Source organism: Gymnodraco acuticeps, unplaced genomic scaffold (genome assembly GCF_902827175.1).
Source record: "Gymnodraco acuticeps unplaced genomic scaffold, fGymAcu1.1, whole genome shotgun sequence".
NCBI classification, from domain to species: Eukaryota; Metazoa; Chordata; class Actinopteri; order Perciformes; family Bathydraconidae; genus Gymnodraco; species Gymnodraco acuticeps.
Window position 1 is genome coordinate 4,792,938 of NW_022991180.1, and position 72,089 is coordinate 4,865,026.

A 72,089-nucleotide genomic window follows, 5' to 3' on the forward strand; every position below is an offset into this window, starting at 1 on the left:
TTACAGCGAGCAGACGCTCCGGTCTCTCTCTCCGACCCTTACAGCAAGCAGACGCTCCGGTCTCTCCCTCTCTGACCCTCGCAGCGAGCAGACGCTCCGGTCTCTCTCTCTCTGACCCTCGCAGCGAGCAGATGCTCCGGTCTCTCTCTCTCTGACCCTCCCAGCGAGCAGATGCTCCGGTCTCTCCCTTTCTGACCCTCGCAGCGAGCAGATGCTCCGGTCTCTCCCTTTCTGACCCTCGCAGTGAGCAGACGCTCCGGTCTCTCTCTCTCTGACCCTCGCAGCGAGTAGACGCTCCGGTCTCTCTCTCTACGACCCTCGCAGTGAGCAGACGCTCCGGTCTGACCCTCGCAGTGAGCAGATGCTCCGGTCTCTCTCTTTCTGACCCTCGCAGCAAGTAGATGCTCCGGTCTCTCTCTCTCTCTGACCCTCGCAGCGAGCAGATGCTCCGGTCTCTCCCTTTCTGACCCTCGCAGCGAGCAGACGCTCCGGTCTCTCTCTCTCTCTGACCCTCGCTGTGAGCAGACGCTCCGGTCTCGCTCTCTCTCTGACCCTCGCTGTGAGCAGACGCTCCGGTCTCTCTCTCTCCGAAAAAAAAATTAAAATAATAAAATAAACTTCGCTAGCCAAGCCGCATCAAGCAGTTCAACCAGGGAACATACCGGGGCGCTCCGGACTCCGAGCGTTACTGCCGCTTCTTCGCAGCACGCGCATCCCTCTCTTGCCAATCATGCGGAGCCCCCTCCCACCCGGCCTCAGCATGCTTAGTCAGCACTCCACCATCTCAAACACCTCACTCACCTTCCTCTCCATCACGCAACGCCTCAGACTTTAACCGTCTATCACCCGCAGGGAGGCAGGATGGTGTGTAATAACTTTAATGAACCAGGCTGCTTTCCCTCTAACTGCCGCCTAATTCACCATGCTCTTTCCGCGGCGTCGCTCATACCAGGAGCACCCGCCCCCACAACCCAACCTAACATCTACGGCATAAACGTATTTTCCCTTTAGAGCGTAACGGAGGCCTGGTGCTGGGCAAACCGCGCGCGCATCATTCCAACTCCTCAAGGTAATGTTTAGTCGGATTTAGAAGTGAAGATGTAGTCATTCGTTCCGGGCATGTTATTTTCAAGCCACACGTTTCTGATCCAGAAACACTTTCAGAACATCCCGCACATTTTGGGGGCATTCTCAGAACATTATTAGAGCCATTTCTCCCGCATCGGCGCAGCGTCCACAGCAGCTAGACCGGGCATCTCTTATCCAACCATCTAGGCCCTCGGCCGCTCGTCATCCCAAGCGTACCACACTTACATCCGCAACAATCTAAACGACGTCAGACACGCACACGCTTAAGTCAGCTGCTTTAATCCGACTCTTTTGGGGGCCCGTAATCAGCCCACGCAGATCATGCCGGAGACGGAACCCCCACTCTGAGTCTCCCACTGCACGGACCATAGCTCGTCCTCCCAGATCATCCCTTCACCCCCCTCATATCATTCACATGTTACTTCAATAAACGTACAAACATCACAGTGTTGTGGCGTGGTTCCTGCTAGTGAAATGAGGTTTAAATGTTAACATAGGTTCAGGAGCATGGCCACGCCTAAAACTCCACCTCGAACCACGGCCACCCCTACTTATATCCGGCAAACTTCCGGCCACTGCTCGTCTCCATCCTTTCGACCCACCCTCCCTCTCCCTTTCTACCCATACAGTTCCCCTTCCGACTCACACAGAGCGATACATCCATCCATTAGGGCTGATAGAGAGAGACCAGAACGATTAATCGATTTTAAATCGAAATCGCGTTTTGAAATGATGCGATTATCAAATGATGCGATCTTTTTTAACTTTTTTTTTTTTTTCTTCTTGTGTGTCAGTCATCCACACCAATCAGAAGTGCTGTGCTCCACATGTACCAGCCATTGTTAATCAATCAGAAGTGGCCCATGATAGAAGGTGATAGACAGATTGATCCAATCACCTACCAAGTATTTTTGAAAGTGGAATGGAGCTTTCCTAGATGGTTTGGTGAAACAAACCATCTGAGTCAGGTTAGTAATGCTCCATCACATGTTCTACATCTATTACAGGGTGAATCTTAAACTGAAGCTTGACTTTAAAGCAACTCAATGGAAGTTTCATGTAAGTTTAGTTCTTTCACTCGTAGCTCGGGCTGCGGGGGTGCTAGAGACGGGAGTACGTTGATATGACCTTCCTAGCCGGAGTTATGGCCGCATTTTTACAATAAACTTCCGTTGGGTCGCTTAAAAATAAATATCGCAAATCGCAATATTTGTCAGAAAAATCGCAATTAGATTTATTTATTTTTGTTCCCAAAATCGTGCAGCCCTACCATCCATCCCTTCTTCCCTCCCTCCCCTCAACATCCCTACATACCTCCATCCCTCATCCCTTCATCCCTTCATCCCAACATCCTCTTCCCGTCACCATCTATATTTAAACGGTGCATGTTTATATACTGCGTATACTAACACCTTAATTCCAGGTATCGTCTGGGGGGCCCGTAATCAGCCCACGCAGATCATGCAGGAGACGGAACCCCCACTCTGAGTCTCCCACTGCACGGACCATAGCTCGTCCTCCCAGATCATCCCTTCACCCCCCTCATATAATTCACATGTTACTTCAATAAACGTACAAACATCACAGTGTTGTGGCGTGGTTCCTGCTAGTGAAATGGTTCATGCTCCTTCAGGTGTTACTCCAGAGGAAGGCTTTATTGTTCAACACACTAGCCAGTTTATGATTAAAGGGTTTGTGAAATTCCCTGAGAAAGTCTCTGGTGGCTGGAAGCATAGGACCCAGGTTCCCATCTGCTCTCCTCCGGGTGTTAGAGATGGGCCGTTTGGTGAGCGCTGCCTCCCCCTGCTGCGACAGAGGGCCTGCAGGGAGGATAACAGAGTCCTTAACAATACTGATGTGAAGGCTTGAGGCAGAGACAACCACATGGAAAAACTGCCTGAAAGATAAAATGTGCTTTTTGGATACGTACCTACACTCAAGAAATCAAAGACTTTCTTGATTGTCACTTCAAGGTTGGCTGCGTAGTCCTCGAGTCGAAGAACTAGAATCTGCTCTCTGTTGAAAACTGTCAGCCAGTCCAGCAAGAAGATGATGTACATCCCTAAATGTAGCCTCACCTATGGGGGAAAAAGGTAACATTGTGAGACTCTTGTAGTGAGAACATTTGGTAAACTGTTGTTTCCAATATCAAAAGTGAACTTCAATGTCAAATGTCGAATAAACATTACAAATAAGTCCTTTTTAAGTGTGTGGTGAGGGAAAAGTCAACAGCAGACGCACATGTGTCTGTCAAAATAATGTAAACAATATTAGTTGAGAAATTGGATTTTGAGAATATAGCTTGGTGAAATTGTAAGCTTTTGATTTGTCAACAAAGCCAATGAAAACACACAATGCATATTATTTAATGCGCATAAGTGTCTTTAAATCTTTAAGTGTCAAACTGATTTTACTAAAAATAATATATATTTAGTAAAGTGACACCAAATACTTTTATATTTTACGCACACTAAGAAGTATTGATCATTTATAGATTTTAAATTCACTCTTCAAGTTGTTTAAATTCCTGACACAGACACTCAGAGTCCTCAAGAGGTCAGCAAAGTGCCACACCAGACTAAAAATAAATTGTTGTGGATTTTGAAAGCTTCATCTTCAACTCATCCATAACAGTAAACAAAGTCATGTAAACAAAGAGAACGTAATGGTGTTTTCTGAATGTTTTTGTTGGATTTGATGGATTCTGTTTCTGTTGCAATGGTTTCAGGTCGAGCTGATTGCTGCTTTTTACTGTAGTAAATCTGCCTGGATAACGGTGCTGTCACAGACATGTTGTGATTAGAGGTGACACCGACAGCGCTCATAACTCAGCTTCCTCCTGAGGGAGCGCTGCCGGATAGCATATAAACTGAGGTGACTCTGGTCAGCTAGTAGGTTGTATTTTCTCCTGTACAGAAGGAGAGTGCCGTAAATGTAATTTAAAACCACTCCACTTCATACAGACATACTTGCCTTTCTGGAAATTGATTTACCATTAGACCTGCTGTTGCTATGATGAAGCCATGGAAAGGAGGAGGATTTATGTTATGCCTATCCCTTTATTGGTTGAACAAAGAGATAACTTTGTGAGGAATTGCGGTATCTCCTTCTCCTTCTCTCTGTTTGTTTGTCAATCTGTTTGTCTGTCTTCCTGGCTGGGCGTGGTTGACCTACTTTCCGTTTTCCGCCAACTCACCTCCGCTCCTGTTTCTCATCATCACTGATTACCACCACTCACCTGCTGCTGCTTAAAACTCCGGTTCGATCATCAGACTTCGCCAGTTCTTCGTATACTCACAGTGGTAAACTCCAGTTCCGGCTGACTAGATTTTCTAGTTCTTTTGTATACTCTTCCTGTTGGATTTTTTCGTATGCTAATCCTATTCTGTTTTTTGCCTGTTCCAGAAACTACACATTCCATTCCGTCCTGCTTGCCACGTCAAGCCCAACCTCCGTCTCAGCCCTGCTCCACGTTGTCCCCACTCTGTTCAGAGTTTGCTTTGTCCCCTGCCTGGTTTTTGTGGACTTATTAAATCCAGTCTTTTTGACACTTCACCAAAGTCTCCGTCCCAGTGTTCTTGCATAGCGGGTTCAAGTTTTGTGTCTCTTTACAACACATCCTCACTCCCAGGTCGGCCTATGTTGACGTTATGTCAAGTCCCCTGTGTCGGCTTTTTCCAACGCAAGGGGGGGGCCTTAGCGTCCATTTTCAACGCAAGGGGGGGGGGGGGGGGGGCTTAGCGTCCATTTTCAGCTTTCCGGGATGTCCATATGCTTCTATGGACGCTCATGGAAGCACGGCATTCGTTTGTGTCGGCTGCCCTTAAAGGCAATGTGAGCGTCCATTCTCATTGGATAACGGAGAATTGTACACCCGGAAGTAAGTATTCCCCTTACTGTCGATTGATTTTACAGTGATATCTGCACTACTCATCGACTAAAAAATACCAGATTATCCTTGTTAATTACACAACATTGATTGGTTTAAATTGTGTGCAATGCTTTTGTATTTTTCCCCTTCGATTCGGAGAAACAAATATTTTTTCAGAGTAAAGGATGGCAGAAGACACTACACTACCCAGAATCCCCAGCTATCGGTTGGACTACACCATGTGCTCTGTTTGACGTCAAGTGATCTTCAAATTTCTCCCTGCAGAAAAAAAAAACATGGCTGAACTTCGTTTTATTCTCGGTGGAAAATGCCTATTTTAAAGTTAGTTTGGCCATTAAAATGCGTTTTGATGTAATTTGATGCAAGAAATATGAGTTGTTATTTCAGATTATGTGTGCAGTGGATGTACATGATCTTTAGTTTGCTAGTTATTACGAAGATTACTTCAGGAAATTCTTTCACACAGACATTTTGGGCCGAGGGCGACACCGTACTTCCGGTATCAACCATTTCACGCGAGGTTTATACAGAATATCATAGTCGATTGCCTTAATCAATATAGTCAACTCTAAAATACCACATATATGCATTGGCATGATAATATTATTGTGACAAGTGGGGTATTCACCTGGTGTTTCCAGAAGATAGACGTAGATGCAGCCAAAATCGACCGAAGGCCACTTTTGAGGGTCGTAATTCCATACATTGTACATCCAACAACCCACACAGCTCTAGTTTACGCTGGTAACGACCTAGAGCACACCCCTCAAGTCCAGAGATGTAATCCGAAGACATGCAGCGATTTCTTCGGTCGTTAATTCAGAAAAAAAACCTAGTGCGCTCTGCCTGGCAACATAAGCTAGCTGTTTATATTAGCATTGCCAGGATTTTTGCACCTCCAGAAAAATGGCGTCTTTATAAAAAAATATATGGCGCGCGTTGCATTGTGGGTAGCTGTGACGTCACTGTGTATGAAAGAATTGCGTCCATAACGTTTTCATTGTTACCAAGGTGGTTGCTAGGGACGCTGCTATCGATATTATTTCTGTTATGTTGTGTAACTGTTTAATGGTGTTATCTTTATTGCTACCCCCTTCCGCGTCAATGTATAGTGTTGGTCCACAGCGCAAACATATTAGTTTAACAAAATCCGCATCTAAAGATAGCCTACGTTATTTTCCCCTGTGCAATTCCAGTCTCACATCTCACAGCACATCGTCATTAACAAATACCGGAAACAGACCGAAAACATTTAAAAAAAAAAAAATAATACTTTATTCCGAGTGTGCTTGCTTTTCTCTTTGAAAGTCATCACATACCGGCATTGTAATACACGGTTCGGCTGCATTAAATATTACATATCTGCCGTAGTTCTGTATTTATAGAGCCCTGATGAGAAGACTTCTAGACAAACATGAGGAACTGAAAACGTGACGTGGATCATAAATATATCAGCCATTAAACAACATCTTACATTTCTTTTCACACAATACGTCTCCTTGCAGTATCAACACTAATTCGGCTGACTTTTATATTTGATCCAATTGGTAGATAGGCTGTATTTACACCATAAAGGTGCACAGCTGATATAAACGGACACCTAGTGGTTAAAGCATGTTATTGAATTTCATTATTTTTATTATTAGATATTAATAGGATCCCTATGAAGTATATTCATTACTCGTTATTCTCTACTAATAGTTAATTAAAGACTGTATATAATGACTATTTTGCACATCCCTTTCAAGATTTTCTAAGGTTTATTGACATATCATATAGGCCTACACAACTATGGTGTAGTTATGCATTGAATGAAAAACTTGGGTCGCAGGTTCCTCAATAGTGCATTACAAGACATCTATCAATATTTGTGCATACCTCCAGCAATGTTAACTATGTTGAAGCACTTATTTTAACTGATATTATACATAATGTATTATACTCTTATAAGATGTATGTAGATATTTCATCTCCGGCCTCGTCAGGTATTGAACAATCAATAAATAAAGAACACAGAATTGTTGAATATAAAACACAGAATTTGTGTGATTATACTAAATGATTTACAAATAAACACCACTGCATATTTAACTGTTACACATGCTGATGTAACGCAAATGTTCCAACTTGGGATCAATAAAGTATATCTTATCTTAAGCTGATCGATGGCTCCTGCCATATTTGCAAAATGTGCCTCTGAACCTTGACAAGTGCATGTTTCAGGCTTATCAATTAATGTAATGTAATGTAATTGTAAATTGTAAATAAAGCTCTTCTGACCTTAGCTGGCATGTGTGTATATATATTAATGCTGCCCATTATGGGCACAAGCCATTTTTACCCATTTATCAATTATATGTTTTAAATGTGAGTGTTTCCTATCCCCTAAACCTCCAGGGATGTACACAGTTTAATACTGGCAACTTATTATTATGGGAAATACGAAAACGTCTTTTAAAACTACAACTCCCAGTAGAGACGTGCCATAGATAGAGCACATGTTGCGAAACAGAATAGCCAGCATTTGTAGTTCTGGGGACGGGGTGGGGGAGGGGGGGACGCGGTGGACCCGTTCAAATCCAGTTTTGGACAGTCTGCCGTGGTTCCATCCCATTTCAAGTGCTGTTCGAGGCTCGGCATAACCCTCGGAGCACACTCTCCAATCACAGAGCTTGAGGACTATCACGGGGTTTGTCAAACAGAGCACATGGTGTAGTCCAAACGATAGCTGGGGATTCTGGGTAGTGTAGTGTCTTCTGCCATCCTTTACTCCGAAAAAATATTTGTTTCTCCGAATCGAAGGGGAAAAATTCCAAAGCATTGCACACAATTTAAACCAATCAATGTTGTGTAATTAACAAGGATAATCTGGTGTTTTTTAGTCGATGAGTAGTGCAGATATCACTGTAAAATCAATCGACAGTAAGGGGAATACTTACTTCCGGGTGTACAATTCTCCGTTATCCAATGAGAATGGACGCTCACATTGCCTTTAAGGGCAGTCGACACAAACGAATGCCGTGCTTCCATGAGCGTCCATAGAAGCATATGGACATTCCGGAAAGCTGAAAATGGACGCTAAGGGCCCCCCCCTTGCGTTGGAAAAAGCCGCCACAGGGGACTTGACATAACGTCAACATAGGCCGACCTGGGAGTGAGGATGTGTTGCTCTTTACGAGGAGCCTAACAAACTTTATCCTAACTCAAACTACTGCCACACTTACTACTGTAAACCAATGACAGGTAAATAGGCAGGCAAGTGTACTCAATGGGAAATATTTCAGGAACATTCAGAAAAGAGATGGACAGATTTTATGATTTAGTTTGGAATTTGGAGAAAACCGACTATTTTGAAGTATTTGGATGCATTTACTTTTGTTTCTTTAAAAAAATAAATGTATTCATATGTGGATATAGATGTTAAAAAGAAAGATTTAGATTTTGTCAGCTTTAAATAATAACTTAAGTATTTATATGCAAACTGATATTCAAGCAGGGAAAAGTGAGGATCCTTTCAGCTAACCGGCATAGAGTTGAAGAGGCTGATGTTGTAGACGCAGGAACGAAGTGATCCCTCAGACAGGCAGGACTGAAACAGATATACAGAGCCCACGACCTTCTGATGGAAGTCCTCTGCTGACTTGTTGGCCGTCGTGAAGTACAAGTAGTCCGAATAAAGTCTGGGAACAGAAGGAAACAGAGTTGTCAGCCAGTTGGAACTTCGAAAGGACATTTTACTGGACGGACAAAAGGTGTTATGATTTAAAACAAATATCCTCTGAAGGAAAATCTTTTAGAAGGAATCCAAAATGGAAAATCTGAATAAACACAGACCGATGGATTTCTCCACAGCACCTTTCTACTGGATCTCTAAGCATGATGAGGATCTTGGCGCCAGGCTGGACTGTGTGGATGAAGTCCTGGGCCAGGAAGGGGGGCTTGGCCCCCTCCCTGTCTGAGGGAAGGTAGCTCCAGGCCTGGTTGTCCCACATTGTGGAAGCACTGGCTTCACCTGTGAGGACATTGGCAGTCTAAGCATCACCTCGGGTTAAAAACAGTTCATTTAAAATGCAAGAAGGGCTGACATTTAGGCATAATACATTAAAAGTTGAGATTGAATGTTGAATACATGAGAGTAATAAATTGACTAAGATTTGGGAGCCGGGCTAGGCCTCAGATAACCTGCTAATCTACTTATACAGACACCCTTTTCCTTCCCCTCATCCATTTTCCTTACTACCTCATCTCTACCCTCATCCCTTTATCCCTCCCTACCTCTCTTGGACCCTTCCTCCCTCCATCCTTCATAAATTCATCCCTCGTTCCCTACATCCGTTCACTTTAAAATAAATATTGTTGAGGTCCTTGCAAGTGAAGCCTTACTTATCTGAAAAAACGATGCCCTTCAAATGAACGCTTAAAATGATTTGTGACCGGGCACCTTTTAGATTTCTTTCAATGAATTACATTTATTATCAGTACCAATACAAATACATAAGACAGTTTGATTTACTTCAGAAACCAAGGCAAAAAGCCCATTTTTAAAGAAGAACACCTACAAAACTAAGTTAACATAACAGATTGACCCTCATAAAATCAATACTCTACTCTGAAAAAAAGTCATTGTTAATTTAGGGGTATTATCTAGTGTCTCTCGGGGCCAGGCCCAGAGTTTGTGTGAAGCTCATTTATAATCACAGATGCATGAAGACTGAATAAAGGTTGTTGTGGAAGAAACGGGTGTTTTAAATTCCTAGACCACAGAATATCTTTAATATCGTGTGCGTCACTGAAGTGCTCCTGTGGTCAGAGACACTTATGAAAGATCCACTGAAAAATAGCATGCCAATAAAGGGAAGGAAAACAAGAGACACCTGTGATTTGAATCATGGTCAGAATCCAAGTGTTCGGCAGTTCAAATGTCCTCAGAAGAAATAAATGAAGACTTTAAAGGTTATTCCATCCGCACAATGGACAGTAATAACACCAACCACACACACACACACACACACACACACACACACACACACACACACACACACACACACACACACACACACACACACACACACACACACACACACACACACACACACACACACACACACACACACACACACACCTGTTATTAGTGTGCGGTGGTCTCCAGATGCATTTCCACTGATTCCTTCTTGGATGTTTTGGGCAGCCAAGTCAAACAGATCCAGGTAATCTTCCACAGGAAAACTTTCCTGGAAGCCATCTTTGAAACGAATATAACCTGAACCCCAAAAAACACCAACATAAAAAGTGTTATTATGCACACTTTTATAGACATCAAAGCATTTTACTACATTTCACAAAATGATTACATGCACAAACAATTAATATTCAACCACTGCATACAGGAAATGTTATTTGAATAATAATATTTCCTGTATGCAATATTAGAATAGAGACAAATAACAGTAACTCAAATTAAAAGAGGGAATACAATGTTTGCAGATTTGTATTATGAAGCATGGCAGTGCAGTTTATCTGTGTTTTCTCATAGTATTGATTTAGAATATACAGTTATACATTTGGTTCTCTTTCTTTTCTTTTGATTATGGATTCTGAATCAAGATTTAATGCTTTGAACCACAGAGTTTTTTTAAATAAATTGTCTAATGAAACAGCATCCTAGCAGGCACAAACCTGATTGAATACCAAAACAGTTGCTTCTTTTATTCAATTAATGTACTTTACAGTGTATGTTACGCTTATCTTTCTTACAGTGCAGACGCTTTTCTGCTTGCTCCTGCCTCTGCTTACTTTTTATGCTGATTTTCCTATTCTTATTCTCTGAAAACTTCGAGCAGCGGCTCCTGGACATCAACTTATCACTGGGACAGTTCATCTTCGTAAATAGACGGAGGGTTTCAGCCATATTTCAACATTTTTAGCGTGGCCTAGCAACAGCTAAAGCCTGGTAGGCTACTGCAGGCTATTTAGCTTAAGCTAGTTGGTAGCAAAATGCCTCCGTTCTCTACAGATGACTTCCACAAACTTATACAGAAGATAGCTGTGTTGGAAATGAAAATGCAACGGTTGGAAGTTAACGTGGAAGTGAATGTACTATGTTGTGGGAATGACACCACTTTACCAGTGTTGCAAAAATAATGGAGAAGGGTATGCTAACTCACAGCTAGTTAGCAGCTACAAGGATTCCAAGGAACAGGAAGGCTGTGTACTGGGTAATAAATCTACAAGTGGTAGTCCTCCCTGGAACTCTCTGGGTGCAAAGCGTAAGAGTAAATCATTTCCATGGGATTTGGGAGGACGGATAACAGGCAGAGGACAGATAACAGGCAGAGCCCAGCGCTCTGAAATCTGTGATGCGACCGGCTGGCCTGCATTGTTATCACCCAGGAAGAGCACCTCTTCAACCCCTATTCATACTAGGAAACAGCCATGGACAGCTGCTAAAGGGAGAATTACAAACAATCCTCCTAAACCACCAAGTGTGCCAATCCAGAACAGATACGCTCCGCTGACCGAGAACCGGAGATCTCTTTCTGATGACCTGGATAACCTGTCCTCTTCACACAGCAGGGTAAGGACCAATAGCTACTCCAAAAGTAAAAGGCTAGAGGGAAAGCTAACGACTGGGCCTGAAACTCTGATTGTGGGTGACTCTGCTGTAAGAGATGTAAAAGGTATGTGTAATAAGAACAACACCAAAGTACTCTGTTTTCCCAAGGATGTGGTCTCTGACTTGGCTGAGAAGATCCTGCATATTGGGGCTGAACATCCGACTGTGAATAATGTGGTACTGCACATTGGAACAAATGATGTTGTGAAACAAGAGTCAGAAGTGCTGAAAGAAGACTTTAAATGTTTGTTGGAAACTGTCAGCTCTCTAAATGCGGAGGTGTTCATCAGTGGCCCTCTACCGCCAGTCAGAAGAGGAGTGGAGAGATTCAGCAGATTGTTTGCACTGAACACCTGGCTTTCAACTGTCTGTACTGACCAATCTGTTCATTTTATTGACAATTTTAACTTTTTCTGGGATCGTAGACATCTTTTCAAGGCAAATGGAGTTTGCCTGAACAAGTCAGGAGTGAAATTGTTTATCTCTAACATATTCAACTGCCTGTGTCATCAATCTGTTCCCTCTGCCAAGGACAAGCGGCAAGAGGAATCAAAACAGGAGAAAGACACAACACATCGTGCAGAAAACCCTGAAGAAGTATCACTGCACCCGCCTGAGGAATGTTCTGATTATGGGAGACCTATGAGACACATGGAGTCTCCTCTGCCCGTCACACCCCCCCCCCCCCCCCCTGTCAGGTCTTTGCCAGGAAAAACATTTTTAATCAATGATTTTATAACTGAGCACAATCTTGATTTTATGTTTTTAACGGAAACTTGGATTGAACAAAATAACAGTGCAGCTGTCCTTATCGAATCAACCCCTCCCAAATGTAGTTTTATGAGTGAGGAAAGAATGCAAAAGAAGGGAGGTGGAGTTGCTATTTTGTTCAATGATTCCCTTCAATGCAGGAAGACATCTTATGGGAACTTTGCTTCTTTTGAATATGTGGCCCTTCAGCTGAAATGCTCCTCTCGAGCTCTGTTCCTAAATATCTATAGACCACCCAAATACTGTGCAAGCTTTTTTGATGACTTTACTGAACTGCTGTCTATAGTGTGTATTGACTTTGACCGTCTAGTCCAGGGGTGGCCAACCCGCGGCTCTCGAGCCGCATGCGGCTCTTTGCCTAGTTTCATGCGGCTCTTCAGTTCATATCGAATTTTATATGTGTGAGTTTGGGGGAGAGACACTGACTCCTGACTAGTGTTGCACGGTGTACCAATACTTGAAAGGTACCGCAATACCCTGCCGTTAAAAACGTTACGATTCCTCCGTTTCATTAGTAACGGTACTTTAAGAATGACGGAGAAAAGTACTCCGGTGAGAAAGCGCTGTTTTAATAAGAGCCGTGTGTGTTCAGCGCTCTGCTTCCACTCCCTGCACTGCAGCCGTGCCTGCAGCCCCTCCCTTCTCAAGCACGTTCTAAGTCCCTCCCCTCTTTCGTGCACGCGCTAGCTGCCAGAGCATGTGAGAAAACGAGAAGCATGGCTGCAAGTGGGAGTGCAACTGCCGCTGCGCCTCGGCCTGTCTGTGAGACATGTATTAATTTTATTTAATACGAATTCTTGTCATTTATTTTATTTATTGTTCTCATTGTTTAAAAGTTTGTGTTATGGTTCTGGTGTGAAATAAAGCACAATAATTACATTTAAGACTGTTTCCCTTTTTTAAGAAAAGTATCGAAAAATAATCGGAATCGCAATTCTTGACTTGGTATCGAAACCAAAATGTTGGTACCCTGACAACACTACTCCTCAGAGTTAAACCTAATATTTAGTAGGTCTGTTAAGTATCGAATGCTGATAATTCTGACGTAATTTGGCCGGTCAAAGTTGTTTGGGCTCGGATAAAATCGCTCCGTTACTTTCGTCCCGTGTTACTTTCGTCCCGTGTTACTTTCGTCCCGGCTCTCCCTACGTGTGTATGTGTGGTGTCATGTGTCAGTATGAGAGGATGCCAGCGCGTCTAATTTGGATGTGGCCCAAGAGCCAATCACAATAATACCTGCGATGCAGTGAACCAATCACCTTTGAGGGGGGGAAAACCTATCGTTGATTAAACATTATCCAGTGTTTCCCCTACCATTGTCTTGGAGGGGCGCTGCACCCCACCAACGGAGCCCCGCACCCCCCCTGAAATTCAAGGTGTTTAAAAAATATATATAATTGTATTTATTTTAAATATATACATAGCACCAAATTGCAAATAATCTATAACTACTGTCACTTTTCACATTGAACATGTGCTCTTTTATTAAATAAACTAAACGCTTTCATTTCAAGTTGTGAGTTTAGTGTTTTTGACCCTAAGAAACACTGATGCATTAATCAATAACAATAATCCACAGCTCCTCTCTCTGCTCCAGAGGATTTAAAAAATATATATCCCAATGCCACAAAAATGCATCAGTGACATGGTTGAAATCTTGTCTCCAGAAAACAAAAAACTGAAACAAGCGGTATCAGTGTGTTTGATGTGGCTCTTTGCAGTAACATAGAAAAAATGTGGCTCTTAACCTCTGACTGGTTGGCCACCCCTGGTCTAGTCATTGTTGGTGATTTTAACATCCATGTTGACAACCCCCAGGACAGAGGGGCTAAAGAACTGTTTTGTGTTCTTGATAACTATGGACTGACTCAGCATGTGACGGAGCCCACGCACAATAAGGGGCACACTCTGGACTTAATTATCTCAAAGGGTCTGAATATCTCTAAGGTTGTGGTGACTGATGTTGCACTCTCTGATCATTCCTGTGTGTTCTTTGAGAGCTCTATTTCTGTTCACAAGAATGTTCAAAAAGAGGTAACCACAAAGTGATATTTAATTGAAAATACTAGGGAAATGTTTACTCAGAATTTTTCTTCCACACTTGCCCCTGCTAACATCTCAATCTAATCATCTAAATTAGCTAGTAGATCATTTTAATTCAAAAATTAAAAATGTTATAGATGCCATTGCTCCAACTAAGGTAAAGGAAGTGACTGGGAAGAAAATATCTCCATGGAGAAAGGCCATGACCGTGAGAGCAGAAAAAAGAGAGTGTCGAAAAGCTGAACGTAGGTGGCGAAAAACAAATCTCCAGGTTCACTTTGAAATCTATAAAGAGAGACTTGGCCTTTATAATTTGGAATTGAAAAACGCACGACAGTCTTTCTTCTCTGACATCATTACCAAAAACAAAAACAATGCACGTGCCTTGTTTGCTACCGTCGACAGACTAACTAACCCCCCAGTGTCAGTAGCCTCTGAATTTCTATCCACCAGGGCATGTAATGATTTTGCCTCCTTCTTCACTGACAAAATTCAGAATATCAGACAAGCAGTCAGTGCCTCTGCATCAGGTACAGCAAATGTGTTGTCCCTATGTCCACCTAATATCAATTCAAACACCATGACACAATTCCATCAGATTAATGATAAAAACCTAGAGGACATTATTCAACTTCTGAAATCCTCCTCCTGCTGCCTTGATATTATTCCAAGGATTTTTCAAAGATGTTTTTCATTGGATGGCCTCAGATCTACTTCATATAGTAAACAAATCTCTTCACTCAGGTATTTTTCCACAGGCCCTGAAAACTGCAGTCATTAAACCGCTCTTAAAAAATAATAATCTAGATGCTTCAGTAATGAACAATTACAGGCCCATATCAAACCTGCCATTTCTAGGTAAAATCATTGAAAAAGTTGTTTTTCAACAGTTGAGTAATTTCTTGCATTTAAATAGTTGTTTCAATGTGTTCCAGTCAGGCTTTCGTCCAAACCACAGCACTGAGACTGCTCTGGTAAAGGTCTTCAATGACATCCACTTCAACACAGACAGTGGCAGAACTTCAGTGTTAGTATTATTAGATCTCAGTGCTGCGTTTGACACTGTTGACCACAACATATTACTAGACCGACTGGAAAACTGGGTGGGACTTTCGGAAACAGTTCTAAATTGGTTTGAATCCTACTTAAAGGACAGAAACAACTTTGTTTCTATAGGTAAATACAAATCTGAGTTGACAAATATGACATGTGGGGTACCTCAAGGCTCCATCTTGGGGCCTCTTCTCTTTAACATGTACATGCTACCACTGGCTCAGATAATGAAAAACAACCAAATAAGTTACCATAGCTATGCGGATGACACACAAATGTACGTAACAATTTCACCAGGAGACTATGCTCCAATTCAAACACTGAGTAAGTGCATTGAACAAATCAATGACTGGATGTGTCAGAACTATCTCCAATTAAACACAGATAAAACTGAGGTAATGGTTTTTGGAGCCAAGGCAGAACGTATAAAAGTTAGCGCTGAGCTTCAGCCTGCAATGTTCAAAACAACAGATAAAGCCAGAAATCTAGGTGTAATCATGGACTCTGACCTGAGTTTCAACAGTCACATTAAAACAGTTACTAAATCAGCCTACTATCACCTAAAGAATATATCTAGGATTAAAAGACTAATGTCACAGCAGGATTTGGAAAAACTTGTCCATGCTTTTATCTTCAGTAGACTGGACTACTGTAATGGTGTCTTTGCAGGTCTCACTAAAAAATCTATTAGAAAGCTGCAGCTAATTCAGAACGCCGCTGCTCGAGTCCTCACTAACACTAAGAAAGTGGATCACATCACTCCTGTTCTGAAGTCTTTACACTGGCTTCCTGTGTGTCAAAGAATAGATTTCAAAATACTGCTGCTGGTTAATAAAGCTTTGAATGGTTTAGGCCCAAAATACATTTCTGACCTCCTGCTAAATTATGAACCATCCAGATCTCTCAGGTCTTTAGGGACTGGTCAGCTTTCTGTCCCCAGAGTCAGAACTAAACATGGTAAAGCAGCGTTTAGTTATTATGCTCCAAATATCTGGAACAAACTCCCAGAAACCTGCAGGTCCGCTGCAAATCTGACTACTTTTAAATCCAGACTAAAGACTTTTCTTTTTGCCGCTGCACTGTAACTTTTATCTTTTAATGTTTCTTTTATTATCTTTTCTTTTTAATGACTGATTTTAAATGCCATTTTCTTAATGTCTTTCGTTTTTTGTAAAGCACTTTGAATGGCCTTGTGTTGAAAGGTGCTATATACTGTAAATAAACATGCCTTGCCTTGCCTATGTTATACAGTTAGACCTGTCTTTCAATCTACTAGCTTCCACCATCATCCTCAACATATTAAGAACAACCTGATCTCACCAGAATGCGTGACTCCACCACGCAACCTTAACACCGCATTGCGTGGTGGAGTCACGCATTCTGCTACATTTACGTGTCGGCACCACGCAAAAAACCCCAATGTAAAGTGAATGAGGCTCTTTTGTCGTGGTGCACACACGCATTTCTACAACGTCCCGCAGTGAGCTTTTATTCTATAAAACGTTTTTTAAATCTACTTTATAGCTTGTAGTAACTCACAGGAGGCTTCTTTTATTTTATTTGTATTCATAATAATTTTTATTTGTCGTCAGAATGTATTATGGTGCATTAGTCACACATTTTTGTTCTCAAAAAACAGTGCATTGTGTGTAATACAACTGTGATTTTTATTAAATTAGTTAGTTTTTAAGGAAGGCCAGAGCTTCAGCTGTGTCAATAGATTGTTCCCTTTAGTTAACGTTATTTAAAAGATAATGATCATGTCCCCTTTATTGTATTACGAGCATCCATTCCCATTGGATAACGGAGAATTTTACACCCGGAAGTAAGTATTCTCCTTACAGTCGATTGATTTTACAGTGATATCTGAACTACTCATCAACTCAAAAACACCAGATTATCCTTGTTAATTACACAACATTGATTGGTTTAAATTGTGTACAATGCTTTTGTATTTTCCCCTTCGATTCGGAGAAACAAATATTTGTTCGGAGTTTTTGGATGGCAGAAGACACTACACTACCCAGAATCCTCAGCTATCGTTTGGGACTACACCATGTGCTCTGTTTGACAAACCCCGTGATCAGTCCTCAAGCTCTGTGATTGGTTGACCTCCAACTGCATTCCAAATGAAAAAAAACGTTTCGTAAAAGATAAAATCATACTTTATTCAGCAGTGCTTGCTTTACTCTTTGAAAGTCATCACATTAATGCATTGTAATAAATGGTTTGGCTGCATTAAATATTACACATCTATCGTAGTTCTTTATTTATCTACAGAGATCGGGCATCAGAATAGACCGGAAACTATTCTTTTACCGTTCTGTTTTAATTTCACAATAAAGTTAGTAGTAATAATCTGTTTTGATATTATTGTTTTTTATTAACTACTAGACCGCTGGGTCATGTTAAGACCATCTTTTCTGTGTTACTGTGGGTTTTTTCCATCGCTTTTGTTACAAATATCAAAACAATAACAACATATATCCGTCGTAAACTAAACCAGAAACAGCAATATATTTTATTTTGTTAACACTTTAAACTTGACAGTTTTTTAACCCGCACCTCCTACTGGTTAAAGCACGTTATTACACGTTTGGAGTAATTGCAATGCAGGAAGATTATGTTGCTTTTTAATGACTGTTTAAAATGCATTTTTCTTAATGTCTTTCATTTTTGTAAAGCACTTTTGAATGTGTTATATTTGATGAAAACATTTAAATATTAAGAGTACATACAAAATAGTGGGAAAGTAGAAGGTCAATGATATAAATATAGAATAGAAAATATCAAGAAGATACTGTAAATAATATCTACAACAAAACAGTTTAGTGCCTGATAGGAGGATGTGCAAAACAGACAAACTAATAAGGCTTTATTTAAACATTAAAGAATACTTTAGGCTAAGGTCTTCTTTTAAATAAGAAAAAAGCTTTGGGGGTATCTATCTACAGATACATATTAAGCCTGACAAAGTGCTTAACGTCTAATATATTGCATGGTTTGTTTTGGAACTTGACAATCAACTTTCCTGCAATGTTAACTATGTTGAAGCATTTATTTTAACTGATATTATACACATTAATTATACTCTTATGTAGATAGTATAAGAAATGTGCAGAATATGACAGTTTAATGGTGGAGGTACACACATATTGATAGATGTCTTGTAATGCACTGTTGAGGAACCTGTGACCCAAGTTTTTCATTCATTGCATAACTACACCGTAGTTGTGTATATGATATGTCAATAAACCTTTGAAAATCTTGAAATCTTGAAAGGGATGTGCAAAATATCAATTATATGCAGTCTTTAATGAACGATTAGAGAATAACGAGTAATGAATATGCTTTATACGGATCTGCAGATAAATGTTTAGTCTTCTCGAGCACCAACTATCAAATATCTCTCCTGATTGTTGACACTTGACAATCACCTTAACTGAATTTTACTCAGGTGTAACTAAAGTCTGATTTAAGGGTTGTTTATATTTCACATCATTAATCCAAATCTGTAAAGTAACTAAAATAAATGTAGTGGAGTAAAAACACCACGTTAACCTTAAAGAAAGCCCTCAGGATTATAAAAGACCCCCATCACCCCAGCCACAAACTGTTCTGTCTGCTGCCGTCTGGCAGGCGGTACCGCAGCATCCGGACTAAAACCATCAGACTCAGGGACAGCTTCATCCCACAGGCCATAAGACTATGAAACACCTGAACTTAGAAACAACATCCATAACATTCATCTGGCTGCTACTTAGAAATTATTTATCTAATATATCATATTCACAATGTAGTGACTGCTTTTTTGTCTTTTGTTTTCTTAGTTATGTTCTCTTTTATATGTGTGTGTTATGTGTTATGTGTAACGTTGCTAACTTCTTGGCCAGGTCAGCATTGAAAATGAGATTGTATCTCAATGCTTTTATCTGGTTAAATAAAGGTTAAATAAAAATTAAAAAAGATTCCAATCAATCTTGTATATAGACTCTTATTGCACTATTTCACTATTTTTTCTGTGTATCTGTTGTATTGTGTTGCACTGTTGGAGGAGCCTGCAACCTAAGGGGGGGTGGGGGGATAGGACACGTTCGATTCCTGTTTTGAATAGTGTGCCGTCGATGGGTTTCATTCCATTTCAAGGTGCTTTTTGACGCTCCGTGTAAACTTCGCGCACTGCCACTCCAACATCCAATCACAGAGCTTGGGACTGATCACGGGGTTTGTCAAGCTAAGCACATGGTGTAGTCCCAAACGATAGCTGAGGATTCTGGGTAGTGTAGTGTCTTCTGCCATCCAAAAACTCCGAACAAATATTCGTTTCTCCGAATCGAAGGGGAAAAATACAAAAGCATTGTACACAATTTAAACCAATCAATGTTGTGTAATTAACAAGGATAATCTGGTGTTTTTGAGTTGATGAGTAGTTCAGATATCACTGTAAAATCAATCGACAGTAAAGAGAATACTCACTTCCGGGTGTAAAATTCTCCGTTATCCAATGGGAATGGACGCTCGTAATACAATAAAGGGGACATGATCATTATCTTTTAAATAACGTTAACTAAAGGGAACAATCTATTGACACAGCTGAAGCTCTGGCCTTCCTTAAAAACTAACTAATTTAATAAAAATCACAGTTGTATTACACACAATGCACTGTTTTTTTAGAACAAAAATTCGTAACTAATGCACCATAATACATTCTGACGACAAATACAAATTATTATGAATACAAATAAAATAAAAGAAGCCTCCCGTGAGTTACTACAAGCTATAAAGTAGATTTTAAAAACGTTTTATAGAATAAAAGCTCACTGCAGGACGTTGTAGAAATGCGTGTGTGCACCACGACAAAAGAGCCTCATTCACTTTACATTGGGTTTTTTTGCGTGGTGCCGACACGCAAATGTAGCAGAATGCGTGACTCCACCACGCAATGTGGTGTTAAGGTTGCGTGGTGGAGTCACGCATTCTGATGAGATCAGGTTGATTAAGAAACACCCTCCCCCTCCTGATGACTTACCGAAGCGTCTCCTGGTCCACCAGTGCGGCTCCTTCATGGTGTTGAACTTGACCTCTGGGTGCAGCAGCAGCCTGTGGAACAAGTCCGTCGTGCCGCACTTCGGCTGTCCGATGATGTAGAAGTACGGTAAGCAGCGTAGGCGAAACACTTTGCTTCCTCTGTGAAATAAGTGCTGCTGGAAGTTAGTCCTCAGGTGGTCACACACAGTCTTGAAGGTCTTTGAGCGCCGAGTGAAGAGGTTCCTCCGGTACAGATCAGTGCTGCGTTCACTGGAGAACTCCTCATACCAGCAAGGGCTCTTAATGCCGTGCAGGAAGTGGCGAGGAAATACAGAGAACAGCTGCGGAGAGGAAAACAACTAAATGAAGGCACCATACACTTGACAAAATACTGTAAAACACACTATCAGGATTGGGAGAAGTATTTCATGAGGTTATCTAAATGGTGACATTTTTCATGATCGTGAAGATGACGTCTTACACAGCGCATTCTATTTTCTTTAGAAGCGTCTTTGAATTATGTAATTTAAACTCAGCAGTAACAAGTTGTCATTAAAAGTATCAAAACATTCATAATTAAATGCCAAATTACATGATTTTGCAGCTTTTAGTTGCATTAGGTTGCTTTGAAAGACTCAACATTACTATTCATGTGTCAAAAACTAAATGGTAGCTTGACTTAATGACTCACTTGTGTGGCTATCTCCGTTATTGTAATTTCAGTGTTAATGTCTGAGTTGCCAGTCATACAGACTGTAAAATGATGGAGGGTAATGTGGAGAAGCATGATGAGAACATACACTAAAACACAGGATAATTACAGCACATTAGCACATAGTAAACGCCAACAGAGTGGGTCCTGAGCAACACTCTGAGCAACACATGAAACGTGATATTTACCCAACAGTTTTACGAACTTTGGCTCTAAGTGTAATCAACACCTCTGTCAGTCTCAACAAACACTGCTCATTATGAACTTCACCAAACAGGCATTTACTGCAGGGTTAACCCTACGCTGTTTGTTATTTGTGCGTCTCTTACAGTTCACTTTCTTCAACAAAAAAATAAAGCAATCATAGCGGTCTCCGATCAACATTTTCCATTGTAGCCTTAATGATAATTTACCAGCGTGTTTTTGAGAGAAAACATTGCATAATCGCAGTGTGGAACCATAACAAAAACATCCCTTATTTTAGTTGGCTCACTCTTCTACAGCAAAATGAGTCAGACCAATTTTCCACAGACTTACATTGGAGTCCGTTCCAACGACATCCTTTTCATCAGGCACCTTCCTGGGTGTGTATTCCAGTTTAGAGCTGATATTCTTTGCCAGCAGTTTCATGTCTATTAAATCATTTCCAGAGGGAGCTTCGGCTGCTGCTGTGCTTGTCAGGATGACCACAGGTCTGAGCTGATAGGGTGAGGGGGTGAGCAAAAGTCCCTTCCTGTCCCACGTTAGGATGTAGGAAGCCGTGATGAGGAAGGTCAGAGTCAAGCCCATCAGGAAGCTAACCACTTTCACTTTCGAGATGCTCCTCAGGTTTCTCAGCGACCACTTGATATCCAGATTTGTATTCACCTCAAACGATGTCCGGACGGGCCTTTTCCCATAGTTCTCAGCCATGGGCAAGCTGTGGAGGCTGTGAGTGTAGTCCATGTGGGTGTTGCTCCCATATTTGCAGTCCGATAGTGACATACTGACATAGAAGCGGAGTAGGCATGTAAAAGAGGAGATGTATTCCCTCAAAGAGCTCAAGTTTCACCTACAGGAGGTTTCATGTCCTGATGTGTCCATTCTTCAAAGGTTTCAATCTGCAGCTCATCATTTGTCTTCATTTCTTTCTGGCTCTGCAGTCTTCAGGAGGGCCTCCTGCAAATCAGAAACAGTTGTGAAAAACATCAGGCTTCCTACACAAACATGAGCAGTGTAGCTTTCTTTGAATTATTTCAGTCATCTGTCATAATTCCTAGAGAGGTGGTGTAAAGATGTTTTAATATTAGGGTATTTTAGGGAGCTTAATTCCCCTCTGAGGCATCAGTTTTGCATTTGCAGCTATATTCAGAAGCATGCAAGATGTTTGAGGTCAGCTGCAGAGCGTGTGTGGTCTTGCTGAATGAAGATCCCTTGCTTTATGATGAGGGCTATATAGCACACGCAAGGACAAGCTCTATTAAGAGACTTTCAAGGTCAGAATAATAGTTACTCTGTAATTCAACACTAAAAACACACGATTATTCTGTGTGAGCTAAAAGCCCGCTGAGAGCTTTATTTTGTTAACCTGGAAATACAATTTTCAAGATCAAGGTTTTTCACTGAGAGAACCAAGTGAGGTATTGATACAGGTGGACACGCAATGACGCAAGGGCACGCGTTTTCTTTTCTTTTCCCACCGCATAAATAAAAAGAAAGTGTGCATTATTACTTCTAATGCTCAGTGCAAATGAATTCCAGACATTGAAGCGTAAAATGTTTTTAAAACACTTCTCAGACACTTCCTCAGCCAGTAATGTATTCCTTTTGTTGCAGAGTTCTAACAATCCCATAGGAGCTGTGAATGAAATCCTGCACCAGTTGTAGTGAACTCTGTAATTTAACAATGTTTTTCTTACTGCACAACAGGGGCCTGTTAACGTGCTGCCAACATTATGGAACATGTTCACACTTACATCATTAAAGGTGCAAATTCTCAGTCAAATTGAGTGCTACTCCATCTTAATCACGTTAGGTGACAAAACTGGATTGAGTTCAAAGAAATAAACTATAAAGCTGTATTATGGGAAGTGTAGGATCAAGTGTTGAGTACCCCTTTAAGACATTTTCAGGCGTCATATTTATAGCATCTAAACAATAATTGCATGCTTTTGACCTGTGTGCATGTAAATTCTTTCTTAAGCAAATTCTGCATGAGTGCGGACCTGCCGAATGTGTGCTCAAAGGACTTTTCAAAGGCAGAGTCCATAATGGGACAGCTCTGAGCCCTTCCAGACATACAAGGAATGCATGGCAATATCTGCAGGCCTGCGTCGGATTGGACAAATACCTTTTTGTAATCCCTCTAGTGTGCTATGTGCCCCATTTAATGAAATATCTGCGGTGCGTTATTTAAAATGTCAACAACTTACTTGCTTAACACTACTTTGACATCTACAGTGGTTAACAGTTTTAAGTTATTTGTAAAGGATGCTGCTTCTACCAATCCTGATATCTGCCCTAGCCCTGTTTTAATTATGTGTTAAACATCATATTTCTGTTCTCTTATCTCATTTTGATCATGCCTCTGCATTTGTATTTCTACAAATGGAGGTAATTGATATCTGAAGCCATAATACATCAAGATTGATGTCTGAAGACAAATTCCACATGAGAGAGAGAAGAGAGAGATTTGTAAATGTGACAGAGCATAAAGAGGACACTGAGTCAAGGGTAAATCACAATATGAAGAAATGAAGGAGCAGAGATGAAAATGAACAGTGTGAGAAAGAGCAGGAGAGATATAGCCTTTTAGACCTCTTAGGCCAAAAATCGATCTGCGGCGGGAAGAAAAACAGCAGGTGGGATTGACTGAGGTGAAAGTCCATCATCAAAATCCTGCTGACTCAAAATAAAAGCCTGCATTCATCATTGCATTAGAGGCCTTTGTTGTCCTAAGTGCACGAAATGTCAAGACTAATTTATCAAAGACGGAATGAGATATTACTCGTGTTGCTAATCGTATGGGTTAGGTTGTTTGTTAGCTCATCGGAAATCTTGACTCAAGGCAGAAAATAAGGCTCAGAAAAGACTAAATGATTCCAATCAGCCTCAACTGAGTCTCTGCTGCAAAGAAATGAAAGCGATTGAAAATCAGCATCCCTGCAGAGCACTTCCAGAGACAAAAAGCTGCATGCTGTATGAAGACGTACTGCTCAGTTTAGCATATTTTTTGTTTACATTTCAGCATGAAATAGAGCTTCTACGAATGTGAAGAACACCTTGAAATAATCCAACATGACGAGGACACAATCTGTTACAAGAACCATCACTCATTATACACAAACTCTCACATTTACTGAACAGGTTTTAATCATGTCTTCATGTTTGTAACTGTGTAAACACATCCTGACCTTGTACAGTACACTCTGTGACTGGGACTTGGCTGAATCCCAGCGTTGGGAAATGGGAGGTACAAGAGAAACTAATGCCACAAAAGGAAATAAAACGGCCTCCCTGTTGATGGGGAAGTCAAACAAAGACGGATGGGATACCAAACTGCAGTGATAATAGAACTTACTTTGTGTGGATGAAGAAGAAATTGAGAGTCAAAATGATTTTGAATAAACCTCCTCGCTGGGAGTTATCTTTCTCAGGCCATTTCCATAATCAGATAATGAACACATTTCTGGCAGGAAATCTAAAAGCTTTCTAAGAGCACAAATATCTCAGGAAGTGGACTGCATCCCTCCCCTTCTTTGTCACTCCTTACTAAGAGGAGGTATGTGCAGGCATGGCCGTATCTACCATTGAGGTCACCGATGTCCGGACCTCGGTAATATTTTCCGAGCTGTGTATAACAAAACTTGTGAAATAATTACACTAAACGGGGTTCTTTGTAGTACTTCTATTTACTGACCATGGGGGCGCTGCATAACTACGTAGCCTCGATTAAAGCAAACAGAAGAAGACGACATGTATCAACAAATCACCGCAGCCCGGACTTGTATCGGAGCAGCGGAGGAGTGATGAGGTATCTACTTGTGTTTCTGTTCCTCAGAGGATATCATATGAGCAGCAGATCCTGTGTGAACGCTCTACGTTAGTCAGTGGACGTCTGACAACATGCACACTAACTTATATTGCAGATATAGGCTATGCTTTGGTTTAAATTGCGTGAATAAACTAGCTAGAGAGCTAAAGTTAATTACATTCATCCAATGTCAGAAGGATTACCTTTAACAAACGTTGTAATGCTTTTCTTTTATTTCAATTTGAGTAAAACATTGAAGATATAACATTGTATTGTTTTCTTTTTACACTGACTCAGATATAATGAAAAGACTACGTCAGTCAAAGCTCAGCTTTGGTAAGGAAGAGACAGGACAGGCAGAGAGAAATAGAGAGAGTGAAAGTGATGGAAGTCAGGGAGGAACTGCAGGTATAGTCACACAATAATAATGTAGGCTTAACAACCCCATATCTATCTATTTATCTATAACAATAGTCTTCATTTACAATAGGCATAATTTTAAAACATACATCTATTGCAGTTATGATGTCATAATAACATACAATTGTATAAAACACAATTTGCTTACATCTTTGTTCTCTTTTGAGAATCAAACAAAACAGATTTAAATAAAAAAAGAATGCAAACAAACAAGTGAAATGAACTAAATTGCTGAATTGCTTTTGATTCACTGGCAGGAGCGACAAGTGAAGAGGAGCAAAAAGTGAACAACGAGGGAGAGATTGAACAAAGAGAAAGCGTAGAGGACAGAGAGAGTAATGAACAGGAAGAAGACAGAGAGACTCAAGAAGATGGAAGAGAGGCTGTAGGTTATGGAAAGGAGATAGACATGGAAAATGAATGTTGACCAGTGGCGAGCCGTCAGGGCCCTCTGTGAGGGCCTAAGATATTCTACAAAATAATATTTTAAAACATTAAAACAAATTATATATTTTTTAATATATTTTTTTAGTTATATTTTTCATTAGTTTTACCAAAATAACTTGATTTAAATTGTAATTAAAATAACATTTCCAAAGAAATAAATCCTTCGAATCTGCCTATTCAGTTTATGTTGGAATGTGAAGAGTTAAATGAAAGAAGCTCGTCTCTGCAAGTTACTGTGAAGAGAGGAGCTGTTGGACGTCCAGGCGGTCCAGCTATGAATTCACAGAGGGCCCCGCTATAGTAACTGAACGAGAGAGTAATGTCAAATGACAGTACAATTGACCAATCATATCTTCCCGCTAAATGGGTGGGTGTTATTATCACGGACTTTATGACAAGTTCCGCCCGCTGTGAAACGTTTCTTGTTTCCATAGCAACAACAACTTCCTGTCAACAGCGTTAACTCGCCTTCAAAATAAAAGCATGCCAAATTACACTTAAGACATACAACTGCAACGAAAGTAACAAACACAATGCAATATCCTTTTCAATTTCAAAGAACACAAATAGGGTTATTTACAGGTGTTGTTTTGTGTGGTAGAGGGTCGCTTTCATTGATGCGTTTTGCACCCCGGGCCGTTGTTTTGATATTCCGCTGAAGTATACGCTGTGACGTAATAACTCGAGGGAAGGGGTGGGGGTCAGAGGGCCTAGGTATAAAAGTCACGGCTTGCCACTGATGTTGACAATGTTTTGTGATCATTTTAGCCTCTTCTGCATGTCCAGATCATTAATAGTAACAATCAACTGATTCTTATTATGTATTACACTTTCAAAATAATTGATGCTGACATTGTCAGCCCACTGACATGGTTTGAAATCGATATATTATCCAATTTGTGACCCCCCATAGGACTTAAAAAGCACCATAACTAGATCATGAAAATCCCAAAAATCTCGGGGGGTATCCCCCAAACCCCCCTAGCATGTTTGGACCTCGGTATTTAGGAAATCCTGGATACGGCCCTGTGTGCAGGTTGAGTTTCTGTCACTGGAAAATGACGGTTGCCATCTAAGGAATTTAACTTCTTAATCTGTTAAACAAGCAGGCGGTTGAAGCATGAGGACAGTCTAAACAAAGCAGACGCATGCTAAGAAAAGCTCTAGAAATATTAAACCTCTTGTGTCTGTCTTGATCAGCCAGGTCACCACAATCCACACCAACATCTGGGCTGCAGATGTTGTCCTCTCAAGCTAAACGGTGTATTTGTTCATGCATCTAAGAGTGTATATTTGCATGCATGTGTTTTTCTAACAGGAACAGGTTGTTTGCTTTAGCAGCGCTTTAAAACCGATGTGACAATAATAACAAGCAGAGAACACTTGAAAAATGTTTCCTACGGTTTAAAGAGTGTGAGGGAGAGGGGCTGGACATGTCTAAAGGCAGGAGATGGATCTGAGGTCATTTAAAGAGTATTTCCAGTTTATTTGTAATAGAGTCTACCTTAACTTCTGGTAAATGTCCCACATTGCAAAGTAAAAATACAGCAAGTATGGTCTGGAGAACATGTTCCAGACTCACTACCAACTTTGTGACGCTCAGTAATATGTTTGCATTGTTGTCGTTTTTTATCTCCACCAAGGTGGTTATGTTTTCAGTTGGATTTGTCAGTTTTTCCGCAGGATTACTGAAAAACAACTAACCGGATATTCATGGGACTTGGTAGAATGTAGGAGCATGGGCCAATGGAGAAATAGCCCATTTATTGTAAAAATATCTTAATAGATTTAATTGTTGAATTCTGAGAAGGCCAATTCCTTTTTGTGAAAAACATCTGGCCACAGAGTACTTGCACATGTCAAGACCCAATTGATCATAAGAGAACATCAAATAAAAGGTTTTGGCAAATAAATAGCAAATGATTTTTGGTTGATAACACCATAATTCAAGTATAAAAAACAACAACAATTAGATCACATTCTTTCCACTGATTTGCCTAATCTGAAGGTGGAACAAAGAGTGTCAAAAGTTCAGCTTTAACTTAAACAAAGTGTAATGCTCTTCTCAAACCTGAAATATGTTTTTGTTGAGTTGCAACCCCAAGAACATTTGGCTGTTAATTCAGCCGTTAAAAAAACGCTTGAAGATAGAATCAGTCAGCAACGTTCACATGCTTCTGTGACAACCTACTACTATAAATCCTGTTTGCTTACACAAACCATGACAGTATAACATGTAGCAGCTTGATCAGGGGATTTATTTGTGAACTTCTGTGAACATCAATCTGTTCCCACACTCAAAATCCTCTTAAAGGTGTTCGGTAAATCTAATAAGTAATCACATGTTTGAAACCTGTAATTACACTGCAATTGTTGCAGCATTAACATAATGATGTGTTATTAATCACTTATAACTTCTGTTTCACTTCAAGCATTGCCCGATCTCACGTTCTAATGCTTTTAGACATTAGGGAAAATATTTGTCTTGGTTGATGACTCATTCGGGGCTATACTGTAGCTTTTCTGCAGCTAATTAAAGACAATTTCATGAACTTTTACTTTTGATTTGAGTTCTTTGGAGATATCAAGTTCAAACATGCATCATCGGATTGCAAAGAAAAATAAACAAAGAAGAAAAATCCCAGAGAAAAACATCATCAATCAGGGAAATTACAAGACATTTCGAGCAGGAAAACAAGGGAGTGACTTCTGCAGATAAAAGTTTGACTTCAAAGAATCATCCATTCGAAAACTGAAATACTTTAGAGCCAATCTTGCATTACTGAGAAGTGTTAATCTCAAGTAAAACACGAGCAACTCTTGAAATAGAAACACAGAGTTGTTGCCAAAACAATTTGTCATCATGCAAACCTCCCACATTCCCAATGCCCTCTGTTACAGAGTATTTTTCTTCCATTTGTGGTGGACCCCTAGAGTCCAGTCTAAACAATCTGATATGGCTCAACCCCCTCGCTCTCATACTTGAAGCATTACCTAATCCTCCAAGCATCAGCTATGGCCACAAGAGGCATGCTTTGACATCTCAGCAGCTTCAGCCAGACATTTGTTCAGAACACTCGGGTGGCAACCTTCTTGCCAAGTAAACCTGACAGTCCAGAAGCAGGGTTATGGTTTAGCATGTGGAGAGGTCCTCCTTCACATTCCCTCAGCTTTCTCCCTCCAATTAACAATAACTGAACTGATTTCGAAGCTGCACTATGAGTCCACGGAGGCTGGTTTGTTCTAAAGGTCATCTGCCTAACTGTCAGGAGGACCGCTGTGCTGTAGTCCCTCAATAAACTAGAATGGGGAAAGCAAGGGGAGGAAATTGAACTAAATGTCAAAAGGAAATTGTGAGCGTGTAAACATCTCACACATCAACTACAAGACCATAAATATAAAAAAACGACAATGAGCTGGAAGCGAACAACGCTTGTTTGCTGGGGTGCATAACAGGAATCATGTAATAGAATAAATTATCCAGGGTCTCCTGTCAAATATTGAGATGTTTTGTAGAATGCTTTGGTTTGTTATCTTACAATAAACAGAATAATAATGACAAGATAAGCGCAAGATGTTGGGAGTGCGTGTACAAATGTTTACAGCAGTTTATCTTTGCCTCATGACACTGTCCTGTTTTTGGTTCAGTCTTCTAGACCAAGAGTTTACCCCCCTGGAGACATGACACTAAGATATTCTGCAGCTGTTCACGGAGGGGGAACATTTAACCAGGAAGACATTAGTTTCAAGCATTGTCTTTAACCCACATTGCATTGAAAGACTACTTTCTGGACACTTATTAAAGAATTGTATGCAGTATTTTGATTATATATTTGTCTTTCCTCATTTGTTATTAAAGTTTAGGCTTCTATGGGCTGCATATGGCTGTCAATACATAAACAGATCAATATATACTGTCACAATGTCTGATAACACATTACCACTATTTTAAAGATGTATTATAACAACTATTAAAAAGGTGAGAAATAAGCAACAAGTAAAAAACTGAGTGATCAACTATTAAAATAACAAACAGACAAACAATCTTTTTGTAACAGATTATCTTGTTGAACGGAGATACTCACACTGGAGTTGAGTCGGTTCAATCCACGCGCCTCTTGTGTCGCCGATCACGATGGTGAGCACCAATGAAGGCAATGAGAACCACCTGACGGCTGTCTGTTTAATACAATAAGTGAAATAAATGTGGAAATATCCTCAATATGAACGGTGTTGACAGACGCCGGCTGGATTTGCACGCGGACTTTCCGGAGTCTCCATCTGACTGAGCTTTCCTGCGTGCGACACACAGTGAGGAGGAGGGAGGGGAGGTGCGCGTGAGGAACAGCAGAGCCAATCTTATCTATATTTCAACATCGAAATTATGTATTGATTCGGTTTGACGTTGTGATGAGAACTATATCACTTTAAAAGCAAATCCATATGAAGGCTACTTTTGCCAGGTTCGCTTTAGGGTCTCCTATTGGGTAATGCCCGCGAAATGAACTAACATTAACAGCTATCCTAATTAGGGAAATGCTCAAACAAACTTCAATGAATATAATAACCAACAACAGCAACAATCCTTTGGTACAAATATGTACATGAAATGCATTTAGGTGCAATATCTGTGTTGCACTGTTGGAGAAGCCTGTGACACAAGATTTTCATCGACATAACTTCACTGTAGCTATGTTAAGAACCTTGAACCTTGATATTGATTTTAGAAAACCCATTATCTCTAGTGTTTAAAACCAGATGAAGCTCCAAATAAATCAGTAACATACCCTAACATTCTTTTATTTAATTTGGTTGCAGCACAGCTGTTTCTTCTTTATGGAAAAAACAGACTGAGTGCATATCAGCCTTCCAGCTTTGTAACAATACGATTATGTAATCTCTGTTTCAATGTCAAAACCTTGTTCAGTATACAATCGGGTGATTTGATTTTTTATTATTTTTTAACTCAGTTATTCACCAGCTTTATGTGACTTTTAATAATTTCTAAATGAACTTCTACTCTTAAGGAAAACATTACATTACATTATATTGCATGTCACTTGTTAGATGCTTTTATCCAAAGCGGCTTACGTACATTCAGTACTGTGGGCAATCCCCACAGGAGCAATTTGGTGGGAACTGTCTTGTCTAGGGACAAGCCGACTCCGATGGGAGCTCTTCTTATAGTGTAATGACAGTTCTTTTTTTAATCAATATTGAGCAATCAGGGACTTTTATTCTCATTTAAAGTCAATCTTATTATTACTAAAAGCACGAGTCCTATTTTCCATGACTCATTCTGTGTGAGTGGGAGTTTGGATGACACATTTTGACTTAATGATAAAACCACAAGCTCTGCTAAAACAAAACTGAACAAAAGGTTTACAAAAATATGTGGCAATGGCATTTATTACTTTGGTTATAAAGCATACTGTAGACCGTATTTTGTATCCAATTTTTACATTTCTAAAAGCTGTGGGCATGTTTGGCTTTAAAATGTCCCATTGTCACAATCAAGAAAATGTCTCATTAGACGGAAAGAAATTATCAGAATAAACAAGGAATTACTTTATTTGGCAAAAAATGGACTCACTGATTTCAGTATTTGTTATCAGGAAGTTAAACGCCATGGAAAAGTACTGCAGCAAGCGTAGCTAACCCTTTCACATTTCTGTTCTATGATCACCATGACTGCATTACACAACATGACTTATTATGCCTTCTGAACTAAGATAAATTAATATCACTGACATTTATACAATGTGGAAGTATCTTCTGCGATTGGTATGTCTACGTTTCTTAACTTAGACATAACTGACTCTATAAGGTTGGTGTTAAAATGTTTTGAATACCTGAAAATGTATTTAAACTTCAATGCAACAGTATTTAAAATGTTGAATTTAAAAAAAGAGTGCCTTCAAAAATGAAAGTATGAATTGCCAGTTGGAGTGTGTTATCAGTGTGGATGGGTTTGTGAAAGATCATGATGAAGTGAAATCCTTTTCACACAAGATAGAGTATTCTCTATAAGCGCCGCCATTGACATGTTTCCTCCTCTTTACAGGAAGGAAATTAATTCTGTTGTCAAGAGATGACTCCCTCTGCATTCATCATGACATCTGTTTCTTGAAGGGAATAAACAGAAGAAGAAGAAATTAGAGAAACAAGATGACATGTTGAAGGCTGCCACGATGTTCATCTTTGGAGCCCACCGGTTGAAACTTTAAAGAAGTGAGATGGTTCATTTCTGACAAGTGAACGCGTCTGCACTGGGAAACTAGCTCTACTCTATGAAGATAAAGTGTCATTGAATAAACTGCCTCCCCTTCAGAGCATATCCATGCATGAGACACCAAGTGTAATTGCTGTTAATTGATTGCAATATACTGTATATTCACATCTCACAGAGAAGCACAAGCTGTGTGCGAATAAATGTAATTAGGTTTCCCCCACAGTGTCACCTGAATCAGTTTTAATCAGTTTGAATGTATCTAGTTTATTTTTAAATGAAGACACACATTAACATAAAACGATTTCTCTCCTTTATTCCACAATTTTCGCTCTGAATGAGATATCCAAACATATAGATTTCATTGGAACACACATTCATGTCCACGATGAATTGTAACAGCTTTATATTTAGCACCATCACATGGACAAATCTACAATTTGTCTGAAACGTACATATATTGTACTTGCTAAACTATTGACTGCTCCACTTTCAACTGTACTCTCAAAACGCTCATTGAAGATGGTGAGCATTGTTAACATGATTTCTGTCCAACATCAGTATATTAGCATTGTCTTAAAGCACAAATAAGCCTACAGTATAAACCCAGCGTCACAGTGCTTTAAAATGTTTTATAGTTTAGATCTCCTGCCATACATTTATGTTTGGGTTAATTTGTACCTCTCTCATACTGTCATTTTCAGCCACAACATGCAGCTCTACCTGTTCACCACCAAACAACAGACAGACACAATTAGCAATTAAAGCTGGTGAAAAAATAACATGTTACAGCTAAAGAGCCTTTAGGAATGGGTAGAGACCAAATGAGAACATCATCATTACATCAACCAGGTGGACACAGCCATGATTTCAAATAAATGCTATTGGTGCTTCATGACTGCTGGATTTGTAAAGTAGCAACTGCTGCTAACAAGCTTAACACAAAAAGCTGTTTTAACTACCAACAAGGGGCAAAACTAATGTATTTTCCTTAGCACTTGAAGACATACATCCTCTTACATAATCTACCCAATCACACAGTCCTGCACACTTCCTGTCATCTGTAGAAAGGTGACACTTTCTTCAAAGGCCTGAAGAAGCACTGCATGAACAAAAAAAAGGATTTCTTTCATACTGTTATTGGAGATCGTTGAAAGAAAGCAAGGCTCATTAAAAAGCTGAACATGTTCTTCTCTGCATGCTGCCGCCATCGCTTCTTTCAGAATATGTGGAAGTCAGCTCACCTTGGAGCGTTTACGATGTGGCGAATCAGGATTTTTACAGCAAACACAGGCTTAGCTTTCTTTACTCCTGATTGAGAAGTTGTCCTTTGTGCATAGGAGGTGAAAGGGAGGCAGGCTGTTGCATCTCTTTTTCCAAATCTAACAGCAGCAACCGAGTTCATTACACCGCCGTTAGTTCACTCCCAGCCGTTGCGGGGTAATGTCCTCTAAAGAGCGCGTGTGTGAGGGAGGACGAGCTCTCTTCCAGCACCGTGGTCTTTGACTTTGAGGCAGACTGTAATTAACAGCGCTCTGTCCTTTTCTGTGTTATTAGCACAGCTGACCTTTGAATGCATCAGATGAGTGAAACAACACATCTGGTAACGCTGCAGTGTTTGGGGAGAGGGGAAGTGAATAGCATATAAAGCGAGATTTTCAGTGAAAGGACAGGAGTTTTAAGTATTGATGCATCTGTTTGAACCTCAATATGCCCAGATTCTGCGGAAATACAGTTTTGGATTATCAATATTTATTCTCCTTGAAATCTACTTTATAAGACATCATATATACCTATAATGTATTTGTTTTACAAAGAATTCACTATGAACTGTTTGTCACTGGCCCATGTTGACCATACGGTAGAGAGATTTCCTAATGAAGAGGAATGTTATGAGAGACAAAAACAACTGATTTAAAGAGATGGGAAACACACTCCTGTCTGCTCTGCTTGACTCCAGTCCAGAGTTAGAGTTGAATTAAGGATCTGGAATTCCCCCTTACTTAACCTACAATGAAATCATATTACACTTAATTCCTAAACCATGAAGACTTTTCCCTGGAAAATGTGTTTTCATCCACTGCTTGACTCCTGTGCCAGTAGTCTTGTAATCACATCAGCGTGTCCACACTGGCCTGTGTGCAAAGATTTCAACACGTAGTCAAAAGATTTGTGAGCAGGGGAAAAGATGGCCTGCCAGAGATTTATCCAAGACATCACTCACACTCTGCCATTTCCGAACAGTCTTAAGCAAAAGCCTCACTGGGCAGTTATCCAAATGTTTCCTGAAGCCACATCAGGACTTACTGTAACTCTCACATCATAATTGCTCTTGCTGTAGTTCAATCGGACCGCTTTAATCATTTTGCCACTTTGAGTTGTCTGCCTTTCAAAGGGAACCTAATATAGAAATTGCTTTATCAAAACCACATTGTTCATCATAGAAGGAACAAATCAATAAAGGAGGGCAACGCCAGACTGAATGAGACACAATATTGACTTTTCTGAGAATCTAACACACAGTACTTACTCTGGCCAATCAAAAGACAAATCCCATTTAGTTACACTAAAAAAAAACTGTGATTTAATTAGGATTATGGAAATGCTGATACCCACTTACTTTTAACATTTGGAGATTTTATTGTTTCCTAATGGCTTATAACAGCTGGAAGAGACAGCTAAATGATAGCAGACTGCAGGCAAACAGAGGGGAGTGTTTGGATTTTCAGACATTTGACAACTCTCTTCCTTCACAGGCACAGAAGCTTCATGACGTCTGGGTAATTTGTGTGTTGGCTTCAAGCACATCGTCAGAACAGCTGGTGTTACAATAATGTAAATATTCTGCATGAAGAAAGAAAATATTGTATTCAACAAATGTAGTTCTTGGTAAGGTTGCTGTTTAAGTTTTCATGACTTCCATGGTTTGTCATTGAGCTGACCCAGAGATGAGGCTGAACAGTACAGCTCACTTCTGAATTCCAAAGCTCTAAACCTCAGAGGACTCGCCCCCTCCTTTAAACCTCAACTCAACTTTCACTTTCTACAACTGATTAAAACGGCATTACAAGTTGGCTCCTTCTGCCGCTTGGTGCTGAAGAAATCAGTGTTATCTCCTTCTTTGGCTGCGGTCCCTGCAGCGCTGGAGGATGCAGTTAAAATGCATAGCATCTAAGAGAGATGTCAATCAAAACTTAAACGATTCAAACAAAAATAGGACGTTTGAAAACTTTTCGGGACCAGCTTCTACTCTCTTTTCGATCTTTCTTGGCCTGCATATTTCTAATAGCAAGACAGTAATGTTTCCAACAGATAAACAGTTATACTTACAGTTAAGGCTTTAACAAGTCCTTTATTATTTTATATACCATTATTCTTAAAGGTGATGGGGGTGGGAAGAGCTAATAAAATATACAGGAGTTCAAAGAAAATTGGCTGCAGTTAAAAATGTATAGTAAAAATCCTTGGGGCGTCCTCAGGAGTCTAATCTCTCATCAAACTCAAATATTACAGATAATGAGTGATTTAAACTTAAAATTATACCACTGTCTGAACAATTGGCTTCCCACTGTTTTATTCAGCATAAAGAATAGTACAATAAGCACTTTTTAGAAATGTAAGTTCACAAAATCCAACTGTACAGCCCACACACAGAGTTTTGAATATGCAGTTGTACTATGGTGTGTGTAGGTGCACATATCTGAACTGTTACCACTGTGGCTTATAAATAAACCAACTCAAGGAACACCCACTGCCGACTTTTAAAGTTGTTCTAAATAAATGCCGATATATGCATAAAATGTAGTGTTGCTATAATCCTTTTGTGTTTTGTTTTGATATAAACCATAGTTTTGAAGAAAACAAAATGGAGAGAGGGATTTAAATGTGATTTTGACAACAGAAAACAATTGATCATCCAAATACTAGCTTTTACAGAGATTTGTAATTGCATTGCATCATTGCGTATTTAACAGTTGATGGAGTTTGTCACTGTCAAGGTAGTGATGACAAAACAGCTGTTTTCATGACAACTAAAATAATCTGCTAAAGGAGACTGAGTTGAAGTTAAGAGTTTTGGATAAATCTAGTGAGTAAATACTGGAGTTGCGTTCATCGGGTAGGCACACCTATAGTATTTTAAATAAATGTTAATGGTACAATGTGTCAACTGTATCAATATCAATAGAAATAATCTAACAAATTCTGCATAAACACATATTGTAAAGCTGAGTCAAGGAGTAAGTGCTACTTACTGTGAGTAATACATTAAATTCAGATAGTTCTTTGTTTTGTTAATTATTAGAGGGAATCAGAATAGGTTGGTGTCTCGTTGTAAAAAAAGAAAAACTCCCACAATTTTCTACCAAACCTGTTTTACAATATCTCTTTTTACCCCGCGCTCTTCCCATCTTCTGTCCGTGAACCTCAGTGGAAACGATGCACGTCCCTGTGGACCACCACGCCTGAAGATAGCACACAAACACATGCACACGCACACACCAGGAAATCTTCACTCAGCTCCATTTGATTTATTCAAGCCTCCTACTCGTTCTCTGCAAAAGATAAGTACAGCGAATAGGGGCTGTAGTTGGACTTTTCTCCCCATTCCGATGCACACACACATCCACATACACACACGAAAGCACTGTAACTATTAACATTTGACCTTGTCCCAGAGCATTTTCGAACACAATTTAAAAAAAAACAGAAGATCAGTGTAGGCCATTGACCATCTGGTCGTATTTCACAAGGTACTATGTGGCAGGTTTAAGAATGTTAGATCTAGCCACCAGAACTACTACAGAGAGCTGTCACTATGATAAAGTAGGACTAGGCTAGTGCAAATATAAACTATTCCTAAAAACACATTACACACACATGCACATAGTTAGCCATGTAAAATGAAAATGTTGCTTGCCTTCAGTCCTGTAGGAGTCTGGATGAGCACCTTCAGAGCCATATCGACACGAGCCAGCCATATCTTCTTGCTTCAGGGGCCATCGGCAACTTCTTTATTCTGATCGACAAGAAGCTCATCCCCTGTGAGGCTACCACTTCCTTAGCAGCAATTGATGAACTTTTTAAGCTTCACTTTGTCTTAGGCACTAGCTATGATCCAGCACTCAAAAGCATGTACACATTTCTGCAAGCAACTGTCTATAACATAGATTTTTTGTTTTTTACTGAAGCACTGGGTGTGAGTGTGTGTGTGGTCCAAACAACCTTTTTGGACCTCAACTGCCACAGAGGGTTATTTATATACATTTTTGCTGTTGAACAATATTGAATGTTGGTTGAATTGAATATTGGGAGAATTTGTCAGTCTTAAGAGACATGCCACCATTCAAATAAAGCACTTGTCATATGCTGATATCTGGAATTATGTATTGGTCATTGTAACTTTTAACACCAGTTTGTTGTACATCATAATACCAATACACGACATTTGACACTAGATTAGTGTTCATTTTGAACTCCCAGAGGGTTGAGGCTAATGCAAAATGCAACACCAGTATAATGTGCATTCAACACTATTAGTGTACATGTTTAACTCTCAAAGGTGTTAGATGGAAGAAGATGTATCACTACTGTAGTGTTACTCTACACCAGGACAGTGTACGATTGCAACACTATTAGTGTACATGTTTAACTCTTAAAGGTGTTAGATGAGAGAAGATGTATCACTACTGTAGTTTTATTCTACACCAGGACAATGTAAAATTTAAGCTGCAGCGAACACTGTTAGTGTTGGTGTTCAGTGTTGGTGTTCACATCTTACACTCTTAGTGTTGGTATAGTAACACTATGATAGTGTTATATTTTCAACACTTTGGAAAGTGTTAATTTAACACTTTGCTGGTGGTTTCAATATAAACTCTTTCATAGTGTTAAAATTAACTACCTGGGTGTTGAATTTTAGATTTTAAATTTGCTGTGGATGGGGCCAAAATCGGGGATAAGTTCCTTATGCCGTATTTCCTAGAGTATTGATAAAAACTGTCAAAATCTTTGGCTGCATGCCAGGCTTTGTTGAAAAGAAAAATATCCCCGAACCAAAGAAGGGAAAATTCATATGCATCAGTCGTCACAAACAAATACATGGGGGGACGCCAAATATTAAATGAATGTGTGTTGTGCATGTTTGGAAGCATGTGCAATGGTATGTGAAACTAACACCAGCACCTCGGTGACAGGTTGACATTGGCCAGGTTTTGACAGCAGTGAGAAAATCCCATTTAATTGAAGGATGCTTGTCAGTCCTCTAACTGCAGAGTGATATCAGAGGGAAAATTGTCTACCAGCCATTCTCAGTCTGCTCTCATCCTGTCTCCTACACAGCACACTCACAGCCTGCAGACAGAGGCCTCTTCTTCAACCAGTGTATTGTGGATTAAAGTAGTGAAGGCACAACACACTCTTGACAGATAATGACACTGACCTGGCAGTGGGTTGGAAGTGTTCCTTTCCCAGTCCTCTGCTGCACACATCATGGCTATACTTATAGCTATAGTACCACACAGATGAGTTTTAGTCTGACTGGCTTCTCTCAGCTCAGCGGGTGATAAGTCACTCATGCTCACACCTACTACACATGAAGTCAATTAAGTGTAAGAGAAGAGTGTAAGAGAAGCCAACTCTAATTACACTATTAGTGCACTGAATTATCAAAACTGTGGCTGCCTGACTCTGACTTTCCCCATTTATCTCTGTGTAAATAATATATGCGCATACATGCCCCCCTAAAGATGCGTTTCAATAAATGTGCCAGGTCTTCTTCATATACGCACATATTGTTGCCAAGCTGAAATGAAAATATGAATGAATACCAACTTTATTTCACCAGGAAAAAGCTTCACGAAATCACATAAATTAGAATGTGTAGAGAATAATCAAACTTTACTAAAGATAATCTAATGAAGTAGGAATTAGGAAATAACAGCAACACATAAACCATTCATAATCATAGAAATAAAGTACAAACAAAGTATGAATATGTCCTGTACATGATCATTATTATCCTACATTCCAATAAATAGTATTTTCTTTCACTATGTTCTACATTTAAATCGAGATTATAGAGAAATAAAGAAAGAGAGGACACTGTGTGATCGTATTATGTAAGTGAAGGTTGAAGAATCAGTATAAGCACTTTCTGCTCTTCAATTACTTAAGCTTTGACTTCTCCATCCTTAAAAGGTTGTTACATTTAAATGCCATGTTCAAATCTATGCTGCCCTCAAGTGGCCAAACCATACAATTGTTGCAGGTTTGAGAGCAACACATTAAAAAAGACAAAGCATATGTGCTGCTGGAGGAGGATTTGAGTAGTATTTATTTTCTATAAATAATTATTTATTTGTTTTATTCTATTATTTGAAGGTAAATTGCTAACAATGCAGCATATTTAATGAACTCATCATATCTTTTAAACAAAAACATATGAAAATAATAAATGTATTTCCAAGAGTGTATAGATACATAATTTAAAATGTGAGTGTGTGTTATCTCATGAGGTCCCTGGTCATTCGGAAATTAAGATCCCTCGTCTTGCACTTGTTGTCCAGGAGATGGCAGCATAGAGTGATTTCCACTGGGCCCTTTAAGCACATGATCTACCACAAACCCATCACTGGTGTCAGGTTTTACCAAATTAATGTAAACGGGTGTGCAAAATGTCCTACAATTTATTCACATATGAAGTGTTTTAACTTTCTAATGCACAAGCCAGACACAGATGTATGCGTTAGTTTTTTAAAATTAAGTTACACTGATAACGTTGTATGAATGGCAACAGAGCTGTGCAAGCCTTTGAGAGGAAGACACAAAGCTGTGTTTGGATGAATGCAATGCCACAGTAAGAGATGTTGGACAGTACACAGATGAAGAAAATCATACTGTATGAGCTGTCAAATACACAACGACCAACAATCAACACATGGTGCAGTCCTGGCAGTCTTTAAAACTCACAGATATGGCATTTTGTTTTGATGTCCTGTATAAGGTCCATGACAACATAAAACAGTCAACACCATACTCGAAATATCATGAAGACATTTGATTTTTCTTTAAATGGTGTTGCAATTTGTTATTGAACATGACCAAACCTGTGACAAACAGGTGACCCCTTTTCTCCTTAGTTTGTAGAACATGATCATCACAATAATTCTGGGCAATAATTCTGGACAAGAACATGACAATAATTCTGGGCGGTAAAAGTTCAGCTTTTAAAGATTTGCCCGACAGTTTGATCAGCTGCAGTCAGTCTTGGCTTCTCTCATAGATGTGGGTTATAATAAGTGGGCTGGACGAAACCACTGGTCATGAAGGAATGCAAGAGCCCTCCAGTGGATGAAAGTGGAACACCGCCGGCCGTGTGGAAGATCACATTCCCAGCGCTGAAGTTGGGGAAAGTTTGGTGGAAACTGGCGGCGCCTGCTCCACAGGGGGTCAGGTTTGGACTGAGGTTGACCAGGGAGTTGGAGCCGGGCTGTAAGGTGCTGCTGTCCGCCCCGGGGTTCTGCTTTTTCCATTTGGTCCTCCTGTTCTGAAACCAGATTTTCACCTGGGTTTCGGTCAGACTCAGAGATAGAGCCAGGTTTAGTCTCTCGCACACAGACAGGTACCGGGTTGTGCGGAACTTGTTCTCCAAAGCCACCAGCTGCTCGTATGTGAATGCTGTTCTGGCTCGCCGTGGTTTGGCGCAGGGCTGGTCCGTTCGCTGCCGCTTGTGTGGGGAGGGGTCCTGCTGGGCGGCCCCTGACTCCCCATCGTCCTGTTTCCCGGGGAGACAGGACTCTGATTCAGCCGGAGGGGAGAGCAGAAGAGAGTTATCAACACCACCATGACGCCTTGGGGAAGCAGAGTCTATCTCTTCCTCTGTAAAAAAAATAAAAATAAAAAAGATAAAAAGTTAGCACATATCATTCAAAACGCAGCAAATGAAGCATCTAATGGATAACACAGCATATCTATATTCAAGTGATATAATACTGGTTTATTTTCTTGTAAACTGTTCAAGAGTGAAAGTGTAGAAAATCTTCAATTTGTGTTACATTTTCAAAAATCTCTTTCAGGTACAAAATACATACAATGCTTTCATTAAAACAACAGTTTTGGACCTGGTTGTTTAAAATGTACCTGATTGAGTTGACAGAATTGTTGAGGTGATTAAACCATACAGTTTACTTTCTGCACAAAAGTCCAATACAAACCAAATAAAGTTAACTATTTTATGTGTTTTTAAAGTGTTATCCTAATCCTGGTCAAATTGTACTAAATTGGCTGCAGTACTGAAAGGACAGCTCCTGACAAGACAGAAAGTCACGTGCCAAATCTCAAAACTGATGCCTAACGCGTGCTTAACAAAAGTATCCTCATGGTGCAAAAATGTCCCTCTTTGTCCCGTCTGAAGCGCAGTTGAAATAGCCCACACAGAAGACCTGAAGTTTACATCTGTAAAGCGTTTGATTTGTATCCTGAAGTCTGTGGTGCGGAACGGGGCATAGAATCACAGGAGAGGGGGAGACTTGGTCACTAATCCTTTAATAATTTATAAACCACACAGCGCCTCAAATGTCATGTTGCGGAAAGAAATCCCGTCTAAATCCAGCTCCGCCACCTCAGCCGTGACGTGCTAATGGAGTTTCATATTTGCGGGTGGATCGATAAATGTCATCTATTTAAAGGGAAGTTTTAATCGAACGATATTTAGGATCAGACATGGATGGGGTGTGAAGTTTGTACCTGCAAGCTGCTGGAGGGAGATATGCAGGATGCAGTAATGGGATATCGATCAAAGCGCGCAGAGGCATCCTCAATGGGACGATTTAAACAATTATCTAGCCTGCCTGTCCCAGTGCCAATCACACGCGGGGGCTCTGGGAGCGAGCCTTTGTGGCTTCCTTGAAAGGAAACGCAGCCTTGGAAATTAAGGGAAGGTCATACAGAGATGACAATAAATCTGATAGAAAATAGCGTCTCATTTGATGGTGTTTAGTTTAGACATAGAGCAGAAAAAGTTTATTGTAAGTATATTTTTAGCGCATATTGTATGGTTTCGAGGACGACTTTCGGTAGGTTTTGAAATAAATGTCATACGCAATAAATAAAAAACAGATATAAATATGACAAGAAAACGTTTGAAATACAGAAATAATATTTTTTAATGTTTTTTCTCTACCTGCGTGTGTGCGCTCAACTCTGAAGTCTCCGCCTGCATCGCTGTCCGACTCCAAACTTGTTCCCTCTTCATGTGGCACAGGAAACTCCTTTACGATGGAAAGTTCGTTTCCTCTTTTGCTGTTGAATTTGTTTGGATCCAATATATCAACAATAGAAAAAGAACTCTTATGACTGGACGTCATTGTCACTCCACAGTCCTTGGGGTCCAGCATCCTTTAGATAGAAACAGCTTTAAAGGAAGGAAAGGACTGACATGCGTAATTACGCGTGTGGAGAGGAACTTCTCATACTTTATCCTCCTTCTCGTCGCCAAGCTTCATCAAACTGGATTAATGCCGATGATTCCTCACAGTGTGTACCTTGCTCCTCTACTCCTGTCTGTCAGTCTTCAGCGTCAATGAGATGACCGGAGCTCGGTGCCTCGGTCTTTAAAGCGTATGTCCCCCCCCGTCTCTCACCCATACACGTGACACAAACACTATTAGTGTTTCACACGACCGCCTAATGGGCTCAAAGCATTCGTCGATAATCACCCATATCATTAAATTCAATAATCCGCGATCTGAAAGTAAATTGGGCACAGATGGCACTTGATCCATATCAGAGATCGTCCTTTCTCCCTAAATTGGACTCTTTTAGAGACGTTACTGTCAGAGGAGATTTCGTGTCCCTAGGGAAAGAATATCCTAATCGAAACCAAACGGTTTAAGCAAATAAACCCAGAGAGCCTCGACTCCAATCGGTACAAATAAAAACTTATAATGATAAAATGTAAAACACATTGATATCCTGCACTATTTATACTTTAACATTGTTCTTATTAGATCCATAAAGCACATACATCAGTAATTATGCAATTGTGGAAAATAAAGACCACTTTGATATCTACTTATAATAGTTTTTAATATACAATTCAGGATACAATAAATTATTATTCTTTCCAGCATGCATCATGAAGATATTGTATTTCATTAACAACATAGGAGGCTATGACAGCTTAAATTGACTTATAATTGGATATAATGATTATACTGACTGTTATAGCGTTTAGAATGTGGCTCATTTGGGTTTCTTCTTGTTATTAATTGAATACCGTTTTTATTTTTTTCCTGGTCCGGACACACTGATGACATTCCCAGTACTGCATTTCCTGTATTATTTCACTATCACCACACTGCAGCAAGTTTCAAACGTTTCAAAAACTGAAAATAACGAAAATAGTTTATGCTTCATTTGCTTGCATTATTGCCAATCTTCACATTGATGTGTTTTTTAAATACAACTAAATAAGGATGTGTTTTTTTTAACAGACTAAAAGCATCCACAATGAATCAGATGCTTCTTTAAAGCATACAAAGCTAAACTGTGGCCGTACAATAAATACGGCTGATTGTTTTCTCACCTAAGGTGATAGATTGATATTCACAATCAGTCGGCCCCCTACTCTTTGCTATTAGTATTCAATAACGTGACATAGGGTTGTTTAAAGCTTGATGCCTGATGGCTAAAATGGTGAAACCAGCACAGGATCAATATTCTCAGCAGGTGTCCAATACAGATAAAGCCTGATGGCTCCAGACAGGCTTTTTGGAAACTGAACGAGTAACTGCAACAGCACAGAAGCGTCCTTTAACTGCTCAGCCCTACAACAACCTACTACTTAGTGAATCTTTTCCTATAATTTAATATTAGTACGTTGTAGGGATTAGAATAGGCTTCAACTGGTGGTAAAAAAATACAATTTTCCATCTGTTTTAACATGTAACTGTCAACATGTTAACATATTTTGCTATCGAAGCCTGTGAGGTCCACATTGTGGGGATGAGACAGATGCTGTTTCTCTGTCTGTAATTCTGTCTGGTGTCGGTGACATGGGGGATCCGATCATGTTTACACACACTCTCAAATTCCTCCCTACACAATTTCCTGTGTCACTTATACAGTTCAGGGTGATTACTCTGCTGCATGGAGGTTTCATTGCTACCCAGTCATAGTCTGGTGCACCGGCTTGCTCTGCAGTAGTTACATAGTCAAACATTTGTTAAAGCCGCCCCTACAGGGTGTCTGCATTTGCATGTGTATGGCACTTGCACGGCCATTACTGTAGTCCCTCCATATGAATGGAGCCCGCTGCACACTGGAGGTTTACAACTTCCTACGAGAAAGCCCAGTGGCTGGACATCTGTTTGTGTGGGTCGGCGGGACAAAGGGACGAGCCCCGAGGACAAAGAGGCCCTCAGGTAGACTTCAGAGAGCGGGAACAGCATCTGAGTCTGTACGGGCCGGAGCAAAACTTCAGAGGAGGAGAGGTCCACCGCAGGGAGCCCAAGAGACACACTTCCATCCAAGACCCCCCTCAAGGGTCAATAAAGTCATCACCTCATGGATAGGCTGCCCCCAGTCTGCTAAACGTCAGATAATTTGTCTAAGCTGAGGCTCCACTCACAGACTGTAGTGTCTTTTGTTTTCCCTAAAGTCCTCCAGCGTCTCCCTGACTTTCCTGTAAAGTGGGACTCAAACAAAAGACCAGCAAGTGTCCGGTGAATCATTAGGTGAGGCCGTTAGATCCTTCCAGCCAAATTCCTTTACGTTGTAGTTGTTGTGTTTTGTGTTCATTTCCGAAGAACGTACTAATGGCTTTGCTTGTCTTGTCACACAAGGCTACATTTAGGCAGTTCTAAAAACGTACCAAACTAGATAGATGTTCTATCTTCCTGTCTGTTTCCATTTATTTCAGTATGCTATGAGTATCAACTTGCAGAAACCTTGTTTTTCCTGTATTCATTTTTGTATTCTTAATCCAGATCCTTTCGAGAGAATCCGCGTTTGGTTAAGATATATAATCAGAGGTTAAAGGTGGGGTATGTAATTTATTTCAGAAACACTTTTTGTTATATTCCATGGAATGCTCTTAACATCCCGATAGCAATGAATATATTAAATGCTTTGACAATAAATACATTAAAAAAATTCATCTGTGGAAGCTGTAGTGCTGTAAAAAGCACGACCAATCATTTTAGCCGGCCCGGCTAAAATAACTGGATGGCCTACCTGCCTGTCAGCCTTCCATCTGTGCACAAACTTATCTCGTGACCTCATTGGTCATGTGTGCATTCGTGTGTGTTGGAGGAGGGGCTCTGTAAGGATGTCTGAAGGAAGAGGCAGATTTTTTCCAGTTGTGTACTTTCAAATTCTAGCACACTCAAGCTGGTTTCTCCAAAATTACAAACCCCACCTTTAATGACATTTCTGGCAGCTAATTTGCTCATCTTAGATGCAGCTCATGCACCTGATCAATGTTCTTTGGACAAAAGATAAAGACTATACTAAAAGATAATAACTGATTTCAAATCATGCTATCCTTTAGTTTTATTTTCATACTTTGCTGACATGAAATCAAGCTCAGTCTATCTATGCCATTATTTGCTTTGTCTAACATGCACCACTACCTTTAAGCTACTTCCTATGTTTCTACTTTATCAGCACTCAGAGACAGTCAGCATTTAACTGTCAGTAATCTTCCATCTTGCAATGGAATCTTGCAATCTTCCTTAACAGGCATGAAGTTTTCACACATTTTGCCCAGTTTCCCGTCTGCACTGCATGCCTACAGTTGTGCTACCAGGCCTCCTTTCAGTGGGACCTGTGTTGGTTTGACTCTCTCCAACAACAAGGTCAGTGGCATTGCCCAGTAATTGTCCTAACGGCCTGTATACCTGTTGGGTGGAGGCGAGTAATGAGAGTTTTTCATTATGGGCGGGACGGGTGAGTGCGCCTGGCAGATGCTGACAGGCAGCAGATGTGTAAAGTTGGGGGTGATTTGTAAAGGGGTCAACTGCATCGCAGAGGAGATGGAGGGCGATGTGGGGCGGGGGTAAATTATGCTGAGGGACACTGTCAGTCATACTGCGCCCCTGTCACAACAAGGTAAAGGTCAGTTCAAACGCTGATGTAGTTAACTAACAACCAGCACTGTACTGTGGTCATGACGGCAAAGGGAGCAAACTTTCAAACATGTACTGACCAGAAATGTTTAGTTCAGAGTTTACTGCATTTTCTTCAATACATTTATAAGTGAAAATCCTCCGTATAGCAGGAAAAAATATCTGTATTTGCTTGCAATGTTCAGTTGTTTTTAAATTCTTAAAACTGCATGGGATCTGTTTGTATTCCATCTCAGAAAAACACAAATGTTCCCCTACAACATTATTTGTTTCCTTTCTAAAACAAACAACTAAAATGTTAATTAAACATTAGTATTGATGCACTTCTTGCCGAACCCTACCATGATAAAAGCAATGATTGAAAAACTAATATTTTTCTCCCGAAACTAAAAGACGAGACTCCGTTTACAATACTGCTAATTCTTTATATTGAAACGTTTTCCACATAGACCTTTAAGCATAATTCAAACCAATACAACAAATGTTTAAAGTGCAACTTTCTGAGAAAATGTTTTCAATTCCAGTGAACACACTCAATGTAGCATATACCATGATGGCAGTTGTTGTCAGATATGTTTAATAACCGTACCCAATACAAAATTAAGAATCACAGATATACGATCCTATGATTAGCCCATAGGGGACCGTTACCAATACCGAATATCAAATATGCACATACGTACCTAAAATTAAATGCAGCTAAAGTCATGAAAGTAGAAACAGAGGAAAACTGTGCAGTAAACTTTCATGGCCTAATCCACTGGCTATATTTTTGACTGGCCTGTCCTCTTTCACACAAGAAATGCAAAGCAGCCACAGGGAGGTCAGCGTAAAGGAGAGCGTAGATACCGTGAGGGACGAAGAGAAGACAGGAAGAGCTGCAGACGCATGTTTTCAGCGGGCTGATGCCTGCTAGTAATGGCTCTGTGGTCCCTGGCATCTGCACAGAGTGCACTGTCACTCAACGGGAGCATTGATTAGCCATTGTTCTGAGAAGGTCACATCATAATTCATTAACAATAATTAGTCCCACAGTGCCACCTGCACTCCTTCTCTCGATTGCCCTGTTAAATTACGAGCAACCATCATGGTTCACGCGTGGAACAATGAAGATATATCCGCAACGCAAAGGCACGAGCTATTAGTTACATTATTTAAATGGACCCGTTTAAACCTGGGGAGCTGTCTTTATGAAGGGCAATTAGGCACTAACCATAATTGATAATTCGTGCTAATTACAATTAGGAAATATAAATAGTGGGTGTAGGATTAATCATCGTTGCGGTTAAGCGGGGAGCAGGCTGGGTAGGTGATGGAAGGCAATGGATTATGCCCCATTCATCTCCATCTAGTGCAGAAACAGATTGTGTTTGTCCCTTTATATTTCTCCATTGACCATTATATCTTTTTTGTTTCTGTGCCCTTGCCAAATGGCCATTCGCTTGTGGAACTGTGAGGCTGCAGTTAGTGAGCAGCAGAACGAGAGCACAGTGGCTCTGTAATGGTGGATGTGACTGGGAGGAATGGTTTCTTTACATTCAGCCTGAAGACATTAAAGCCCAAAGCACGTGCTCCTTTTAATACAAAGCAGCTTTCATTTTTGTTTTGTTAAAGTTTAGTCAATTATCAGCATCCTTTCGTTAGTTTTAACATTGATTTGCGTTTCTGGTTCTGCATAAAAGGCAGTTATATAATTTGTATAATCATTATCTGAGGCTGTTTTATTTTAATACTAACACGTACAATTTGCAAGGTGAGCAAATACTGTAACTCCCAAACAGGATTTTTCTTTATAGCATTTAAAAAAGGCACATGTTCAATACTTTTTTTGATAAAAGTAAGAGGTGCTCATATAGAAAACTAAAAACCCACTCTTTAATATGTAAAAAGAGACAGCAATTCTCAAAAATGCAGAAAAATCAGAACTACCGGACATTATTAAGATTATAATTACATTTGTAGATTTCTTATTATAGTATTTGCGTTTAGCAATAATCATCATTATCTTGTGTTCGGGTCAGTTTAATGTTTTTGGGAAAACCCCTCATTATTTTCTCAGAGCACTATAGGTCACATTTCAGATTAAATCTTGGCCCTTCACCTTTAAATTAGATGACGATCTCACCAAGGTCAAGTCATCTGACCTTTGAACTTGTATCTCGGCCACTACGATGAAGATCCATATTCTAATCCAGATCATTCACTGGCTATTCAGTGCACGTTGACAATGAAGTATAAAGACACAACAAGATGCACCTTATTCCCTGCCTTAAAGCGAATCAGAATACATCTGGTTGTGTTGTTGTAAAACTGATCAATTTAACCTACATACAATGTATCACCATGCTACGAGAGAACGCCGTTTCAAGCCACCTATGCATGCAAGTGTCCGGATATCCAACAACTCCATTAATAAGTCAACATACACATCAATTGCCTCACAGCATCTTTGCTCTAAGGCGACAACAATCTGATTTAAATACAAATACAAAGCTGTCTTAGCTGAGCAAACAAACACATGGAAATGGTCAGGCCGGCCTCCACAGTGGGTATGCAGGCCTGTAGACTCAGATGTGCCCCCAAAAGACTTTATTGCCTTATTCACTGGGGATTTGAATTCATTATTGGCCTTAGTTTGTATGTTTTTAAGAGAGACAAAAAGAGGAAGAGGATGGTTCATTCTGCAGATCCCAGTCTCTGCTGCATGGGAACAGCATGTGAAACTCAAGGGTTTTGATAAATATGAAGAAAGAAAAGGACAAGGAATTATTTTTCGATAATGAGGAGCAGGCCCCTCAAAGTAAACATACTGTTTGTGATGCAGAGGATATTAACTCCACCCATAAGACCAGAAACTCATTTCCCCTGAGCCAAAGAGTGCATTTATTACCATTTAATTTCTCCATTATCCATCTTGACTGTCCTTTTTTATGCAGTTTGTTTTGATAAGAAATGGTATAAAATAGCAGATGATTTCATCTAACATCTAATCGTGCTTACAAAACAATACATTTCATGGAAAAGTTAGGTTTCAGTTCGATCTCAATTTAAAGGCTAATGTTGCTGCTTTCTATTAGAGTCTAAAAGTCTTCCTCTCTTCCCGTCTTTCACGCCTTGGTCTTCAAATGTGGCCCTGCACCATGAGGGCCACACTAGCGGAGGCGGCTGCTGGTAATTGCTACAGTGATAGCTGGATCAGTGGAGCTGCTCTAATCAATAAAGTCTTCATCAGCCATTTCCCCTGATGATTCTCCCTCATTTCTCCCTTAATTGTTCTTTTTCATCAAACAAGGTCTGTGCCGTGAGTGTGTGTGTGTGTGTGTGTGTGTGTGTGTGTGTGTGTGTGTGTGTGTGTGTGTGTGTGTGTGTGTGTGTGTGTGTGTGTGTGTGTGTGTGTGTGTGTGTGTTCCCAGGAGCTTGTGCTTCAGTTCTCCCTCTCAATGGACTGCAGCTAACAGATTGCTAATAGAAGTTTGGCAGAAAACAGCGGTGGGATCCTTTGCCTCCTATAACTAAACGGTGACCTCAATGGGAGCAGGATTACTGTTGATCTAGGATCAAGATCCCCAGAGCAGTTTCCATTCTGACTCTGAGCACGACCACCGACTCAAATGAAGACCTGAATATGTTGAGGTGACAGCTCAGCTGTGTTTTTCTTATAGCCTGTGAAATAAACAGGAATCTCGTTTTAGAACTGTTTAAAACAGAGGATACAATATTATAAATATACTGGCACAAGTTGATTACAGTGAAGCTGTCCTGAAGCTACTCTAACTTCCTCAAATTAGTTAGTTAACCAAAATCATGGGGGGGAAAAACACATTTTCTCATCTCACATCACACTCAACTATATTTGTAGCTGTACAGAGACTTTTGGTTTTATTTGGGTAATTAATCAGATGTACTCACTAACTTTTAAAGTAAGCAGTTGCAACACAGATGTTGGTTGAATTAGCTGTTCTCTTTCTGCCAGGACTGGGACCCACTTTGGGAGAGTTAGTGTGTGTTTACACCACAGGAGATCTGGATCGGCAGGAGGAGCATGTTATTCAGTATTTGGGGTGGGGGGATAGTGTGTGAAGCAGTGCTGGTTTCGTGCCATAACTGAAGCTCGATGCAAGTAATAAATGAGGGGATTACTAATATCTGACTCGCTTGTCTGGTTTTGTTTTAATAGATATTGAGCTGTGTAAGCAAATGTGTCAACTTTCTATTTTTGTTCATTTATAAGAAACAAACGCACAACACGTTACAGCTGTAGATATTTAAGACCGTGGTGTATAACAACACTCTACAAACCTTATGGGCTCTAAATTGCAAAAATACAGATTTCTACATTAAAAAAGGGAAAATACAACCAAACAAAATCTTATAATGAAATCGTTCAAAAGCTAAATCGCAGCCACGTTTTCATAATTTCAATAACCGAACAACTGTATTTAAGCATCCTTCTTTTTTTCTCATTAGTGTTTCATATTTTGGTTGTAAGTTCAGTTTCTATAATTCATAATGCCTTGATCAGATTGGTCAGCGTTCATAGATGCCCTCTGCTGCTCTGTAACCTTCATCCTTAAAACTGTTTTCGCCCATGACTGCCAAAGAATCGGAAATGATTGGGGTATAATTGTTTTCCTTTACCACTTATTGCCCTTCTGTGCTAGTAAAACGGTGTGGGTCCTCTCCCTCCCCCAGGGGGAGGAGTCGCCGGCTTTCACAAGGCGTCCCTCCTGGCTGTCTGGCTCTGCAGGCATCACTGCCCATGGAGCATCCAGCCGTCAAAGCACCAACTCTGGTGAAGAGACGGAAAAAGTGTGTTCTGGTGTCTTTCAGGTAAATAAAGCAGTGACGCCAAATAGCACATTCTTAGAGCTGTGATTTAAGTGTTTGCTAAGGCTCTGACTACACATCTGTAACTTTTGATATGTTGGCGATTCACATATAAGTTCATAGAGTTCTTAAAAATATGAAATCCAGAAATGTAAAGATAATACATATTCAAGCAGAATTAAAGGTTAGAGAGTTTACGGGTTTTTCAGGGATCAGTGCACATTAAAAAATGGTCCTTCATTACTCAAAATACTCTCCAATAATTCTGGAAGTGTAACCTAGGATCATCTGCAGGGGGGACTGTGGGTCATTAACCGCTCCTTATATCATCTGACCAGACATTCCATGAAATTAAAAACACCCACCACTTTAACCTTATTGATTTCACAATTGCAGTATAGAAAAGGGAAAAAAGCACGAAGAAAAAGTCAATGCCAAAATACTTTTCTGATTTCACTTTGTACGGCTGATGTATCAGCTCAGACTCTGTATCATCAGCATCATACTTTATTTTTTCCCACATGATAGTTACTAAATTAAAGAGTCAATCACTTAAAATGAATGAAAGTAGCTATCATATTGTTTTTATATTTTGACTTCTAATTGTCTGAAAATGCATCCCTAGCAATAAAATCCATTTAATAAATACAGGAAAATAGAGATTGTACCCATTCCTATTGAAATGCTTAAAATGTCTCCCTGTTTATATAATGTATTGTACACAATTATTAAGTCTTAAATAGCTAGAATAACTCTGACAATTGTAAACATTACACAAGGAAAAGAGCTAATTTTGCCATTAGAGCACACAATGATAGGATGATGACTGCTGCAGTGGCACTCGGCCATAACAATAAATACGGCCTTGATGAATCTGTCCTGTATTATGATTTACGGAAGCTTTAGTGTTGTTGACTTACAGGGCTTTATTGAGAAAATTAGATTTGAGTTGTCTAACAGCCGGGCCACTCATCTCCTCAGTAAACTGCCGTAGATTGTGCCGCCGTGGGTTTTATCGACATATCCCATTACTGGAGTCTTCACGTTTTACGACTATTTCCATAAATTCTCTCCGGGACAATCTCCGCTCTCTGTGGGGTAGACGGAAAAGATCATCTCAGGGCTGCAGTTTAACGCTCCAGCACCCGCTCGCATTTACACACACACACACATACACACATTCATCTATATACACTATGAGCTGTGTGGCTCACTCTCTATCTCATGATCAGAGATGCCACCCCCCCCCCTCCCCTGAATGATGGAAATGATTCAGATGCTTGCAGACATCAAGGGAGAGAGGAGAGAGTGTTGAATGAGTTTACAGATGATGAGAGTCTTAGTTCAGGTCAATCTGTATTTACAGCTCAATCACTTAACAGAGCGCAGGCCTCTCTATTAGACCTCTATCTATCTGGCAGGGTGACAGTCAGCAGCAAATAGGGCCGCATAAGGGACAAGGAGGGCGACTGATAAGACCTCTGGGACACAGAGAGCACTCTCCAGGGGGGTCGCTCCATTCTCCTCCCAGTCCCTCTCCACTATTAATCCATTTATGGCAAACATTAAGATATTCATCAATTATAGGCCAGGACCTTAATTAAAAAGGATGGGTTGGTTAAGATACATTGGCTGTGAACCATTCAAGTAATAGTTTCCTGCATGGTTAGCAGGAATCAGTTCATTTTGGTTTCTATAGAAAAAACTGCCAAATGTAATCGCCGCTTGGTCCAGTTTGTCTTTGTTAACGCAACATTAGAGAATGCTGAATCATACTTTTCAGCACATATGGTGTGATGTTTTGTTGATTCCATCCGTACCAAATTAAAAACAATGCAGCATTTGGGCTATAATGCACAAGGACCACAAAGGACAAACATCTCTTTTGTGTCTAATAGTATTCATGCAGGTATTCTTTTTGTTTGGCTCCATCACTGAGATTTCTGCTTTTACCTCAGAACAATATAGGTGAATGATAAATTCAGTGCTCACAGCATTAAAAAGGATTATATTAAAACAAATTCAACAATTTGGGTCAGAGGGCATCTCCAACATATGTATCTCAAAACCTGGACAAACAACAGTCTGTGTGGCTTTATGCTTATACCATAAGAGGTTTTGCTACTACTGGTCAATGTTATGTTGCGTTTACAGCAGAAATACTTTTAACAGATAAAGATAACTTGTACTTATATACAAGTAAAATGCATTTGGTAAAAAATATCCTTAGATAAAACAAAAATAGATCAGCTAAAATAACTAGACATTAGTGAGTCATATTTTTCTCTTTAAAGAAAAGAGGGATTTGGAGGATGCCTATGGCTGCCTATATTAGCCTTAAAAGCACATTAAGGGTCAAAGTACAGTGCTTTAAGGAGTCAACACATCCACATTGCACCACACGCCTGAAACATGTCTTTTTGTATGGATGCACTCTGCAGCCTGTGCAAACAACTGAGTATACAATGCCTCCATGAGTGTAACCTCAGAATGAACCAAAGGACAAAACAAATCGAGCAAATTAACAAGGCTGACAGAAAATACCAGCATTTGGATCCACAACCATTATTAAGCCACGTAGCCTACATTAAATAATGCTTGTTAAAGAAATCAACATCATCAAGCAGACAACACAGATGCAAACACACACACTTCATATAGGCTGCAGCCACTGAGCCACAAACAAAAAGCAAAAAGAGAGCCTCAATTGTTGCATAATTTGTGACATACACATACATACATGCACACAACCTTATTCTCTGGAGCTACAGCCATCACAGTGAGTGTGTTACTGCGGGCCTACTCACCTGTCTCACGGCCTCCTGTGAGTCCTGTCCCCGCAGAGTCCTGTATCTGCTGGAGGTTCAGCTCTTTCCTCGTTCATACCTGTATACAGTCTATGGTTCATACTCAAAGTATAGTATAATTATTATACATAATAAATATAAAGTCAACTGTGCTTTTCTCTCTGATGCACTCCTCATTTTGAGATGAAAGAGGCTCTTCATATCAGAGATTATTTCAAATTACTTGTGAACGGATAAATTACTCTGAGGGTCCAACCAGACGTCCCGTTAGCATGTTAGCATTAAGACATTAGCTAGACCCAGCATGCACCTGTACCTGTCACTTAAAGTCGTGGGTGTGTATATGGTCCATTTAACGTTTCCCTGTGGGCGCGGCATAAAATAATTAAGGTGGATGTAATGTATTTTTGGTTACTATGATCTGATGAGGTTCAATAATGCTACATAATGATGTATTTCAATATGTCATTATAATTCAATGTATCATGACTCCCGAAAAGGCCTGATCGGTGCGATTTGAAATTCAAAACATGAGATCCAAAAATAAAAGTGAAATTACTGATTAAAATTACCTAAAATGTACATAGAATTTGATAAACTGATCCGCAGAAGTAGAAATAATTGTATTAAATATGTTAAAAGTTGAATTGGCTACTGTGCATACTGCACATGGTATGTATACATGTGGCAGCATATCATTTGGATAAACGCTCAACTGAACTTCATGTGTGTTTTTGAGAGTGACAAACATCCTGGTATTTTACAGTTTTATACTTATTTGTATATTTCTACACCATGCAGGCATGTCACATTATGTACACAGTGGAGTGAGCTACTGTGATATTTTCTGTGTCACAAGAGGGAGCAGTGCTCTCAGAGATCTCACTGGATAATGATTGAAGGAGTTTCTCTGGATGTCGGCACAGGCGTCATTTGTGCTGTTACTGAGTTTTAGGTAGTAGCAAACTCTTGAATAGCAACACCATTTTTGACGCTATTAAACATTTATATCTGGCTCTTCATGGCTCTGAAGTGAAGTGTAGGCTACTTCTTGCGCCAAATCCATCAATCAAAGTGTATTTATTTAGCCCATTTCTTTTTTACATTCATTTATTAATTTATTCCTATATTTATTTCCACATTTATTTATTCTTTTATTTTGGTATTCCTCTATTTATTCCTCTATTTATATATACATTTATTCATTTTGTACTTATGATATATTCTGTCCTCCAAACTCGTTGTGTTCATAAAGGTATAATTCACTCCAAAACACATCACAGCAAGACCTGTCCTACAGTATAGGCGTTCTTTGTTTTAAAAACACATTGGTGGTCCAGAGGTCTAGTTTTTCATGCAGATGCTCAAGGTTCAACACACAGGGGAGGGACATCTTTTGTCTTCTGCTAGCTATGCTACTGTATGTTAAATCTGGATAATAGTCCCCACCACTTTTTCTAACAAAGTGACACCCATGGATGTCTGCATGTGTTTTGTGTTAAAGAAATAGCATAATTCATAAACTGATTAACAGCATGAAGTTTATCCAACTAGATTGTAATGTGACATCCAGTTCAGCGATGCAACACACCAAAAATGACACATAACAACCTTTTATTTAGTTTTAAAAAAACGATTTCTCAAACAAAAACTACTGAGACAGGGTCTCTTAGTAACATAGTAACTTCAATCTGGCAGTACAGTTTGCGGGTTTATTGAGTATTACTATTTATACATGACTTCTGGACTGAACATTGAAATCATCACCTCTGCACATTAAACAGAATAATGCTGCCATCTGCTGGCCCTGCTCTGTAATGAGGTGCTACAGAGTTTTGAGAGTTTTCCCATAAATTACATGATTTTTATGATGGGCTACAATATTTTTGGTTACCCAATTAAGCCTTGCCATTGCCAATTTTACTCATGGTTATTATGTGTATGTGTATGTGTGTGTGTGTGTGTGTGTGTGTGTGTGTGTGTGTGTGTGTGTGTGTGTGTGTGTGTGTGTGTGTGTGTGTGTGTGTGTGTGTGTGTGTGTATGTGTGTGTGTGTGTGTGTGTGTGTGGTGTGTGTGTGTGTGTGTGTGTGTGTGTGTGTGTGTGTGTGTGTGTGTGTGTGTGCGTGTGTGTGTGTGTGCTGCAGGAGGCCATTATTAAGTATAAGCGTTTTTGGCAGCACAGTTTGTTCCTTGGAGTTGGTGAAATGATAAATGTTCCCGACAAGGACCATAGGAAGATGAGCCCCCGATAGAAAAGGTCAGCAGGGGGTTATCAGTGGACATGAACATACGCACACACAAACTCACCCGTCACCTGTCCTTGTTAAACACTAGCACTGTTCTTCAGCTGGTAGATGAAGGAAGGTTAACTATTATATTGCTGTCTAAGATACACACACACACACACACACACACACACACACACACACACACACACACACACACACACACACACACACACACACACACACACACACACACACACACACAAAGACAGGACTATGTAACCCTCCACCCAGCTTCATCTATCTACTCCCATGAAGGCTCTTCTCTCAGGTTCAAAGCTGTGGGGAGTGTTTGACTACCCTGACAGCTGCCTCTCTGCCAGGGTGTTGAATAATCATCGCTGGGCTTATTGGATGGTTATGGCTTCTCAAATGTCCTGTCCTTCTGCCAGATAGACATCTACATTACCTTTTACTGGAGCACAGTGCAATATAATGGCATTTCAGAAGGGCGATGTTAAACCCCTTTAAATATATTGCATTTCTGCACACATTAACATTGCACTTGAATGCAATTTGTAATGTGTTGTTTATTTGTACAAAGCCAGATGCAAAAGCTTCGGTTTACTGAATAAATAGTTATGTGCTGCCTTACCCAAACCTGTTTATGCATTTCCAACACTGCTCTGCTCTCAATTACCTCCAGTGTGTATACAAACCCTGCGGGGGCAGACCAGCTGATTAACTGAGATTATTTTACAAAGTCAGGAATTTAAAAGCAACCTGCTTTTTCAGTTTTTCAGCTTTTTTTTTTTTTTTTTTTTTTTTGTGTCTCTCTCTCTCTCTCTCTCTCTCTCTCTCTCTCTCTCTCTCTCTCCTCTCTCTCTCTCTCTCTCTCTCTCTCTCTCTCTCTCTCTCTCTCTCTCTCTCTCTCTCTCTCTCTCTCTTCTCTACTCTCTCTCTCTCTCTCTCTCTCCTCTCTCTCTCTCTCTCTCTCTCTCTCTCTCTCGTGTCACTACTTGAGTTTACCCAGTGAAAGTAATTTTGGAATATTATGAAAGTTTAAATGTTTAAAAGGTGCTTTTTTGTCTCATACTGCCTGTGCTGCAGCACCTCTTTCACCCTCTGTCTGAAACCAGAGCCAAGTCTCCTCTGATTGGTTAGCTGGCGTGCTCTGTTCAGATTGGTCCAGTGCTTAAAGACGTCACGTCCCTTTCACGTATGATGTGTTGGAGCGCAAGCCAATGGAAGCGCAAGTGTTACATAGTGATGTCATGTTACGTAAGTAAACAAAGGAGTCCAATGGAAGCGTCTCAGACAGGGGGGAGTGTGTGGGAGAGATTGTCTGGAGGGAACTTTAGAATTTTAGCATTTACAGACCATTTACATGCGTTAAAACACACTGCAGGAAAGGGAACCCCAAAGAGCATAAGCATACGTTTTTAAGCTCTTTTAGGTAGGATTTTTTTGAGGAAAAAGTTCAGTTAGGGTTCTTATTGTTCCAGTAAGACTGATTTGTGTCATGGGACCTCTTTGTCTCTCCCCTATCATTTTCAGTAATGTTGGATCTTCTTCTTCCTTTCCTAGAAATCCAGCCTCAGTCTCTCTCTTTCTTTTGTAAATTATGCTCTAGTATTTCTATTCGTTTGATATCCTGTTCTTAGGTCTTTGGGGTACGGGAGATCATGGGCCTCTGTTGTTTATCTGCATTGTTTACAATCTTTCCATGACATTGTCATTTCCTGATTTTTCTTGTTGTAATTAAAAAAGAAAAGAATATCCTGGTATTCATTCACAGCCTTGGCTCTGCAAATGGGAGACATTGTTTGGTTATTTTCATATATAAACAACTTCACTGACTCTACAATCAAGGCATTTGTTAAGTTAAAGATTGTCTTGACTAAGGACTGTATGAATAACCATAATCAGAGTTGAAAACCAAAATTAAAGGAGAATGTACCATGTATAATATTTCATGTGGCTCTTACACATGGTTTAATTTGAAAATAATGTTTCCAATTAACATTTTTGTGTTTCAATGTTCAGACTGACATTAACAGAATCCATGAAGATGGTTCCCAGACTCAAATGCACACATTTGCAAAAGAAAATCCCTTTCTTATCCCAGAGGAGCTCGCATGGAGTTGGCCAGTGTGAGACTGTGTCATTCACTTTAGTCCTTTGCTTAAAAAAACATTGGTCAGGATTCATCTCACGCACATAAACAGCAGGCCTGGTTGTGAGCAATATTATGAAACAGCTAAGATATACCAGAGTGATCTCTAACTCATTTCCAGTGTTGACTGCTCACACAGATGTAGGACACAAAACAGAGGAGTAACAGTAGTAACAACACACCAGAAGGGTTCATTTAATTATTTTACAGACTTGCACTATAGCCATATCAACAGAAAATGTATTGTGTCAATCCTGAGGAAATGCTCACAACACTATGCTGATGTATAAAGTGTAAATTCACAGTTTTATTGAAGGAAAAGTGTAATTCCAGAAAAATATACATTTAAGAATACAGACAACTTATATTTTTCTAATTATTTTTACGTTCACATTGTCACATTATATTCAGCTGTCGTCACCAGGAAAACAAACACACAAATCAGTAAACGGTCAGTGTGAACTTTCAAACTTTACACACTGCTGCATCTTTCACAGTTTCCCACAAGCTGTTCCCTCACAATGATTGTTTTCATTCCTTTAGATGTCTAATTGAACAAAATATTACCTTATTTTAATACATTTTACGAGAAGTCCTGCACAGTTCTTGACCTGTCTGCTGTGTCCTCCTTTCCATGCCTTCCAGATAAGTGCCGGCTTCCTGTGTTGCTGTGCCAGTCTTCCAGGCAAGCAGCCACAGAGTCCCAGACCACTCTGCCAATTAGACTGCACACACGCAACCACATGAAGCAGAGAGAGAGGCCTGGAAAGTAAAACATGATTGTTTTGTTCTTGATTTCTTCCACCAGCGTCACCTAAAAAGAGTGTGCTACATTTGCATGCCATGTTATATTTGCATACACCCAATCACTCAACACAAAAAGGTACACTAAGGAGACTCTTAGGTAGGTCTGTCTCACTTCCCTGAGTAAATAGCTTATTTTATGTCTATTTAGAGGGAGGCTTTCTGTGTGTTTAAAATCTGGATTCCATGTGTATTATTTTGTGTTTTGGTTGGAGAAAATCCAACTTCTTATGCACATAGAAGATCAGAATCAATACAGAAACGGTGTTAATGACAGCCCTGTGGCTGTAGTGAACACAGACAGCAGACAGTGGAGGAACTAGATTCTGGATGGCAGTTATGGAAGCCTGCCAAAAAGTGGATGATGTACTACACACAAGTTGCTAAAAGAAACTTGACTTAATATCAGGTTATCACGCATTTATTATAGAGTAACAGGATCTTAGTTGTGTGTAATGCTGATAAAGTGTCAAAGCACATGATATTAACACAGTACACATTCACAGAAGCAGGGATCATTTCTCTCTCGCACATATGCACACACATACTCATCTCCTGTACGCTAATGCAAGTAGTTAAGGCAATGTTACCACAGGGATTTACATGGTATGTATCTCCTGTCTGTCAGGTTTTGTTTTTTGTACCAGCAGCAGGGGCGGTTCTAGGGGGGGCCAATGCCCCCCTAACACTGACCTCTGACCCCCCCCCGTGGCCCCCCTAACAATGAAAAGTTTTTTTTTTTTTTTTTTTTAAATGTATATTTTCTGGTACTCGGTTTGCCAAAAACCGCAGGATTTTGTTGCTGTAATGTGAGATTGTGCAAACACCCTTATGTAAAGTAGAGATGTAGCTGTTCATTGCCTTTATTTTTATATAAATATGGTGTTAGTGCAAACATTGCACTATAACTTAAGCTGAAGCTAACAGTAATAACTATAAGATCTATCTGAAATAAATAAGTGTACTGAAACAAATACCAATAACTGGATTGCATTGTTTTCTTATCCGCAATTACTTCATACTGTCTAGTTCTCTTTTTCGTCCTGCATTTATTGTGCCCCCCTCAGAAAATAACTGGCCCCCAAGTGGCCCCCCCATTCAAATTGGTCTAGAACCGCCACTGACTAGCAGAGAACCAAAATGTCTGGCTGTCAATGGCTGTCAGTCACTGCTGGAAGTGGAAGAAAATTCCACTTCCATGACCTTTTAATGTCAGTTTCAAACATAACGTCAGTGAAAGCTATACTTGTCTTCATTCCTTGAAACGATCTTATCTTTGGCCTGGTTGTACCGAGGTGGCATCCTTTGTATTGCTACGTTCTCATAACGTAATTCATCTCATTGACCCCTCCAGATCTGGCCTATAAACACCCACTTTTCCGACCCTCACCCCTCCTCCCACAGCAAACCTTGACTCATGCACCCCAGGGGCCACCCAATGTGAAAAGGCAGACACCCCACCCCCACATCTACTCGCCCATGACCCCCTAAGACCACAACAGGAACCACATTCTTTCCTTTGTGGCTGGTCTTTCATCCTTCTCCATGGCCGGGGCACCCGAAATAACCTGCAAGGAGTATTGTGTGGCAACAAAAACTGGCCTTTTGTTCGGGCCGTGCCACGACGAGATGATAAAGTAAACACACCACCCTCCATCCTCCTCACTTTCTTTCTGTGTCTCCACATGTCTCTGTCTGTTTGTGTTAATGCCCTTCAGTGTGGGAGTGACAGGTAAAGCTGACCATATAGTTTCATCACGGAAATGCCCTGAAGAAATCATGATATGATGTGCTCATAGGTGCTTAAGGAGTAGTACATCTTTATCCTGTGAACACAAGTTGAAACTGAGATAATTGTTTGCATCAAACACACCTAGTTTCATAGTTGTTCTTAGCAGTTTGCACATGGATATATCATTCCCTTCAAGGAGGAGTGCTGCAACATATGTTGTGCTTTAGGGACACTATAGGCTAACTCTGGTAGCGATTTAAAATGTCAGGTATATACAGCTGCCCCTCCTGTTGACCCAGAGGCAGCAGCAGCAGTCAGACAGAGTGAGACAGGATTTGACAAGACAGTTCGAGGTGTGGTGTGTTTATCTTTTAGTTAGGCTTCCTTCATTAAACACGTATTTCCTGCATTACAGATAACCCCTTGGAATTGTGGTAAACATCGCCCTGTTTGTGCACTGGGTAGTCATATGCATGTATAAGGGTGTGCCCTTGAAAGTACCAGTATGTTTAAGGGAATACGCTGATTTGCTTTATGGCTGAGAGATTGATAAGGAGCTCAATACTGCTCTCACTTAAATGTGAAACAACAGTCTGGTTAGTTTAGTTTGCGGACCTTTTGGAAAGAAGGTCCACAGCTGGTTCTGTCCAAAGACAACAAAATCCATTCACCAGACCCTCTAAAACATGCCAAGGCAATTTCCCATTTACAGGCATATTCTAGACATTGTTATGGATTTATATAATATTTGTGCTTCTAAAATAGGCCATTGGATCAGACATCCTTATTGTGTTTCCGATGATCAGGTTTTAGTTGGACTAACACAGTTTGCATGAGTCAAACAAGGTTACTCTATCATGTGAGTTAGAAAGAGATCTCTGCATTTGTATTAAACACAACCAATAGTGGAAAAAAACAGGGGGGTGGGGGAGGCAGCCGGACAGATGGAAGGCAGAAACCTTACACCAATCTGTGGATGAGGGGGGAAGGACCTTTCTGACATGTTTAAAGTTAAAATACTTCAATCAACTGTGTTTCAAAATGGTTTCTGTCAATCACTACTGCATTTATCAAGAAAACAAATGTAGAATTTCCTTGATGAGATTTCTGATCGTCAAATGACAGTTTGAAGTAAGCACTCTGCAGGGAAACTTCACAAAAGAAGGAAGAGTGCTGTTTGTTTTGCATGTCAGTTCACTCCCTTTTTCACAAACCCACCATTTCCATGTAAAACAGCCGAGAGATTTCCCCTGACTGACACTCTCTGTTGGACAAACACCTTCAGTAATCCTGAGGGCTTTATGTCAGTAACAAGACGGTCTTCAGGTAATTCCAAGCAAAACATACATAGAGCGCAGTGTTTCGCAACCAGGCCTACAAGGAAAGTAACAGTCATCTACAAAAATAAGCTGTCACAAGACTGGAGTCCATCCAACAAGGATCATAGATAGAATGAAGAAAACTCAGGAACATTTTTTTGTACTTCCTTGAAAAAGTACCATGTTTGTTTATCTGTAGATGTACTATGGTAACTTTTAAGCCAAGCACTAATCAATATTTCCACACTATGGAATGGCTCAAGTGACTGTAATATGAAAAGTGTCGTTCTGACCCATACATTTGACCCTGGCGTGACATTTTGCCTAAACTAAACGGGGCATTTTAGAGTCTTCCAGCTGATTGTTTTTGTTCAACTTCTTTTGTATATAAGCCTCACTGCTCTCATCAACCTTGTTTTCAAATGCAGCAGGCTGATGTTTTTTAGCAAAAATGCTCTGATAAACTCACTTCACACTACATGCCAGTACAAAAAAGTAAACAGACAAAGTGAGATGGTGGACATAGTGAAGCATTTACTGTAGCAGCTTAAGAGACATATATTTATCTAAGGAGTTGGTGGAGACCTTTACTGAACGCTTATGGCGCTACTTTATGTTAACTCGCCCCATAACAACTTTGAAATGTGATATTATATCAATACTTTGTTAACAGCCTGTTGTATAGATTAGAGCAGGTATTAAGTGGCTTACCTTTATTAAGTAATAAACTGATTGGGGACAAACAACACCACCATCCTGTGCTGTAGTTATTTTTGCTGCCTCTATCTATACATCAACCAATGTGCAGTTCTGACAGCTCACATCCTTACAGGATCACTTTACCTCAGCGTCTGTTTCAATGATTGGCGGCCCTCCAAAAACTGATGCACTGGAGGAATTATTCTGCCTCACGTCCTGAACATGTAATCATCTGAATAGGAGGAAGCTTTCAGTAAATATTTACATGTAGCCAAATTACACATATGTACAGATCAGAAAACAGATAATCTGTGTTATACCGGTATACTCTGTTGTTGAACATCCAGTGGAGTCTTCCTTTATGCCATAATGGCTGCAGTTTTGTAACTAGTGAGGCCGTGGGGAGAGCAAAGCACAGGCCATATGACACAGATCTGAAAACACTTAGTGGCCGGGTTTAGCAGCTGGAAACACCACTATAGCTTCGATGGTATGCACCAAGGGAAGATAAAATGGAGTGAATAAAATGAAAGAAAAGAAAGGAAATGGCTTTAAATGAAACCTCCTTTCTCTGCAGGGAGCCTCTGTGTCTGCCCAGGGCTGTAGATGGCTCCATATGGGCTTAGATTGGTGAATATGTTTACCATTATTCCCCCATGGAGGATATTGGAGAACAGGAAAGCAAAATCTGATAATCTCTACACGTCCACAAAGGTCAAGCAGAACGTCTGGGATTGTTGAGAGACAATTATGCCACATTTTAGGAGTGGACCACTTATTTTAAACAAACACAAGGTTCCCTTTGATGTTGAAAAAACTTTGCTCTGCAGATTTATCAATCAACACTGAGGACGTCCTTTGTCCTGTCACTAAAGTTACAACGAAAGAAAGAAGAGAGGTTAGTGGGAAACAGAAAGAGGTAATAGTGACTAACGCTGAAAAAAGAAACCCGAGCCTAAAGCTCATAAAACTCCTTCCTCCTGCTCTCCTGACACCCAATCAATCTGTCCCTGATGCCTGTTCCCTGCACAGGTCCACCCAAGGACACGGGCCTTTTCACATGGTACCATTTTGTTCTGCGCAGGTTATGTAACTTTCTCCTGTTTTAAACAGGGCCAATTTCATAAACTGTGATACGCTGACAACAACTTTCATTGTTAACAGTGTTCACATGTACAGTACACGACGTCAGTGCGGTTTTACTTCAGAGCGAATAACTAATGTAGATAATTTACTAGAAAGCCATGTAATGCTGCTCTAATTTAGCTGTCATATCTTCAAAAGCAGTTCAGCTCATGATTATTGCTTGAGATTTATTATGATTTCATAAGTAAATGTTAACAGGCTTTCAAGCTTTGCAAAATGCAGGGACCATTTTCAAAATATCCCCCTTCTTGCTTGTAGCTTGTAGCTTGCTTTAGCTTCAGACACATGAGAAGAAGCAGCTTCACACATTGTGTTTAACTGTTAGCCATTAGCTTATGGTTTATAGGCTATTTCAAATATTTTATGAATATTGGAAGTTGAAATCCAGGTTTAAATGTGATGAGGATTATGTAATAGAGTATACATGTGCCTATTGTAGCCAATTCAACAAAAGTATTTTTTCCTTCTCAAATTGTTTTGCTTGAATACCTAATGTATAGTCTTTGAAAACACCAACACATGTAAACATACCCAGTTATTCACATGCAAAAAAGACAACATATTTTTTAAGTGTAATTTTGTGTAACAGAAAAAACTATCTTCTGATTTCCTTTCCTGTCAATCATCTCATGACCCCTTCAGAGTAATCTCGTGAGCTCTGATCAGCAATCTCTGTCCTGCTGCTCTTGTACAAGTTTACACTGATGTGTGTCATATAGCCTTCAAAGAAAGTCCTCTTGGTGTCGGTGTGTCTGGAACCAGCTTTTGTTGCCTGCATGTGTTTTTTGTCTCAGTGTCTGGCAGTGCTACCAGTAAACGAGCGGGTGACTTGCATCTCACGCCTCGTGCCAAGATATGTTTTTCCTGCTGACTGTTTCTCCTCCTCCACATTTATTTCTCCGGTCTGCCCATGTTTTCCTCTTTCATGTCTTTGTTTATTTACATTCACAGTGGATGGAAATCACAGACTTCAGGAGGATGCAGCCAGGAACAAGGCCATTCTCTCCTTTTCTTCCCCTATTTACCTTTGCTGAAATGCAGGCTGTCGGGCCTGTTTGGGGTTTCCAAACTAAACTGTGTTGGGGGTCTCTGGAGAGTAACGCTGCCATAATAGCCGGGTGGAGTGGGCTGTTATGCGTAGGGGAGGGGAAATGAATAGCGTGCTATGGGGCTTTTCAAACCCAAACTCCTTACAAGGCCTTTGTAGACTACAATATGCAGAACATGTATTTACCCCAGCTTACAAACCATCCAGCCTGTGATGAAGGCCCAAGGTTGAAAAAGGTTGTGTGGCTTTCTCACACTCTCAAAAAAAAAAACGGTGGTTAAGCTTGTAACATTGTAAATCAAAAATCTTGGCTGTTTGTGTTACATTGCTGCACTCCTTGATTCAACTCTCCCTTATATTTCACAACTCATCCTCTCCCTGTTTCCTCATTTTCTCAAAGAGAGCAGTGTACTGAGAGTGTGCATATGTGTGTACAAATACATGGCGACATGATGGAGTGCCTGTGGTATGCATGGCACTGCCCATGCATGTGCAATTGTGTATGTGTGTGTATGTGTGTGTGCCTCACTCTTCTTAGCAGCCTGTTGATTCTCTTGTAGAGAAGTCCTCCACAGTACGGCTGTAAATCTTAGAGGCGAGGAAGTCGAGCTGTCACTGGTGCTCAAATTGATCAGCTTCCCTCTGAGTGGACTTTGCTCCCTAACCTTGGGAAATAACTGCCACGTGCTTCAGAGAGGACGGTTCAGACAACAGAGACCCCCCCATCTACTCCAGACTTCCTTCCCATCCTGTTATCCCTCTGATGATAAGTGTATGTCAAAGTAAGGTAAGGGCAATAAAAAGAGGCAAGGAGATGAGGAAACGTCCAAATCAGCGATAGCCCTGAGGTGCATCACCTGACTCACCAGTTGGGACGATTTCACAAACATTCAGTGACTCCTACTCAGACGACCGCATTGTTTGATGGCTGAAAGGCATGCACAGACTGCACACAAACAGGGCGCACACTTGGAAAGCACAAACTATGCAAACATGGGAAGAGGCCTTTCTCTTTTGTCACAGACATGCAAACCTACAGGTAGGCAGAAACAACACCAGCCCGTCTTTTTATTTCCCATACAGCGTTATTGTCCTCTCTGGTCTTTCTCATTTACTCATATCTCTATGATGGCACTGTGTACATTATAAAGGCATCCAGCATAGACACTTTATCGCCTTGCTTTTACACAATGGCAGACTTTGCTTGTATGCGTCATTGATACTGAGGTTGTAAGGGGAAGTCAAAACATCAGACAGTTGAGTCTTACCAAGAAAGTTAAAGACTACAGACGAATGAATGCATACATACAGTAAGCCGTGTCTCTTTGTCAGTTACAGGACGTGAAACCTTTCACTCCATCTGTAGAAGAATTTAAAATACACCCTACATTGAGCCTTAAGGGCTTTGGTTGGCAGAGAAAAGTAAAATGGCACACAATGTGCTACTTCTGCAGAGATAATGGCTACAGATGCTTTACCAAGGATGTTCTAAGCACTCTAATTTTCCCTCTTCCCAGCTGGATCAAACAGGACTATCTGTGCCCATCCTTGACGGAGACCCACACCAAAGCAACAACACTGGCTCACACAGATTACTAATCGGTCAGTCCTCGGTGGGAACCTGAAACACTGAAATCAGCAGCATCAAGAATATCTTCCCCCACAGGATTTGAGGGCAGTCCAAGATCCTGTTTGCTCGTCCTCCCCTCAGATTTTGGGAAACAAAATGAAAACATTCATCAACAAACAGCTACCTAATGAGCACTTTGCTGAATAAAATATGGGAGTTGTTATAATTGTCTTACAGGAAAAAGGGAGAGGTGGTTTAAATCAAAGAATGATGCAACATATATTTTAAGCTGCAGTATCAAATCCAAATCAGTTTTGCATGATACATTTCACCAGTTCTCTTACTCTCACCAAATATACAGTTAATGTTTTCTGGAAGGATTTACCAAAAACATCTATTTATGAGAAGAGCTTTCAAACTTGCTATGTACGGAAATATTTCATTAAACCTGTTAAACCCCAAGGTCCCCCAAGGTCCCCCGCCGGCGGTGAGATAAGGAAAATCCACCCAAATGGCCCCAGAAGAGGGTTTTTTTTGCTAAATCTGTCTAAAAAGGTCAAATTTCACTTGTTTAGCATCAATTTTGATACAGGGTACTTATTATATGTTGTACTTTGGATTCCTAAAGCTTTTCGTCTACTAACCCATCATCCAAGGTTAGTTGTCCACTATAAATACAAAATATCTTTTGGACGGACACTATAATTTACAGTTTTTTACCATGTTCAATCTGAATTTTCTTTAAAATAAAAAACATCTATATTGATTTTGACTTTTCTACATCCAACTCACAGGTTTATCATTACTTTGAGAAAAAAGATTATTAATTTAACCCTTTTAGAAGGAAGATATGGTCATTTGTTCTGGGAATGTCATTTTCGAGCCTGAAACCTGAAAAACAGGCTCGGGGTTTAACAGGGAAAAGAATCCAAGGCCTTTGGAGCACATGTAATCCCATTTAAACTTCTAGCTACTTTGCTACTAGCTGTGTTTATTCTGTGATCAGTCATAAACCTACCACCCAGTTTATCCAGGAACCTCATTTGAACTTAATTACCATTTTAATTTGCTGTCTGCCCAGCAGCTAATGTCTGCGGTGATAACATCGGCGTCAGCTGCCTGCTCATTTGTCGATGTTTACAGATGTGTGACCGCACTGTGTGCACCCACAGGACGGAGCTGGAGTGGATAGGGTGGACATCAGAGTCATTATTCTCACTCTGATTGTGTAATGTATATGTCATCTTTTCGTACACTTGCTAACTGTATCATTATATGTTTTTAATGTGTTTAATAATTTGATTAAGATTCCTGAAAGTCATTTATTTCACTACTCCCCAGCCAGAAAAATAATGTACCAATGAGAACTTCAAAGGCAGGATTTAAAAAAAATGCTGGCAAAAATAAACTTTTCTTTGACAGGTTTTGTTCACACATGGTCTATGCTGGTACATACTTCCTTCATTAAAACAAAAGAGCCTTTAGACTCTAGAATCCAAGAACCACAAAAGCTCTCTTCTTCCCCTGCCTACTAGATGACAACAAAGAAGGTCATCTGTTTGAAGTCTCTCTGAAGAAATGGATAGTGTAAATGGTGTCTGAGACTAGGAGCATAGACAAGTTCATTCTGGGTTTAAGAGACAAACAACATCTGTGAGAGTAAAGCTTCAGGAAGCACATGTATGCAAAATATTTGCAACTGTAACTTTTACCCATCAGTTCTTTATAATCATAATCCCATTCCACCATGTGCACCCAATTGTGATTCATTTTAGTTTTTGTAATTCACCTCAAATTAGAGTTCAAAGTCCGTCTAAGAACAGGTGTGGGTTGTAAAGGTGAACGGTCACATGGTTAAGTCTTAAAATGTGATAATAGCCAGGCGCAACCATTTCGATTTTTTTTAATCCACTAAAACCAATGACAACCAATGTCCAAATAACAAACTAAATTCTGTATGAACTTAAAATGGTTTGAATAAGCTTTCTGATAAGACCGTCAGCTAAGTGACATGTAATGTAATTATTGAACACCATGATCATGAAAACTGGTGTTTGTAATACACATTTAGCATATTACTTAAAATAAATAGAATTATCTTACACATGCATGCAAACAACTTGTGTTGAACAGAATGCTGTTGTCAAACTAGGGGTCACGTCACATCCATTATCCCCCCAGGTGGTAGTTGCACCAATTCAGCCTCGATTAGCCATGACCAAGGCAAGACTCCTGCAAAGACAACCCCCCACCACCACTTTTAAAACCAAGGTCAAAGGTAAGCAGGCCGGCTGCAGCTGTGAGGGCTGCTTTCTGAAACTTGCCCCTGAGCAGCGGCTGATTTCAGTTTGATTATAGCTCAAGTGTCCTGACTAAACCCAGCCTGGAGCTGAAAACAAACTAGAAATTAAAGTTTGTACAGAAGTGATAGAGATCTGTTTACTCTGCTTTTGTTTGATTAAAGGATTTTCAAAATACTCTTTGTTTATTGAACATTTATTGAAGGGGTTATTTGAGTTGCTGCAAACGAGGCTGTTGAGAGCGATTGTGTTTATTATTTGTTAACGGACAAACATGTCCCATAACAGCTCTGTTTTCTGTTTTCAATGAGGAAATATTCCTTATTTTCTGCAGATATTCACTAACTACATGCTTGATGTTTTTCCTGATCCATGAGCAGTAGCCGCTCTAAATTCGGACCACGAGAAAGGCAGCACTAGTCGACCCAGATGTGACTGCAGTGATGGATGGATGTGGACCAGCCTCTGCAACAACATGTCTATTTCAGTCTCCCATTGTTTGGCACTCAGTCATCACTGTGTATGTAACAAGTCAACAGGCAGTCTCCTGTGTGTGCTACCCTTTTGCCCACAAAAGAAAAAGGATTCATAGAAAAAAAAAAAAGGGGGCATGTGTTTCCCCTCTCTCAGCACGTGTCCTTCCACCAAGTAAAACTGTCCCCCTCCCACTTTCCTCTCCCTCATTGTCTACAATACCCCCAGTTCACGTAAAGCACACAGAATGATAAAAGTTTGGGTGACATGGCACACATTTCCAAAATGGAATACATGCCTGGCAGCATATGCAATGGCACTCCTTATTTATTGTAACAGTGTCAGTTGTTTGATTAACATTGGGTTTGAAAGAGTTGCTGTGAACACCGCAGAGCACATGAACACCAAACAATGTTGTCATCTGCTCCCCATAAACTGAGCAAGGTTTATCCGTTTGTTACAAAGTGGATTCAGGGTTTTTCCAGTGGATTTGATCTCAGACAAGTCAACAACATGTACTGTTCAGATGACCATCACTATCTCACTCTCTGTTCCTCTAACTCAGTGGTTCCCAACCTGGGGGGCGCGCCCCCCTTGGCCAAAGATTGCAGGGGGGTCGCCAGGCCTCAGATGATTTGAGGCCAAATATCATATTTAGACTTTTTTTTTTTTTACACATATAAATGTAACGCAATACATGATTGTCACTAAAAGCCTTGTCTCTACATTACAATAAAATATTTTAAAAAATCGATTAATTAATTAATTTGAATACAAATTCAAGTTAGTAGCTATTAAAGGCATAAAAAGACAGAAATGTATAATTCTATCTTTAATAGAAATGTTTCTTCTGCCCGTAAAGTGTCCAAACCAGGCTTTTCTGGATAAGCGCATTTTTAAAACAGTCATTGTCCATGCCGGTTTCAGTTGGATTATTTGTCAGTTGCTCCGATCAGATCGGTCTCCTCCATTTTATAGATTATTTACGACTTTTGAATCCACATAAACACATCGGCAAAATCCGGTTTATTTTGAGCATGTGTTTTATTACACTTTCATCCTCCTTTGACAAAATACTTCACATTCATCCAGTTTGTGACTGTAGTTGTAGCATTTTTGAGACTTTTAAACTTTAATTACCGCTGTTGCGCCCCCCCCCCCCTTGTGTGTGTGTGGGGGGGGCGCAACTTCCAACAGGAGTCATTTGGGGGGGCTCTTGGGGAAAAAGGTTGGGAACCCCTGCTCTAACTGACAGCTGCGAAGAAATATTCCTCTCCCTTTCTGTGGAGACATTTTGCCTCCTAAGTCTGGTTATGAATTGAAAACTTAATCCACAAAATGATTTGTATATACATGTTTCACCTTGTAATCTTGAAGAGAACAGTTATGCTAGCATCAATGATGAAAGAAGAATCAAAAAATTAAAAGAAAGTCTTGAATTTCCCAAATCAAAAAATACTTTCGCAAAGCATAACAAAGGCTGTGGCACATCTGTGGGTAAAGTATTCCTTAAGTGATGTGGGAGGAGACAAAGTAAATGACTAATCCATATTTCACGCTATTATATAAACATATTAACTTGAACTGTTATTGTTTTTTCAGCCTGTGAAGCCAATTGCAAAAGCCCTCATGAGATTTCAACTCATTCAGTGATTCTGCAGGAAAAACTTCTCATGAAATATGAGCCGTTTCCTCCATCAAACAGGCAGCATAGTGGCTTTAACATATGTGATGTGCTTATGTAATGTCAGACTCAGGCTTGTACTACAGCGAATTCCAGGTACTCTGGGTGGCTGGCATAAAACAAAACCAGTCATCACGGTGTGTTATGAAGATGTAAATCACACTGAAATGCAGAGGTGGAGGGCGGGTGCAGCATTCATGGGAACCATGGTGACAAAGTGTTGGGTTGCACCCTGTCACCTTTGAGTGGAGAATTAGTGGATGACATGTGACACTGCCGGCCACCTGTCTCACTACGATAGGTGTCTGCTAACACACCGACGTCCTAAGGAGTACACATGTAGAGCCAGATACACGCAGCTGTCCAACAGGAAGATTGAGTGGACAAAGATAAAGCACAAAGTGTTCCTTTGGCGAACCGGAGGATCAGTTCTCAATCGTGTTCATCTCAATGGTCCTGAACAAACAAGTAGCGCCTTAATTCAGATGTATCCAACTCTCACTTGGTTTTTCAACCACTTCTCTTTTCTATCGTTTCCTGTTAACCATTATTCATGCTTTTAAATGCTCAATTCTCCTGTTCGATTATTACATAGTACTTATTTTTTCACATTTGGTTATTGTAGACATTGGTCCTTCCTTGTTCACACAAACTACCTGATAACAGATCATGTATGAATACTCTCATTACCAGGCTTATTCTGATGATATGCATTTATTAAACAATGAGAATATCTTTGTAGTATACTATGTTAGTTATTTACAATAAAAAACGAATGAGGTTGCTTTCATAAGCAGCAGCTGAGACGCAAATAGTGCAACGTATGTTAATCGTATGCAAGA

At 40.1% G+C, this 72,089-nt stretch overlaps 2 protein-coding genes across 4 annotated transcripts; both read right to left on the reverse strand.

Annotated features, from left to right (window-relative positions):
• Nucleotides 1–2,397: 2,397 nt before the first annotated feature.
• Nucleotides 2,398–30,396, reverse strand: LOC117560954 (carbohydrate sulfotransferase 15-like). Of its 2 annotated transcripts, none has more exons than XM_034238108.1 (8): nucleotides 30,166–30,396; nucleotides 21,739–22,359; nucleotides 20,491–20,830; nucleotides 10,104–10,241; nucleotides 8,837–8,993; nucleotides 8,505–8,661; nucleotides 3,024–3,167; nucleotides 2,398–2,909 (listed from the first exon to the last, which is right to left on the reverse strand). In XM_034238108.1, exons 2-8 carry the CDS (start codon nucleotides 22,183–22,185, stop codon nucleotides 2,751–2,753), a joined length of 1,542 nt encoding a protein of 513 aa, XP_034093999.1. In that variant the 5' UTR covers nucleotides 22,186–22,359; nucleotides 30,166–30,396; the 3' UTR covers nucleotides 2,398–2,750. The 2 variants fall into 2 exon arrangements, with proteins under 2 accessions (XP_034093999.1, XP_034093998.1); XM_034238107.1 differs by having other exon boundaries at nucleotides 3,020–3,167.
• An 8,808-nt stretch (nucleotides 30,397–39,204) lies between these two features.
• On the reverse strand, nucleotides 39,205–42,876 carry nkx1.2la (NK1 transcription factor related 2-like,a). Of its 2 annotated transcripts, none has more exons than XM_034238063.1 (2): nucleotides 42,490–42,876; nucleotides 39,205–41,105 (listed from the first exon to the last, which is right to left on the reverse strand). In XM_034238063.1, the coding sequence occupies exons 1-2, from the start codon at nucleotides 42,701–42,703 to the stop codon at nucleotides 40,585–40,587; spliced, it is 735 nt and encodes a 244-aa protein (XP_034093954.1). In that variant the 5' UTR covers nucleotides 42,704–42,876; the 3' UTR covers nucleotides 39,205–40,584. The 2 variants fall into 2 exon arrangements, with proteins under 2 accessions (XP_034093954.1, XP_034093953.1); XM_034238062.1 differs by having other exon boundaries at nucleotides 39,205–41,186.
• Nucleotides 42,877–72,089: the final 29,213 nt, after the last annotated feature.

Bases quoted from the DNA above. Each gene is read 5' to 3' on its own strand.
- nkx1.2la (XM_034238062.1), bottom strand. From the start codon at position 42,703: ATGCTGGACCCCAAGGACTGTGGAGTGACAATGACGTCCAGTCATAAG. The intron at 41,187-42,489 runs GTAGAGAAAAAA...TTTTTTTTACAG, and splicing joins AGTTGAGCGCACACACGCAG to AGGAAGAGATAGACTCTGCT.
- LOC117560954 (XM_034238107.1), bottom strand. From the start codon at position 22,185: ATGTCACTATCGGACTGCAAATATGGGAGCAACACCCACATGGACTAC. The intron at 10,242-20,490 runs GTAAGTCATCAG...TTTGGGGTTCAG, and splicing joins GTGGACCAGGAGACGCTTCG to GTTATATTCGTTTCAAAGAT. The intron at 2,910-3,019 runs GTACGTATCCAA...TCCTCCCTGCAG, and splicing joins CTTTGATTTCTTGAGTGTAG to GCCCTCTGTCGCAGCAGGGG.